Source organism: Glycine soja, chromosome 14 (assembly GCF_004193775.1).
Source record: "Glycine soja cultivar W05 chromosome 14, ASM419377v2, whole genome shotgun sequence".
NCBI lineage: Eukaryota > Viridiplantae > Streptophyta > Magnoliopsida > Fabales > Fabaceae > Glycine > Glycine soja.
The window spans coordinates 15,902,428-15,974,516 of NC_041015.1; the positions used below are offsets into that span (position 1 = coordinate 15,902,428).

Consider the following 72,089-nt stretch of genomic DNA (forward strand, 5'->3'; position numbering starts at 1 on the left):
CGCCCTTTCCGGAGATGTCAGCATTTTCCGATGGAGACTTTTTAAGTCTCACAAGTTATCCAGAACTACGTAGGTCTGAGTTCCTCATTGGAGGATACGTAGGAGCAAGAGCTTTGCTTTTGTCGGCCGCCCCATAATCTTTGTCATACTGACCCTGAGGTCATGTGACGCGCACCTTTTTGTCATCCAGAGGCGGCGGGCCCGATGACAAGCAGAGACCAAGTTTGGTCATTCTGCACCCATGATACGCGGAGATACCTTATGGTTATTCGCACCCTTTTGTCATCCAGAGGCGGCGGGCCCGATGACAAGCAGAGACCAAGTTTGGTCATTCTGCACCCTTGTATCATCCAGAGGCGGCGGGCCCGATGATACGCGGAGATACCTTATGGTTATTCGCACCCTTTTGTCATCCAGAGGCGGCGGGCCCGATGACAAGCAGAGACCAAGTTTGGTCATTCTGTACCCTTGTATCATCCAGAGGCGGCGGGCCCGATGATACGCGGAGATACCTTACGGTTATTCGCACCTTTTTGTCATCCAGAGGCGGCGGGCCCGATGACAAGCAGAGACCAAGTTTGGTCATTCTGCACCCATGATACGCGGAGATACCTTACGGTTATCCGCACCTTTTTGTCATCCAGAGGCGGCGGGCCCGATGACAAGCAGAGACCAAGTTTGGTCATTCTGCATCCATGATACGCGGAGATACCTTATGGTTATTCGCACCCTTTTGTCATCCAGAGGCGGCGGGCCCGATGACAAGCAGAGACCAAGTTTGGTCATTCTGCACCCATGATACGCGGAGATACCTTATGGTTATTCGCACCCTTTTGTCATCCAGAGGCGGCGGGCCCGATGACAAGCAGAGACCAAGTTTGGTCATTCTGCACCCATGATACGCGGAGATACCTTACGGTTATTCGCACCCTTTTGTCATCCAGAGGCGGCGGGCCCGATGACAAGCAGAGACCAAGTTTGGTCATTCTGCACCCATGATACGCGGAGATACCGTATGGTTATTCGCACCCTTTTGTCATCCAGAGGCGGCGGGCCCGATGACAAGCAGAGACCAAGTTTGGTCATTCTGCACCCATGATACGCGGAGATACCTTATGGTTATTCGCACCCTTTTGTCATCCAGAGGCGGCGGGCCCGATGACAAGCAGAGACCAAGTTTGGTCATTCTGCACCCATGATACGCGGAGATACCTTATGGTTATTCGCACCCTTTTGTCATCCAGAGGCGGCGGGCCCGATGACAAGCAGAGACCAAGTTTGGTCATTCTGCACCCATGATACGCGGAGATACCTTATGGTTATTCGCACCCTTTTGTCATCCAGAGGCGGCGGGCCCGATGACAAGCAGAGACCAAGTTTGGTCATTCTGCACCCTTGTATCATCCAGAGGCGGCGGGCCCGATGATACGCGGAGATACCTTATGGTTATTCGCACCCTTTTGTCATCCAGAGGCGGCGGGCCCGATGACAAGCAGAGACCAAGTTTGGTCATTCTGTACCCTTGTATCATCCAGAGGCGGCGGGCCCGATGATACGCGGAGATACCTTACGGTTATTCGCACCTTTTTGTCATCCAGAGGCGGCGGGCCCGATGACAAGCAGAGACCAAGTTTGGTCATTCTGCACCCATGATACGCGGAGATACCTTACGGTTATCCGCACCTTTTTGTCATCCAGAGGCGGCGGGCCCGATGACAAGCAGATACCAAGTTTGGTCATTCTGCATCCATGATACGCGGAGATACCTTATGGTTATTCGCACCCTTTTGTCATCCAGAGGCGGCGGGCCCGATGACAAGCAGAGACCAAGTTTGGTCATTCTGCACCCATGATACGCGGAGATACCTTATGGTTATTCGCACCCTTTTGTCATCCAGAGGCGGCGGGCCCGATGACAAGCAGAGACCAAGTTTGGTCATTCTGCACCCATGATACGCGGAGATACCTTACGGTTATTCGCACCCTTTTGTCATCCAGAGGCGGCGGGCCCGATGACAAGCAGAGACCAAGTTTGGTCATTCTGCACCCATGATACGCGGAGATACCGTATGGTTATTCGCACCCTTTTGTCATCCAGAGGCGGCGGGCCCGATGACAAGCAGAGACCAAGTTTGGTCATTCTGCACCCATGATACGCGGAGATACCTTATGGTTATTCGCACCCTTTTGTCATCCAGAGGCGGCGGGCCCGATGACAAGCAGAGACCAAGTTTGGTCATTCTGCACCCATGATACGCGGAGATACCTTATGGTTATTCGCACCCTTTTGTCATCCAGAGGCGGCGGGCCCGATGACAAGCAGAGACCAAGTTTGGTCATTCTGCACCCTTGTATCATCCAGAGGCGGCGGGCCCGATGATACGCGGAGATACCCGAGTGGTTATCCGTATAAACATTCTTTTGCTATCTGTAAGACAGAACGCTTGATAGCATGCAGAGGCTGACACAGTCTTCTGCACCTTTTGTTCCTCCGGGGACAACAAAGTCATTTACATGTGGAAATTTCATGGTCACCCGCGACTCTCGTCAGCCGAGAGGGGCGAAATTAGTGTCATACACTGATTTTCGTCCGGGGACCTTTGCTTGATGACATGCGACCATTCTTTGGTCCTTGTGAGGTGCTTGGCATCCATCATTAGGCAATTTGTGAAATTCTAGGAGCGACAAGTCATGGTCACCCGCGACTCTCGTCAACCGAGAGGAGCGAAATTAGTGTCATACACTGATTTTCGTCCGGGGACCTTTGCTTGATGACATGCGACCATTCTTTGGTCCTTGTGAGGTGCTTGGCATCCATCATTAGGCAATTTGTGAAATTCTGGGGACAACAAGTCATTTGCATGTGGAGATTTTATGGTCACCCGCGACTCTCGTCAAGTCGAGAGGAACGAAATTAGTGTCTTATCTTTACTTTCCTTTTATCTCCAATAAAAGACAAGTAAAGAGGGGCAACTGTCATACCCTAATTTCGTCCGGGGACCTTTGCTCGATGACATGCGACCATTCTTTGGTCCTTGTGAGGTGCTTGGCACCCATCATTAGGCAATTTGTGAAATTCCAGGACATGCCGAAAAAACCAAAAAAATATTGATGCACAATCCGTAAGTTTCCGTGACACACCGGAAATCAAATGGAAGCATCGTTGCATAATTAAGTGAGGTTCCGTAACATTCCGTAAGTCAAAAAGGGGATGATTATGTAATCCGCAAGGTTCCGTAACATTACGGAAAGAAAACGAGTATCGTTACGAAATTCGTAAGTTTCCGTAACTTTACGAAAAAAGAATCACCAAAAAACAGCAGAGGGGGTGTACTTAGTAAAAATGGGGGTGCAAAAAGCACCCAGGCCCACTTGGGCCCTCCAGAAGATTCCTCCAGAAGGCGGTTGCTTCTGGAGGAAGCAACCTTGCTCGCCTGGGCGAGCTGAGCTCGCCTGGGCGAGCTGGGCGGCAACCACCTCCCCTATTTTGCTATAAATAGGGGAGGAAGTGAAGAAGAAAGGGGTCCAGCCCCTTAGGCACTTCTCTCTCTTTCGAATTTGCTTGGAAAAATTATTTCCGTGAAGAAAATCTAAGCCGAGGCGCTTCCGAAACGTTTCCGTAACGTTTTCCGTGAGGAATCTCGCAAAGGTTTCAACCGTTCTTCGACGTTCTTCATTCGTTCTTCATCGTTCTTCGATCTTCAACGGGTAAGTACCTCGAACCAAGCTTTTCGATTCATTCTATGTACCCGTAGTGGTCCACATTGTGTTTCGTGCATTTTTATTCTCGTTTTGTTTACTTTTTATACCCCCTGTTGACGTGCTTAAGCCATTTTACTTAAGTCATTTCTCGCTTAACTTAAAAATAAAATCAATTTCCACCGAACGTTTGAATTGTATTATCCGTTAACTTCGGTTAAAATAAATTCCGACCGTTCGGTCGTGCCGTAACCACGTTGGAAATCAAAAAAGAGGTAAAAATAATATAATAATCAAAAAGACATCTTTTAGTAAAATAAAGCGGAAAATCAATCGGACGTTTTCTCTTTGGGATTTCTCATTCTTAATCGAATTGATTAATAACTAAAGTGAAATTAAGGCTAAAATCAACTCGCCTAGTCAAGCTCGTCCACAAAAATAGGCTTTTAAAAAAGAATCATTTGATAAGAAAGAACTACGTAGGTCTGAGTTCCTCATTGAGGATACGTAGGAGCAAAAGCCCCGCTTTTGTCGACCACCCCAAGAGATCGTTAATGGTCCAATGCCTTAACGTTTCTCTCCTTTCAAAAACAAGAGATCGTTAATGGTCCAACGCCTTAACGTTTCTCCCCTTTCAAAATCAAAAGACCGTTTAATGGTTCAACACCTTAAATGACCTTTTGTTCAATAAAAACATATTTTGCAAAAAAAAAAAGACAAAAAAACAACTTAACCAAACACTTTGTTCCGAAAGAACTACGTAGGTCTGATTTCCTCATCACAAATTGAGGAATACGTAGGAGCAAAGGGAAACACCCTTGTCGACCACAAAAAAGAAAAATATAAAAAGGGTATAAAGGATATAAGAACATAAAAGGGAACATAAAAATCAAAGTCATGTTTGCACATTCGATTAAAGGCTGCCGTCCCTTGGGACGGGCGTGTGGGGTGCTAATACCTTCCCCGTGCGTAAATACAACTCCCGAACCTTTCACTTAAAAGTTCGTAGATCGCGTCTTTTCCGGTTTTTCCGACGTTTTCCTCAAATAAACGTTGGTGGCGACTCCGCGCGTATTCCTTTCGTGGAACACGCATCCCGCGAGTCTCGCGTCGCCCTCCCGCCGAAGGGTAGGTTGCGACAACCACCACGGGTACATAGAATGAATTGAAAAGCTTGGTTTGAGGTACTTACCCGTTGAAGATTGAAGAAAACAAAGAATGAATGATAAATGGTGAAGAACGGTCGAGAATCTTCGCGTAATTACTCACGGAAATGTTACGGAAGCGCCTCGGCTTGGATTTTCTTCACGGAAATAATTTTCCTCAGCAATTTTGAGAGAGGGAGAAGTACCAAGAAGGCTGAACCCTTTTCTTCTTCACTCCTCCCCCTATTTATAGCAAAATAGGGGAGGAGCTTGCCACCCAGCTCGCCCAGGCGAGCAAGGTTGCTTCCTCCAGAAGCAACATCCTTCTGGAGGAAGGATCTGGAAGACCCACGTGGGCCAGATTGCTATTTGTACCCCCTTTTTTACTAAATGCACCCCCCTTCTATTTTTTTGGTAATTCTTTTTCCGTAACGTTACGAAACTTTACGAATTTCGTAACGATGCTTATTTTCCTTCCGCAAGGTTACGAATCCTTACAGAATATATATTTACTCTTTTTTAGCTTTCGAAGGAGTCACGGAAACTCACGGATTATGCAAAAACACCTCTTTTCGATTTCCGCCACATCACGGAATTTCACGGATTGCGCTAGCCTGCTTCCTTTTGATTTCTGACACGTCTCGGGACTTCATTTATTGTGCAACAAAGGACGCCAAGTATCTCAGAGCGGCTAACCAAAGGTTGCATGTCATCAAGTAATAATCCCCGGACGAAATTAGGGTATGACAAAAGGTTTTGGGTTTATTACTTTTGCTTAATTTCCACTTATTCCCCATCGCTCCTCTATTCATTTAGGGTTTTAGCTACTTATCCCATACTTCCCTCGACCTTGTCCTTGGCCCCATTACAACCTTTAAAGACCTTTTGATCCTCATGTGCATGTGTTTGTCAAGTTTGTTTGTCAATTTTAGAATTTTGCCAAGTCTATGTGGTGTTTGTTTTCATGGGTGCTTTGAGAGTAAACAGTAGCCTAGACACTTAAGAGATAGAGTGCATATCTTGTGAGGCTATATCGCTTATATTCGAGCTGATTGACTACCTGACCATGTTTGAGATGCTTGGATGATTTTCATAACTGTCTTGATTCTTTAACTCGTTACATATTGGATATTACCCATTCCTTTCATTCCTTGAGACTCAGTGAGAAATATGTAATTGCTGTGGGTTTGTTTATCTCTCTTTAATGTCTCTGGATTTGCTCTTTGCTCTATTTTTAATTTTGCCCAAGAGTGCAAAAAGCTAAGTGTGGGAGAATTTGATGTGTCATTATTTTCACCTATTTCTTAACCATTTTGTCACCAATTTAATTACTGATTAACTCTAATTGTCAAATTTATTATTCAGTTTTATCAATTGGGCCCACTTGACTGATTTGGTGTTTTTAATTCAATTTCAGGATAATTATAAGCAATTGGGCTGAGCTAGATTGGACTTGAAGAGAGCAGACAATTTTATTGGATTTCGTCTAATTTCATTTTATTGCGTTCAATTTTTATTTCATTTTGGGCCAAAATAATGTAATCTGGTCCAGTGACTTTAAGTGACCTTTAAAAACAGCACAGCCTTGGGATTCGGATTATTCTATTCTTCAGTAGAGAATACCCAAACTAAGTGTAGAGAGTTTTAGGGTTTTATGTTTTTAGCTTTGTATTATTGTTCACGTGAATTCTCTTTGAGGTTCTGTTTTTAATGTTGCTACTCTCCTATTGGTTTTCCCTTCACCTATTAACCCACATGCATTTTGTTAATCTATGCATGCTTCGTGTTCGATTAATTGCCTCTGTGCTTAAATCACATTCGTGCTTAATGAACAAGGGGTTAATTGGTGTATGTGTTGCTTAATCACATATTGACAACCCTAAGTTGATTTTCTCTTAGTAAATTAAATTAGGGTTGGATTAAGTGGTTAACTACTAGGGGTGAAATCCTCATAACCTAGGATAAGAGAATGGCTTTTGAATCAAGAGGAAACAACACGTTTTTAATACTGTTAATTTTCTATTCCATTCTGCTTGTTCTTTAATTCACAAAACAAACACCCCCCCCCCCCCCATTTGTTACTATTATAGCAAAGCATATTATGAACATTTGGTTAGTCATTGCTCGTTGGGAGATGACCTAGGATCACTTCCTAGTTATTGCAATCTAATGTTTATTTGATTCGGGTACAGCCTCGATCAGTTAGTCAAGACTGGCATCTTCTCCCTCTGAATGTCAATTTTGGGATAGTAAGGCTGATGCTTGAAAAATGTCACATCCATTCTATGCTAGAATTTTTTGGTTGTGGGAGAGTAGCACTTATACCCCTTTTGGTGAGGTGAGTATCCTAGGAATGCTTTTGATGGACTTGGGATCGAGTTCACTACGGTAGGGGTCTAGGTTGTGAACAAAAGCTTAACAACCAAAACACTTTCAAGGGAATTGAGGTAGGATTTTATTGGTTGGGTAGGTGGTCTGAAAGACTGTGTGAGGGGTGTTGAAATTAAGGACACCAAAAGGAATTCTATTTATGAGATAGGTTACGGACAATACAGCTTATCCCCAAAAAAAATTTAGTACATTTGTGGCCAACATCAATGATATTGTCACTTCCAATAGGTGTTTATTTTTCCTCTCCGCCACTCCATTCTGTTATGGAGTGTCTACACATGAACTCTGATGCACAATTCCATTTTTCTGTAGGTAGGAATTTAGCTTGGAATTATAGTATCATTATGTGTTCTCAGCACCTTAATGTTGGTCTGGAATTGTGTTTGCACCATTGTATGAAAAATTTCAAATATTCGTCTTACTTCTTACTTTTCCTTCATAAGAAACACCCATGTGACTCTTGTGTGGTCATCGATGAATGTCACAAACCATCTAAAGCCAGTAATATTTTTGGTTCTTGATGGTCCCATACATCACTATGAATTAGCGAGAATGGTTGGGAAGGTTTGTAAGGTTGTAGGGGGTAAGTGCTCCTGGTTTGCTTGGATAATTGGCAAGTTTCACAATGAAAATTTCTTAGTTTTTTTATTGAATAATGATAAGAACATTTTTTTCAAATACATAAAATTTGGGTGGCCTAATCTATAGTGCCACAACATTATAGACTATTCACTTTTTGAAGGGATCACTACACATGAATTAGCTTTGGGTTTCTTATTGGAATCTTTAACCTAAAGGAGATAGAGCCCATCACATTCTTCAGCACTGCCAATCTTCTTTGCCAACCCCAAAATCTGAAAAACACGCACATTCGGGAAAATTTAGTGACATAGTTCAAATCGTTTGTCAATTTGCTGATGGACAGCAAGTTGCAGTCAAGTTTGGGTACATAAAGTACTAAATTTAGAGTCATATCTTCTGAAATCACAATTGAACCTTTACCAACAACTTTTGAGAGTGTAACATCTACTATCCGAACTGTAAAGTGATCTTGACATGGAGAATAGTTGTCAAAAACAGTTATGTCTCCATTCATGTGATCTGAAGGTCTAAAGTCTACAATCCAGGATTTTCTTTTCCCTTTGGAGCTGTTTAAAGCATGTGAAAAATTACCTCTCTGGGCTACTTTTGCTGTACTAGTAGGTTTCTCCGTGCTCAACAAGGTTTATTGGAGAAGTTTCTGCAAGGCTTCCATTTGTTCCCTGCTGAAAGGACTTAGATCAGAATATACCTCTCCTTCTTGAGAAGTATTATAAGTTGTGTTGCCTCTGGTTTCCTTATTCCGGAATTACTTTGCATCTGGTGATTTACCATGGATGTCCCAATAGGTTTCCTTGGTTTCGCCTAGTTTCCTGCAATGATCACACTAGGGGCAGTTCTTCTTCTATGGTGGACGGGTCTGATTCCCTCTTGTTGCCAATGCTGAGTTTTCAATGTATGGGGCTGGTGCAATGTTCCATAGCATAAATTTTCTTCTACTCTCTTCTATTCTTACTTCTGAGAATACTTCCCGTAATTTTGGAAGTGGTTTGGTTCCAAGTACTCTTCCACGTACTTCATCAAGGTCCCTATTAAGCCCCAACAAAAATTTGTAGATTTTGTCCTTTTTCTACTAGCTCTCTATATTTCTTCTTGTCATCTAGACACTTCTATTCTATTTCTTGGTAGATATCCAATTGCTACCAGTATCTACTCAAGGTGTTGAAAAATTCAATGACTAATTTTCCTCCCTGTCGTGGACATGCTCTTGATCTCAAATATGGTAGAAGTGTTGTCAATACTTAAGTATGTCTCCTTCATCGCATCCCATATCTCCTTTGCAGTGTCATAATACACGAAGATCTCCCCAATTTCATTTGTCATGGTATTGAGAAACCACGACATCACCAAACTGTTTTCTAGTTGCCAATTTTGAAGGTTGGGATCCCCCTTTTCTGGTTGTTTAGGGTCACCCGAGATATACCTTTCCTTTCCTTTTCCTTGGAGGAAGATGCGAACTAACCTCTCCCATTGGATGAAGTTTTGGCCATTCAGTTTGTGGCCTGTGATAGGGAGAGCAATCCCTTCAAGTGAGCTGGTTAGCATCATGCAGTCTCCCCTTTGGTTGTGTTTTCTCTTTTCTCCCTTTCCATGGTAGGGTCAGCGCTGCATTCAGGGAAGTACCAGATCGAGCTCTGATACCGTATAGAAAAATGACCTGTATTTTTCTATACTTGAAAAAGGTACAATGGTGTGTATAAATAAGGTTACAAGACTGATTTTGTACACTAATTTAGAGCTAAAAATTAGGAACCAAAATCCCTATAATTGTTGTAACTAAGAAAGGTAAGAAATAATAGCAAATTCTATTTATAGATGTATAATCAGAATCGCATGATTCTGTCTAATTTCCGCAATCATCTACAAAAAGGAACCATAGTTATGGTGAATGTGATAACAATCATTGTGCCAAGTGAAGTTTGATACAACAACCGTGGTAATAGTGATGATGACAGTGGCAAAGAAGTGCTAAGAAAAAGGGACAGAGCACCACAGTTGTGGAAAACATGTGATCGCGACCGTGGTGACTATAGTTTTTATAGTACCTCCCATTTTTTTAAATTTTTTTTATAAAATAATTTGATCATGGTTGTGGTTAAAATATCACGACCGTTATCGTCATTGATAATAACTGCTTGGGTTGTGGTCATTTGACCATGACCATAATTGGATTTGATAGTGAATGAGTGGGCAGTGGTCAGTTGGCCACGACCATAGTACTCACTAGCAGATTGACTTAGAGCTAAGTTAAAAATGCAATAAAAACGTAAATTCAATGGATATATGATGTAAGCTCCATTAGAGCTTGTAGGCCTAGGATCTTCTTCATCAATGGATTCCTTTGCTTCTTGGAAGATGAATGACAGCGAAATGGAGAAGGAAGAGAGAGAGGAGATGCCACTTCAAGGAGAAGATGAGTCTAGAAGAAGCTCACCACCATAGGAGGCCATGGATAAGAGCTTGGAGGAAGAAGGAGATGAATGAAGGGAGAGGGAGAGAAGAGCACAAAATTTTGTGCAATTTTGTGCTCTAAAAGAACTCTGAAATCTGAAGTTTAATATTCAAATGATCAAAGTTTTAAAAAATGCACACACATGGCCTCTATTTATAGCCTAAGTGTCACACAAAATTGGAGGGAAATTTGAATTTCTATTCAAATTTCACTTGAATTTGTGGAGCCAAATTTTGGAGCCAAAACTTCACTAATTATGATTAGTAAATTTTAGCTATGGTTCAGCCCACTAATCCAAGATCAAGTCCAAGATTCTACACTAAATGTGCTTAGGTGTCATGAGGCATGTAAAACATGAAGGACATGCACAAAGTGTAATTATATGATGTGGCAATGGGGTGTAGCAAGCAAATGCTCACCTCCCCCTCTAAAATTTAATTAGATTGGACTTCTCCCAATTCAATTAAATTTATTTCCAACCACACACATCAAATATTCACCTAATGCATGTAAAATCACAAAACTACCCCTAATACAAAAAAAAAAAACTAGTCTAGGTGCCCTAAAATACAAGGGCTGAAAAGTCCTACATTTCTAGGGTACCTTACCTATATTATGGAACCCTAAATACAAGGCCCAAAAATAATGAAACTTTAATCTAATATGTACAAAGATAAGCGGGCTCATACTTAGCCCATGGGCCCAAAATCTACCCTAAGGCTCATGAGAACCCTAGGGCCTTCTCTTGCATCTCTGGCCCAATCTTCTTGGAGTCTTCTATCCAATGCCCTTGCGGGGTAGGATTGCATCAATATAGGTCACAAATTGCCTCCAAAAAGTGATTGTTTAATGTCACAACCTAACTTATGAAAAAGGGAAGAAAATCAACCACCCTTAAACAAGGTGATTTTTCCTTTTTGCATTAATCCTCTAGTATAATCATCTATTTCATAGCCAAGTGCTTGAATGGTGATGTTATTCCCGTTTTCTTACTCCATCTAGGATCTTTGGGAATGAATTTCTTCCTTAGAATATTTTCCTTCCCCACACTTGGGTGAGGTTTGCCAACTTTCCTTTATTCAAAAGAATTTATTTTAAATATTTGGCGTACTATGGCGTTTGAGCAATTGCCTCAATGAAAGGGATATTAAGATGGACCCTTTTAAGCATCTCAACAAATCTACCAAATTGTCCATCCTTACTTTTGTCTTTCAATCTTTGAGGGAATGGAACACCTACCTCAGGAGGTGTTAGTACCTCTTTCTCACCCTCCTTGTTTGCCACTAGATTCCCATAAGTAGGAACCTCATCTTTTCTAGATGTTTGGTCCTTCTCAGTAAGGACATATTCTGCAACTTTTTGGAAAAAAAATTTCCTTCTTCTTGGAATCCTCTTGCTTCTAGTCATCATAGAATTGACATCATCCCTTTTAGATTTGGTTCAAGTTGTAAAAGAAGGTTGATCGTCTGTCTTTGTGACAAAAGGAATTGTATGTTGGTGAGTTGAGACTCCACCAGCTTCATTCTCTGATCATTTTGGGCCATATATTGAAGCATGGTCTCTTGAAGAGTAGGTTTTCTTTTCTCTTGTCTAGGCCTTTGATTTTGCATGGTTTGAGGCCTATACATCCCTTGACTTTCCTGAAGCCTTGTCCTTGATTGAAATTGTTGGGATATTGATTGTAAGAATTATTTTCTGCCCCAACAAAGTTGATATCATCCATGGTTGTACCTAACTTGTCATCAATAGTGCATTCTCTTTACCCATGCACAACCTCACATTTATCACAGGTTGGGAATGGATGGGTAGTGATGGAGACTTTGGCTTGATCTCTCATGAGTGTCTCAATCTTCAATGTAGAAGCTTGCATTTTTTTTCTCAATTCAGTTTAGGAATCATCATTATCCATCTGGTTAACACCTCTCTTCATGATCCTCATATCCCCTGAGTTGTTATAAAGGTTGGAGCACATATCTTCAATGATCTTGATGTTAGATAAGTGGCCTCAGATATCTTAAGAATGGGGGTTGAATTAAGATATTACAAACTTTTTAAGATTAAAAATTCTATTTTGATTTTAACCCAAATCCCAAGATTCCTTTCAAAATGAACTCCTAAAGAATTCTGCAAATTAATATTATTAAATAGAAGCAATAAGCAATAATAAATAAAGGAGTTTAAGGGAAGAGAAAATACAAACTCAAATTTTTACTGGTTCGGCCACACCCTTGTGCCTGCGTTCAGTCCCCAAGCAACCCGCTTGAGAGTTCCACTATGTTGCACAATCCCTTTACAAGTTCTGAACCACATAAGGACAACCCTTCCTTTGTGTTCAGATTCCTTTACAACAAGAGACCCTCGGTCTCTTAATCCCTTTTGAGAAATAGAATGAAAAGAAGAAGAAATCTCTCTTGAAAGAGATAGATTGAACAATTGAGCACTCAAATAATTCCTTATTGAATTTCAAGTGTATTGCCCAAGGAATTTTTAAGAGGATAAGATGATTTTGCTTTTTGAGAGGATAAGACCTTTTTGTTCTAAAAAACTCTTAACAAATTCGTGTTCCAAGTCACATATAAATAGACCTTTGATGGCCATGTAAAAACTAGTTGAACAGATGTGACCCTTGGAAATAATTTTCTGAAAATCTCCTCTGGTAATCGATTACAAGACTTGTGTAATCGATTACAGGCTTTAAAATTTGAATTAAAACGTTCAGTATCTTCTGGTAATCGATTAACATTTATGTGTAATCGATTACACAATATAAAATTTAAATTCCAACTTGTAATGGCTGTTGTAAATTATTTTGGCCATTGGTAATCGATTACATCCTCTGGTAATCGATTACCAGAGAGTAAATCTCTTGAAAAAGACATTTTAGCTTAAATTTCTTGGCCAAACCTTTTGCTATTTCAATTTGTAATTCCCTTCCTAAATCACTAGAGATCTTCTTGATGTTGTATCTTGTATTCTTGGATTTTTGTCTTGAATTAAACTTGAGAAGCGCATTTTCATAAGGTATCAAAACATCACAATCATATGGCATCATCAAAACATCAAAGTCAAAGTCTTTGCTTCTACAATCTCCTCCTTTTTATCATGACAATTTAATTCCTGAAATCAAGATACAAGCAGAGTATATGCAAGATATAATGTTACGTTCACTCATTTCATACTCCCCCTATGATTTGGAATTAATGATCACTTACAAGATATAATGTTACGTTCACTCATTTCATACTCCCCCTATGTTTTGGAATTAATGATCACTTGATCACTTGATTTCTAAGCACTTGATTTCTAAGCTTCTAAACGCTTCTAAGCGCTTCTAAACCACCTCGTTTCTCTCCCCCTTTGGCAACATAAAAAAGCCAAAGTGCGTGATAAACAACATAAGAGCATTCATATAATCCAATATAACTAAAGTTCATAGAATCATTCATAAGTCAAAACCAAATATAATCCAACCAAATATAATCCAATCATAAAGTACTAAGTGCCAAATACCAAAATATAACGAAAGTTCAGAAAATGATAACTTAAAAAGCATAGCCAAATACACGGCTTAACATAAAAGATAATAATAATCTAAACACTAGGAAGGTGATGAAAGGTCAAAGCACCGACGAAGATAAGTCACATCCTCTTCAAGATGGATGATGCGGGTATCCATGCCTTCAAAGTGACCATCCAAGGAATCAAAGCGTTCGCCAACATAAGTGCGGAGGCCCCGTAACTCTGAGAGAACTTCATTCATAAGGGCTGAGGAATCATCTCGTTGAGGAGGAGGAGAAGGAGTATGCTCATCTTGTGGAGGTAGTGCGTCCTTCTTCAGCCATTGTCCATCACGATCCTTATGGTAACCAAATGAAGTTACTACACCAGCACCTATAGCAAAAGATCGCTTGACTTGAACAAAAGGATCATCATCAAGAGGAATTTGAAAATGACAGAGAAAAAGAGTGACCAATTGAGGATACGGAAGAGGTGCATTGGCCCGTAATGCCTTATGCATTCGGTACCTAACCAAGTGAGCCCAGTCAATCTGACGATCGGTAAGGAAAGCCTACATCAAAATCAAGTCCTCCTTAGAGGCTTGAGCCAAATTAGAAGAACGGGGAAGCAAAATTCTAATGATAATATAGTGCATGATGCGAAAATCAAAGGTTAATGATCCTGCCAGCAATCTACCGGTCATTTCAGCCTGGTCATTACAAACCATACGACGAGCATCATGACTAGAATAGTTGAATTTCCAGTCATCTACAATGGTGCCCTCAAAAGGTGCACCTTGACTGGGTAATTTAGTTAATGAAAAGAACAGAGATTAATCAATGATCATAGAAATACCATGCACCTCAGAGTGAATAATACCATCCTGAATTTTTAAATTACTGTAAAAGAATTTAACAAGTTCAGGATAGTAAGGCAATTTTAAGGACATAAAATCAACTAATCCAGAGTTTTGAAACACTTGATAACAGTCAAATGTCTCATCATTAAAGAAATTTGTGTTTGGGTACTTAGGGTCTAGAATGATCCTAGAAGAAAATTGAGAATTGTACCGTAGACGTTGATCATCTGAAGAAAATAGAGTAGATGATCATGGAGATGATAAGGAAGGATGAATTGGTGTTGTGGGTGCTCCAGATGGTCCGTGGCGGCGATGGCCAGCAGCAGCAGTGGTGGAGGACGTTCCCTTTCGCTTCTTCGATGATTTTTCCATTTGATGAGGTTTTAACGAATTTCAATTGGTGGAATCTAAATATGAGTGAAAATGATGAAGATTGGGCTTTGCGGGACGTGATTTGGTTAAGAATTGAGGGAGATATGAAGGTTTAAAGATTAGGGAAGAAGAGGCACGTCAAGGGGAGTGTGGCTACGCAGCGCTTCTGGTTTATGTGAGTATTTATAGAAGATGGCATTATGTAATCAATTACAAGGTTTGGTAATTGATTATAGGAGTATTTAGCCTTCTGGTAATCGATTACAGGCTGCTGTAATCGATTACAGGCTATCTGTTCTTGTGTAATCGATTACACGTAATGGTAATCGATTACCAGAACAATATCTAGGCTGTTTCATCAAAGAATATCTATTTCTATGCTAAAAACATCTATCTATATTAATTATCAATACTAATACTCATTTATTTCAATCAAACAAGTATTAATCACACAATTAACCCACCAATCAAACATAATCAATATCTTAGAATAAAAAATCAATCAATCATGAAATATTAATATTTCAATCAACCAATCCACCCTTAGTTATCCAAATCACTAATATCTAAGAGACCTAATTCTCTTCTAATGGAAAAGAATGTTTCTTTGGGGAGAGGTTTTGTGAAAATATCAGCAAGTTGATTCTTTGTATCAACAAACTCTAACACACAATCTCCCTTCAGAACATGATCTCTTAGAAAATGGTGTCTAATTTCTATATGTTTGGTTCTAGAATGTTGAACTGGATTTTTGGAAAGATTGATTGCGCTTGTATTATCACACTTAATAGGTATATGGTCAAGAAGAATTCCATAATCAGAGAGTTGTTGCTTCATCCATAAAATTTGTGCACAACAACTGCCGGCAGAAATATATTCCGCTTCTGTAGTGGATAAAGCAACACTATTTTGTTTCTTACTATGCCAAGAGACTAGAGCAGATCCAATGAACTGACAAGTTCCACTGGTGCTCCTTCTATCTATTTTAGAACCGACAAAGTCTGAATCAGAGTATCCTATTAAGGTGCATGTGGAATTTCTAGGATACCATAAACCTATATTCATAGTGCCTACTAAATATCTTATGATTCTTTTAACAGCACTAAGATGTGATTGTTTGGGATTTGATTGAAATCTAGCACACATACACACACTAAACATTATATCAGGTCTGCTAGCAGATAAATAAAGAAGGGATCCGATCATACCTCGATATTGCTTAACATCTATTGACTGACCGGTTTCATCTTTATCTAAATAGCAAGAAGTGCTCATTGGTGTAGCCATGTGCTTAGCATTTTCCATGCCGAATTTGTGGATTAACTCTTTGCAGTACTTGGATTGATTGACAAAGATACCATCCTTGGTTTGTTTAATTTGTAATCCAAGAAAGAAATTAAGTTCTTCCATCATTGACATTTCAAACTCTCTTTGCATGTCATGAGAGAATTCCTTGCACAATAATTCATTAGTAGATCCAAAAATAATATCACCAACATAAATTTGAACCAATAAAATATCATGTGATTTTCTCTTTATGAAAAGAGTAGTATCTACTTTTCCTCTAGAGAAGTCCTTTTCTAAAAGGAACTTACTCAGACGCTCATACCAAGCCCTAGGGGCTTGTTTCAAACCATATAAAGCCTTTTTCAATTTATAAACATGATTTAGCTTATCTGACATTTCAAAGTTGTTCAACATATACTTCTTCTTGAATTAAGCCATTTAGAAAAGCACTTTTAACATCCATTTGATAAAGCTTAAAATTCATTATGGATGCATAAGCTAAAAGCATTCTAATGGCTTCTAATCTTGCAACTGGAGCATATGTTTCTTCATAATCTATACCTTCTTCTTGATTGTATCCTTTTGCAACTAATCTAGCCTTATTCCTAATGATTATGCCATGTTCATCTAACTTATTCCCAAATACCCATATTGTTCCTATGATGGGGTAGTTTTCAGGTTTCTCTACTAGTTCCCACACATTGTTTCTTTCAAACTGATTTCGTTCTTCTTGCATAGCAACTATCCAATGATCATCTATTATGGCTTCATTTATATTTTTAGGTTCAACCATAGACACAAAAGCCATATTATTGCATAATTCTTTAAGAGAATGTCAAGTTGTTACCCCTTTTGAGATATCACCAATAATGTTGTCAAGGGGATGATCTTTTAAAGCTTTCCATTCTTTTGGAAGTTCATCATTTGATATGGCTTCTTCTGGAGGATCTTCATTGCTTCCTTTCCCTTTTCCTTTAGAATCTTGTCCATGAATATGCATTTGTTCTAAAGATTCTGCAACATAATCTAAAATATCCTTTCTTGGAGAAATAGCATTAGACTCATCAAAGGAAACATGAATAGATTCTTCAATAGTCATAGTTCTTTTATTATATATTCTATAAGCTTTACTATGCAAGGAATAACCAAGGAAAATTCCTTCATCTGACTTAGCATCAAACTTTCCTAAGTTTTCTTTTCCATTGTTTAATACAAAGCATTTGCAACCAAAAACATGAAGGTGTGAAATGTTGGGTTTTCTACCATTAAACAGTTCGTATGGAGTTTTCTTCAAAATAGGTCTTATTAAAGCCCTATTCATGATATAGCATGCAGTATTAACGCTTTCAGCCCAAAAATATTTTGGAAGAGGAGTATCATTCAATAAGGTTCTAGCAATTTCATCCAAAGACCTATTTTTCCTTTCAACAACTTCATTTTGTTGAAGGGTTCTAAGTGCAGAAAAATTATGTTTAATGCCATGCTTTTCACAAAATAAATCAAATTCTTTATTTTCAAACTCACCCCCATGATCACTCCTAATAGATATAATTTTGAGATTTTTCTTATTTTGAATAACTTTTGCAAGTTTCCTAAATGCTTGAAATGCATCATTCTTATGAGTGATAAATAGTGTCCAAATGTATCTAGAATAGTCATCAACTATAACAAGGGCATAGTAACTTCCTCCAAGACTCATGATTCTAGAAAGGCCAAACAAATCCATGTGTAGTAATTGTAAAGGTTGAGTAGTTGAAACAATGTTTTTGGATTTGAATGAAACTCTAGTTTGTTTTCCTTTTTAACATGCATCACATAGTCTATTTTTTTCAAATTTTAGTTTTGGCAAACCAACAACTAAATCTTTTGAAATCAATTTATTTAAGTGTTCCATGTTTATGTGAGCAATACGTTTATGCCATAGCCATGGATCATCATCTTTGCTAAGAAAACATTTATTATTATCTAGTTTTTGACTTAAGTCTATCATATAAACATTGTTAACTCTATACCCTATATGCTTTATATTTGTATCATTTTTATGTTCAATAAGACATTTTTTAGAATCAAATGATACTAGATAGCCCTTATCACATAATTGACTAACACTGAGCAAGTTGTGCTTAAGGCCTTCAACAAGTAGAACATTTTCAATGGAGTTTGAAAAATTCGTACCTATTTTTCCAACTCCAAGAATTCTACCTTTGTTGTTATCACCATAAGTAACATGCCCACTTGGGAGAGATATGTGTGAAATTTGATGAATCTCCCGTCATATGCTTTGAACAACCGCTATCTATGTACCATTTCTTCTTCAAAGATACCTACATAATCAAGTTTGTGACTTAGGTACCCAAACTTTATTGGGTCCTTGTGTGTTAGTGTTGACTAAAGATCCTTTTGGGACCCATATCATTTTGATATTGTTACAATTTTTCTTAAAATAACATGTAGATGTGCCATGCCCTTTTCTTCCACAATAAAACCATGTAATGAAAGGAGAATTGTATTTTTGTGAGAAAGAAAAGAAATTTTTGTAAAACTTTTGTTGTTTTTCTGGTTTGTATCCAATTCTTGCTTTATCAAAAATACATCTTTGATTTCCTAATATAACATCTAGGTTATTCTTGCCAATAGAAAATTTTGCAAGTGAGTTTTTCAAATTTTTAATTTCTTCTACATATTTGCTACAACATTTACATGAATTTACTTTTTCATTAGTCATAGTAGAAACATGAACTTTATCACTAGATTTAGAGATTGAAACTTCAGTTTTAAGAATATCTATTTCTTTGTTTAATTTTGAAATTTCTTTCTCTAAATCTGAAATTGTTTTCTTAGATGAAGAGACAAGTTTTGCTAGTTGAATTGATTCACTATGTAATTCATCAAATGCATCTTGTAACTCATCAAAAGAAATAGATTTGTTAGAAGATGTTACCTCTTCGTCGCTTTCATAATTTTTGCCCATTAGACATAGATTAACCATTTCTTTTTCAGAATCATCAGACGATTCTAAGTCGTTATCATCCCATGTGATATAGACCTTCTTTGCCTTCTTATCTCCAATAATCTTCTTTTCAGACTTCTCTATCTTTCTCTTAAAGATTGGACAATCAGCCCTCAGATGTCCGGGTTGATTGCACTCAAAGCATTTTGGGATTTGAGATGACTCTTTAGTCCTTCTTTTAGGTTTGAAGTTTTGTCATCTTTGATTTCCTCTCATTCTAATAAATTTGTTGAATCTTTTGACAAAGAGGCTAAGATCTTCATCTTCATCTAAGTCAATTGAATCTTCTATGTCACTTTCCTCTTGGATTGAAGATGAGGCTTTAAGAGAAACTCCCTTCTTCTTCTTATCATTTTCTTCATGTTGATTTATTCTTTGCAACTCCATCTCATGTTCCTGTAATTTTCCAAATAGAGTAGCAAGAGACATAATAGACAAATCTCTAGATTCTGTGATGGCTATTACCTTTGGTTGCCACTCTCTACTTAAACATCTTAACACTTTATTTATGAGATCCTCATTTTGAAAAGTTCTTCCTAATGATGCAAGATGATTAACTATATGTGTGAATCTTTTCTGCATATCTTGTATACTTTCATTTGTCTTCATCCTAAATAATTCATACTCATGAGTTAAAGTATTTATCCTAGATCTTTTGACATTAGTTGTTCCCTCATGTGTAACTTGTAGAGTGTCCCACATATCCTTAGCACTCTTACAATTTGAAACCCTAAAATATTCATCCATTCCTAAGGCAGAAGTAATGATTTTTTTAGCCTTTAAATTGTACTGCACTAATCTTCTTTCTTCTTCAGACCACTCTTCTCTAGGTTTCTCTATTGTTGTATTTCCAGCCACCATGGTGGGTACATAAGCTTCTATGGCTTCCCAAATATTTAAGTTTATTGCCTCAATGAAAATTTGCATTCGGGTTTTCCAGTAGTGGTAACCCTCTCCATTAAAAATAGGAGGCCTATTTATTGTATTTCCTTCTGGGAATAAGAAGTTTGTTGAGGCCATTATTCTTGAAGCTTCTAAACTTTATACAAGAATGAAGCTCTGATACCACTTGTTAGACAAGTGGCCTCAGATATCTTAAGAAAGGGGGTTGAATTAAGATATCACAAACATTTTAAGATTAAAAATTCTATTTTTATTTTAACCCAAATCCCAAGATTCCTTTCAAAATGAACTCCTAAAGAATTATGCAAATTAATATTACTGAATAGAAGCAATAAGCAATAATAAATAAAGGAGTTTAAGGGAAAAAATACAAACTTAGATTTATACTGGTTCAGCCACACCCTTGTGCCTACGTCCAGTCCCCAAGCAACCTGCTTGAGAGTTCCACAATCTTGCAAAATCCCTTTACAAGTTTTGAACCACACAAGGACAACCCTTCCTTTGTGCTCAGATTTCTTTACAACAAGAGACCCTCGGTCTCTTAATCCCTTTTGAGAAATAGAATGAAAAGAAGAAGAAATCTCTCTTGAAAGAGATAGATTGAACAATTGAGCACTCAAATAATTCCTTATTGAATTTCAAGTGTATTGCCCAAGGAATTTTTAAGAGGATAAGATGATTTTGCTTTTTGAGAGGATAAGACCTTTTTGTTCTAAAAAACTCTTAGCAAATTCGTGTTCCAAGTCACATATAAATAGACCTTTGATGGCCATGTAAAAACTAGTTGAACAGATGTGACCCTTGGAAATAATTTTCTGAAAATCTCCTCTGGTAATCGATTACAAGACTTGTGTAATCGATTATAGGCTTTAAAATTTGAATTAAAACGTTCAGTATCTTCTGGTAATCGATTAACATTTATGTTATGTGTAATCGATTACACAATATAAAATTTAAATTCCAACTTGTAATGGCTGTTGTAAATTATTTTGGCCATTGGTAATCGATTACATCCTCTGGTAATCGATTACCAGAGAGTAAATCTCTTGAAAAAGACATTTTAGCTTAAATTTCTTGGCCAAACCTTTTGCTATTTCAATTTGTAATTCCCTTCCTAAATCACTAGAGATCTTCTTGATGTTGTATCTTGTATTCTTGGATTTTTGTCTTGAATTAAACTTGAGAAGCGCATTTTCATAAGGTATCAAAACATCACAATCATATGGCATCATCAAAACATCAAAGTCAAAGTCTTTGCTTCTACACTTGAGGTCATTAGTAAGGGGTTTTAAAATGAGATTACCCTCACAAGTAGCATCCAAACTTGTCCAATTGTGTGAGGACACTCCACCATAGAAAATGTGAACTAGCCTTTGAGGTGAAAAGCCATGATGTGAGAAACTTCTAATTATCTCTTGCAGCCTTTCCAAGGCTTCAAGTAAAGTCTCTTGTTCCTTCTGCACGAAGTTTCCAATGTCCTTGATGTACTGATCCATCTTCATGAGAGAAAAATATATCCTTAAGAAGGCACTTATGCACTGGTTCCATGTAGTAATGTTGTTCTCAGGTAGTGAGTACAACCAGTCCCACTCAGGTGCTGTATAGGATCTTCATGAGCAGCACCACTAAATGGGTTGTTCTTCAGCATTTGTAGGAACACAAGCTTGAAGTAAAAAATGACTCCTTCCGGTAGCTGAGGCAGTAAGATGGGTTTGGTTTTCCTCAAGGTAAGAGTAAGGTAATCTATAAAGGTCTAAGACTAATTAGTTTTCATTGCTATTTCTTTGTCTTCACAGATATATGCACAAAGTTTTTAGATTAGCTTGTCAATATCAGGTTCGTACTGTAGTGATGGATTTTAGGACCTGGATTGCATGCACTACAAAATATAGGAGAAGATCAAATGTAATGGGAAATAAAAGAATAAATAGAACAAAATAAATAAAGAATAAAAAATTTATAAACAAAACTATTTGGTTTAACAAAATTAAACTAGTCGAGAATTCCGCAACTAGTCCCCGACAACGGTGTCAGAAATTTGATGCTTAAAATATGTTAGGCTCGCATAAGGGCAAGTGTACCTTATGCAATAGTAATACTAGACGTGAAAGTCCGGATATCAGACCCAAAGGACCAGTTGTATTTCCAATTAGTTAAGTTTATTAAACTAACCGTAGAGATAATTAAAAAGAGGCTTTAAATATATTTTTTGTTTTGTTTTGGTTTTTATAAGAAATCTATTTAATGAATATAAAGAGAGGTTTAAGTAATGGTAAGAATGACTAAGGGTTATGACTCTCGTATCAATTTTCTCACAATCCTAGTCCTAATAAAATTCCTTTCCTTGTTAATTATCGATTTCCAAAATCATCTAAAGCCTATGATCAAGGTCAGAAGATGCTCTTTACCTGAAATCAATAACTTAATGATCATGGATCTATCAATTCAAGTCAAAGGATAAAATCAATTTTGAGGATTATTAATTAAAGATAACTAATATATCGAAGATTACCTAAACATTTTGATCATACAATTTGATATGAAACATTTTATACTTAGATATATCAATTACATGCAGATAATCACTGGTGTGTAATCAATTGAGTATTAGAATGGTCAGTTCCAAATAAACATTAAAATAAGGAAGAAAATTAATTAACATAAAAACAATGAGGAATTCTATTAAGAACAAGGAGACGAGTACATATAGACATTTACGTCAAAACCCTCGAACCAGGGGAACTAGACACTCATGATAAGAGAAAAACTAGTAATCCTATAAAGAGTAAACATATTCATACCAATAGTCAGGAATGATGATCATGATCCGTCCTAATGGTGTTGTCACGCTCTTCAGCTCTCAAAAGTCCTCAAGGTTCTCTCAAAATTCGTAAAAGACAAGAATAAAACTTAAATGTCTATTTTTTACAAAGTCTAGAAACCTGTATATAGTTTCTTAAAGATATCTCACGAAAAGATGCACTACGGCTATGGTGAATCCACCATGACCATTATTGAGATGGCATTGAAGCTTTGGGCTGTTATGAATCATGACCCTCTTGGTTGACCACAACCCTCTTGAGTTGACCACTGTCGTGATCGGATCCTTGATGTTGTTCTGGGAGGGTTGTTATCATCTGATCATGGTCGTGTTGATTATCATGGTTGTGGTGAATGGACTGTGGCCGTTATGAAGTGTATAGTCTTCAAATCTTCATAAATTTGTGCAATTTCAAACTCTTTCATTCAATCGAGCGATTGTACTTTTGCAATACAAAAATAGTATCCAAACGTGAGTTCTATCAAGAAAATGCATGGAAAATGACACAAAATACCACCCAGAAAGTGGTTTATCAACATTATTAATGAATATAAATATATATACATATATATAATAATTTTTTTAATATATATTGAATTAAACCGAACCAATTAGTGGCCCACTAGGTCGACCACAGACCCATCAATCCAATCCACCAGGCTGATTTTCACAACACTAAATAAACCCCCACCCTTGAGGCTACAATTCAAGCTACTCCAAAAAGATCATAACCAAGGTGGGTTAAGGGTGACCCCAACTAAGATGCTTCCTAGTGCTAGATTTTAGGATCTTATTGGCAAGTTAGGAATGATAAATGAGGGGGAGTGTTAAGATATGTGTGGTATATCCTTAGGATATTATGGCCTACTTATATTTAGGATATCATGAGATATTTGTTTCCCAATTTTCTACTATTCCTTTTTCTTTGTTTGAAAAGGAAATGAATGATTTTACATTATTCACAATTGAGTATATAGTTCCTTTTTTACCAATGTTTTTCTCACTGAATATGTCTCTTGTACACGAAATGTATCTAATGAGAAAACTTTTATTATGTAAGAATGAGAGGAATAAATACTATTAATTGGATCTTATTATGAATAGTTGTGATTAAAACACATAAATCATGGATTTCTCTTAAAGTTATGTGACTCATTTAAGTATTCATGTGATCTTATATCTTGATCATCATCTGTATATGATTCAGATTTTTTTATGTTCAAAAAAATAAAAATGGTTTTCTCATTAGATGTGTCCTATATATAGGAAATATATTTAGTGAGAAAACTTTCTTTCAAGTGAGAATAAGAAAATTAGTACTCCCTTTGATCTTTAATATAAGATACTTGTAACAAAATTACACTCCAATAAAAGTAGGTAACTTACTTAATTTCATTGATTTTTTTAAAATATATTACTAATGTACCGATTTTACCCTTATTAATAATTATTACTATTAGCTTGTTATGGGTGATCTTTTACATTAAAGTTTGAGAGCATCATGCACCACTATCAATAAAAAAACACACTTTTTTTTGTCAACAAAGCATAGATACTTAAAGTATTTAATAAGCACAAATAATAATTAAAAATGCTTCATAGGAATCATAAAGTACCTTTTAAAAAAAAACCATCAATTTCTTTTAGACTTGAATGCAATTTTAGTTCTCCTTTTCTATTCAATATGCAATTTTGGTTATTTTATTTAAAAATAGAAACATTTGGTTCATCTATTTTTAAAAAAATCCGTAATTTTAGTCCTCATATTTCAAATAGAGACATTTGACCATTCTATTTTAGAAAATTCACAATTTTGATTCTTATATTTAAAAAAATTCAATTTTTGTCCAATCTTCCATATTATATACATTTTATTTCTTTTACTTCTTACATTATGATTAATTAAAATATTTTTTAATGATACCTTAAATGAATATGTTAAGTTTAAGATTCAACTAGATCAAAATAAGAGAAATAAAACATAGGAAAAATTGAGAATTTGACTAAAATTATAAATTTTATAAAATAAAAAAACTAAATGTCTTTATTTTGAAATAGGAAACTAAAGTTGCATATTTTTTAAAACAGATGAACCTAATGTCTATTTTAAGTTGAAGGAACTAAAATTAAAGATTGAGTAAAATAAAGGGAACAAAATTGTGTTTTTGAATCTTTCTTTTAAATGATGACTTATATTAAGAATCTCGAGATATTGTTAATGAACTTATGATATTTTAAGATTTTTGAAAAGGTTAAAACAATAAATAATTATCTATTAGTAAAAATAAGACCTTGCAGTATATTTTATGGTAAAAATTGACACGTCTAGTTGCCCGTGAAATGAACAAATATACAAGAAAAAGTCATACTGCAAAGTCCTCTTGCATAAACAAACAAAGTCTTCTGTAAATTATATTGTATAAAAAGAATGTCTCAATATTTGTAGGCCACTATTTAGACTAACACATCCCTTACACATTTTGGTTACATTATTAACACATTTGTCCACAAACTTTACAAGGGAGTAGAGATCTACTCCCTATAATAAATCTAGTATGCAAGCATTACACATGGATCTTCTTTCCCTTTCTTTTTTTAGTTTGCATTTCTTGTTTAATTTCATTACTAAATTTTTAAATTGTTCTGAAATAATAAAATCATAATATATAAAGAAAATTGATTAATTAGATTTTATAGTATATTTTAAAAATATATTAAATTTAATAATAGCATTTGTTAGTTCAAATACAAAAAAAGAAAAACAAAAATTTCAAATAAACAATCCTTAAATTACTTTCAAACATAACAAAAATCAATTTAACTTGAGTAGTAAAAATTAAAATTATATAAAAATACAGAATTTTTCTTCAATTTTTAAAATAGTTTAAATAAATTATTCTATAATTTGACTTTTAATATTTTATATTTAAATCTTTTTATAATTTTCTTTAAAAAAAATTCCGAAATAATGAACCTACAGAAATATAGAGAATTTATTCATTTTGATATATTTTTTAACATATTTAAAGTTGTGTATTAAAAATATGTTCAATTATTTTATTTTCAAATGTTATAAAAATATTTTTTTTTAAGAAAATATTGTTCTACTAGATAAAAGTTAAAGTGGATGATAAAATAAAATAAATATAATAATATTTCATTCTTTTACCACTATTCAAAATTTTATATTAAAAAGTTGTCTAAATATATTATCTCAAATTATGACTTTTGGAGTTGATTTTATTTTATTTTATTTTTGTAGAATGTAAGATTATAAAACACAAAAATATTAATAATAAAAATATAGATTTAAATATCTTTAGATCCTTAAAAATAAAGATGCTTATATTTTATATATTTAATAATTAGAGATAATCTTTATTAAAAATTTCCACTAATATAATATCTACTCTTATAAAGTCTTCGTATAAAATGAGAATGTCTATAAAAACTACTTTGAATGGGAATATTTTTAAGAATTTTTCTTACATCAGAGTTTTTTTAAATTTTAATTTCAAATTTAATTCAAGTTAATAACTCCCAAAGATTTTCTCTCAAGCATCTCAAGTCACACTTTTTTTAATCTTCATATATATATATATATATATATATATATATATATATATATATATATATATATATATATATATATATATATATATATATATATATATATATATATATATATATATATAATTTTGATTAAACAATTTATCTCTTTTAATATACTTTTTTATCTTTATTTCTAGATTAAATTTTAATAACTTTTTCTGAAATTATTAACAATTAAAAGCAATCTTGTATCACTAAATTATGTCATAAATTCACTATAATTTTTAATTGATCCAAAATGTAATATTTATTTTTTACAAATTTGAATTATATTATAACTCAAATATACTAAAAAATGTTAAAAAAAAGTAATTATGTAAATCAAACATTTATCATATTCATTGCACATTATAATAATAGTAAAACATTTTTTAGACAATCTATATTGTAGCAGGTTTGACAATTCTAATTTTCACTGTCGCGGCCGGGACTATTAGGCGAAAGAAGGCATTCGAAAGCATACAAAAAATAGTTCTTCATAATCAGCGTCACATTATGCTAGTTTTGATAGTCAGTGACAATAAAACACTAACATAGAATCATGCGTATTAGGCGAAAGAAGGCATTCGAAAGCATACAAAAAATAGTTCTTCACAATCAGCGTCACATTATGCTAGTTTTGATAGTCAGTGACAATAAAACACTAACATAGAATCATGCGTAAGGTTGGGGAGGAAGTTAGAGCTCTCCCAGTTGTCTGTGTGACTATAATATAATTCAACAGCCATAAATGGTTTAATATCCAAATAAATATCCACAATTCATTTCATTATTAGCCTAATAGGGATGACCAAAAACAGTTATTAAATCTCTGATAACCGCTCATGTGACCCAGTTTACATGTGGCTGTATAATTAAGGATGTTTAAGTGCAAAACAGCATTAGGGGCAAGTTTTGTCTAGAGTAATTTACTTATTTAAAAGGAAGGCTCTAGGTAGAATTTTGATATGATATCTTGATCACATGAAACTAGTCTAAACATAATATGCGCCATTAAACAAATATATAGATAACAAAGATATAGAATTTTGATATGATATCTTGATCATATGAAACTAGTCTAAACATAATATGTGCCATTAAACAAAGATATATAGATAACAAAGTAACCTAATGTCCAATATATAGAAATACTAACCAAGAATTACACACCTAAATTAAGCTCTAACCGCAGGCCAAAACTTCATAAGTCAACCCCAATGCATTTACTAAGAAATAACTAGGGGGTGGGGGTAACTAAAACTGCACTCTAGTGTGACACGCATATGTTTTACTATTATTATATTTCAACAAGCCATTTCAATTTAATAGAAGAAAATAACAACCTTGGTTTATAAAGTATATGATATTCGCAAATTCTAGCAAGCAAAATTGAGTGACGATTTTCACTAGATATGCCATAGTATTTCACCTTTAGCTCGAGTCAGGAGAACCATCTTTATAAGATACAGGGCCTTTCTTTCCATCTAGGCTTCCAGATGAGGACCTTCTGCTCGCTTTTGGTGGAGACTGTGATTCTGCCCGGGATCGTGATGAACTCCTGCTTTGGGACGATGACCTGCTCCTCTCCACATGAGGTCTATATGTATCAACAGGTGAACGACTGCAGACCAGGCTACGACTTCGGCTATATTGTCGAGCTCAGTAACGTGGGCTGCGTGATATAAAGGGTGTCCTGCTCCTCCTACTTCGGAACCTACATATAGTTTTTCTCATAATCATATGCACCCTACCTCATATGTTAATATGCACTATGCTATCATTATTAATCAATGTCATAGGGAAAGATAAACACTTGGCATCAAAAAAGAAAATGTCCTAACAAATAAACCAAATTGCGATAAGAAATAAATCATGCCTCAAATACAAGATTTACTAAGAAATGCAAATGTTATACTGTTATAGGATGTTGAAATAAATAAATAAATAAAAGAAAAACCTCGGTGGAGTTCTTCTGCATGGCAGTGGGCTCCTGTTACGCCTAGGGGAGTACCTTCTGTAACTTGAATATCTGAAAGCAGAAAGTGTAAAATGTATTTTATTTTAACTCATTCTCAATACCACCTTAGGATGTTGACTAATTAGAAATTTTATGCAACTTTGTCAGTTTACCTGTCACGGTCACTTCGTCCACTATAGCCACTATAGCGGTATGATCTCATAGGGGGAGACTGAGAGGGAGTCCTATACCTTCTAGCATAAGAGTATCGTTCATTGAAACCTCTTCCCCTTCTGATACGTTTCGGAGAAACATCAGGTGACACACTTCTAGACAAGCTCCTACCACGAGGAGTCCTTGCCCTACAAACAGGGCTACGACTCCTAGAATAACTGCGGCGATTGACTCTGCTTGGTGCTCTAACTGAACTTCGGCTAATGCTTCTCAAAGGGACTCTACCAGAGCTTCTGCTCAAGCTTCTGGCAGATGATCTAACTGGATTCCTGCTTATACTCTTTCTTGACACTCTTACAGGGCTTCTGCTAATTGATCTTCCTGATGGTGCTCTTGGTGAACTCCTACGATGACTCAGATAAAGGGATCTTACAGGGCTTGCACTGCCATTTCTATTACCATGAGATCCCATAGGACTTCTACTGACACTTTTATCACTGCAAGTTCTCACAGGGCTTCTGCTTATTGATCTACATGATGGTTCTCTGGGTGAACTCCTCTGGCAGCTACGAGAAAGGGATCTTACAGGACTTGCACTGACAATTCTATGATCACAAGATCTCACAGGACTTCTACTGACACTTCTATGATTCTGAGTTCTCACAGGGCTTCTGCTGATTGATCTTTGTGATGGTGCTCTGGGTGAACTTCGGTGGCTACGAGAAAGGGATCCTACAGGGCTAGCACTGACACTTCTATGACCACGTGATCTCACAGGGCTTCTACTGAGAATTCTATGACCATGTGATTTCACGGGACTTCTGCTGATTGATCTTCGCGAAGGTGCTCTGGGTAAACTCCTTCGACGGCCCTGAGAAAGGGATTTTACAGAGCTTGCACTGCCACTTCTATGATCACGAGATCTCACAGGGCTTCTACTGATACTTCCATGATTGTGAGTGCTCACGGGGCTTCTACTAACACTTCTTCCCTTCCTACCTCTCACTGGGCTTCTTTTAATGCTTCTTCTGTTTGGACTCCTGCTCAAACTCCTCCATAATGGAGCATGAGGGCTTCTACTACCACCTGGACTTCTGCTCAACCTCCTTTTTGGATCAATGCTTGGGCTTTTTCTGTCACTCCTTGGACTAATACTCATACTCATGGTTCGCTTGGGGCTCCTGCTTTGATTCCTGCTCATCAACTTTTCATAAAATGCCTGATCTTGAAGAAATGGTAAGCATAAGAAATAAATGAGGTGTGACAAGAATGGAAAGTAGACCTAGATTTGCCTAGTTGATCATCCATCACATCAGGCTGCCTCCCTTCCCTTCTGTCAGATCTATGGTTAGCCCCAGTGCTGTTGCTATGCCACTCTCCATTTTCCTTTGGGAATTCTTCCTCCTCTAGCATATTCGGTTTCTCCCTCTTTTCAAGGTGCATGTGATGTAACTCTTTCTCCGCAACTACGGAAGGTTGACCTTCAGCTGCAACAAAATAAGAAAAAGGAAAGACATGACATTAGTCACTATCAAAACAATTAAATAAAAAAAAATTTACGAAATAGCATAGTCCTTTTACACAAGCATCAAGTTTGTAGATGCTTCATTTAAGTGACTTGACAAGGAAAAAAAAAGTACCAGCAAAAACAATTTTACTACAAAAGCAATTATTTTTCATTGCCAATCCAAAGGAAAACTTCATATTTCTTTCCAAGCTTACAATTACTGATCAATTGATGGAAGGGAAAAAATAAGTATTCATAAATACGGTATCAACAAGGTAACAGTACAAGGTTAGGCAAATCAAATCAGCCCCCCTCCCCTCTAAGTAGATACCTGAACGCAGATTGTCTTTATCTTCAGGCAACAAATTATTATACAATGCAGCCATAAACTAGGCCAGGCCAGTAGGCCCACAACAGTTCAGTATTTTGCAAAATTCTAGCTTATATTTCAGGATTTTGCTTCATCAGAGACAAGGTAAAAGAAAATAATTTACTAGATAAACTACATTACATAAACACAATAAACTAAAAAATGAATGACTTAAAAAATTACCATGTCTCTGAGAATGACCTTTATGCTTCTTATCTTTCGCTTGAGCAGCACCACTTTTGCCATCAGAGTTGTTGTCACTCCTACTTCCACTATCTGAATTGGTATGACTGGCCAATTCCCTAAAAACCAAACACAATCTCAGTGGCAACCAACTGTTGAAATCATATAGGAGTATGACTTGTTACATTAAAAAAAATTATAACCCCTTCAATGCATATTATGTTTATGTCAAGAGCAATGAATGCAGCTTCATATAGTAAGACAACATCTATGACACTCATAAATCAAAACGACACCACACAATATGCTAATAGAATAGAATAAACAACTACTCATGAAACCACAAGATCTACACAGCTATTATAAGTTCTTCAGAGGCAAGCAACTATAACTGGAATGTGGAATCCATTAATCATAACCAAATATTTAATCAGAATCAATACCTTCTTGATCTAAGCTTTGATCTTTTGTCTTGTTTCCTTTGTCTCTTGTCTCTGTGTTTGTCTCTTCTTTTTCCACGTCTAAGTTTATTTTTCCTAGACCTTTTTCTCTTTCTCCGCCTGTCATCGCTGGAGGAACTTGTGTAAGATGATGAAGATACATCTGAGTCAGAATCACTATTACTTTCTGAAGATTCCATGTCTAAATCTGAGGAACTATCAGATTCTGATGAGTAGTATTTTCTCCTTCTGTCTGCTCTAGATTTTTTGTGCTTTCCCTTATGCGGCACTTCATGACTATTGGTTTTGGAAGATCCATCTCTTACCTTTTTTGATTTATTTATCTTCTTTCCATCTACAAATGTAAAGATTCAAATCAACAACTCAAATATTTTTGAAAATGACAAAAACCAGCTGGGAAGTAGAACATTGACATCAAATAAGCAATACATTGTGTTAAGCTTTGGCATTAAAAAGTTGGACATGAAATTTTCAACAGATGATCATGGATTTAATTATTCATGGGGGTGTCGGTTTGGGATGGGTTTGGTCAAACGCATGACCCAACCCAATCAAATTTGAACGGATTGGATTGGGTTTGTTTTCTAAGAAAAAAAATGAAACCCAAGCCAAACCAACCTGTTTGTAAATGGTTTGGATTAGATTGGGTCAACGGGTCATTTTTTTTAAACTATTTTTTATAAGCTAAAACTTTTATTAAATGAATCAGACACAAGATTTTTTTTAAAAAGAAAATTTTGTGATGGTGTCATATCCCACTCCACTTCACCAACTCCTATCTATCTATCTATCTATCTATCCATGAGGGATGAAAATTAAGCATACCATATTCGAGATAAGGAGTTTCAATAAGCATAGTGAAGATGGGTTTCAAACACTTTTTTTCTACCAAAACCAATGGGACATCATGAGGCTTACTCTTTGTAAATAGATTTGAAATATTTTTAGAAGTCCATATGAAATGGCTTCAATCAATAAAACCCTTGTCGCTTTGATCCTGAAGGTTAAGGATGTGTTAATGCTTACGCAATTCAGGTCAATAAGTCTATGTAATCAATAGTCAATAGTATTTGATTTCTTAAAATTTAAAAATATATATTATATATTACATATATTAATAATAATAATAATAATTTAATACAAATTAATGGGTCAATGGGCCAAGTCAGCGAGTCAGCATTTTCAAGTATTAAAACCCGTGACCCAACCCAAAACTCAACAGGTTTGATTGGTCCAGTTTGGGTTTGACCCAAACAAAAAAATTACCCAACCCAAACTATTTGGGTTGGTTTGGATCAATTCAGGTTCGCAGGTGACCCGCACCTGCTTACACTCCTAATTATTCATATAATCATATTTCATATTAAGGGTAGAACTTAGTATTCTCCATAAAGGGCTGAGGAATTCTCACCCTCATTATGTTCACCACAATTAATTATTTTAACAGTTACACTTGGAAGTCCTTCTTCATCACCCACTTCTTCAATTTTCTTCAATACATCATGCCCTTGCACAAGCTTGCCAAAGACTACATGTTTCCTGCAAAATTAGCTCACGGAACAAGATAAGCAGGTTGAGCATTTAGTTCCAGTCAGAAAAAAAATGACTAAAAACAAGGAAACTCCCACTGAATAATAAGAGAGGAAGACCCCATTCAGATAAACAGTATAAACATGTACTTTATTTGAGGAAATATTGAAACATAAGCTCCGTTGACTCAAATGCATTCTAAATTAAGCCAAATGGCATTTGAATATATGTGTGGAGAAACAAAGCAAAAATAGAATTTTGACAATGCAATGACAGCAATCAAATTAATGAATTATTATAAGAATAGCTACCGCTTAAACTGATTTTAACTTTTACAGAGGTCTGTGTTCATTAGGTTTAATTTTTAGCTTATAAAATACGGCCTAAAATAAGGCCAAAACAGATTATATGGGTTTCAAGGGCTGTTTTAACATTTCATCCAAACAGTACTAAAATACTTCACAATTACTTATTGTAGTAGATAAGATCAAATAAGCTGCAAATAAAATCATCCAAATGGGACATAAGTGCTAAATGCCATTGGAAAAGAGTCAGAAAAGCAAACCTATCAAGATGGGGGTCAGCTTTAAAAGTGAGGGTAAAATGAGAACCAAGCATGTCACGATCAGCAACTGCCATTGATAGAAGGCCTGGACCATCATGCTTTAGCCTAGGTGACTCATCTGAAATAAATCACAAGTACAATTTATAAGAACTAAATAAATTACTCAACATAATTCCAAATCCATGCTGCAGATCATGAGCTCAAGACCACAACTTAGCATTTTTACCTGGGAACTTGGAACCATATATGCTTTCTCCTCCAGTCCCTGCAAAACACACAGGAAAATGTGATGTTGGAGTGTAGAATAATGTAGTATACAATATGTGCTGTGTTTTGGATGCCATACAAAGAATAAAAGATTACTGTCAATGAGGTTTGAAGACAAGCCAGCCTACTATTCAGCCACATAACTAAAGCACAATAAAAGGCTACATGTGATCATTTGATAAAAGAAAGAAAAAAGTAACAACTAACAACCATTGCATAGCATAATTTTAACAAATACACACTTAAGAAAAGGAAGAGAACAAATGAAGAAGTTGGCAACAGATAGAACCATATGATGACTATAATTTCAAAATTACCACAAGCCACATCATGGCAATATCCAAAAATTAACCAAAATAAGAAAATCAAATTGCTTCCATACTCCCCACTCAATGGCAAGCCAATCTATATACAAGCAAAAGAGCTTTGTTAGTTTCCTAATTGACTTAGAAAAGAAATTACCATTGTCATAGGAATCATGAAAATGGAACAAGGCTTGCAACTTGGACAACTGAATGATCAAATGATAAAACATAAAGAAAGTGACTACGCATACTGTATTAAGTGCAATTTCAAAAACTAGAGAAATAATTCATAATAGAAGGCAAGTATCAACATAATCGTACCATTTCGATTAACAAAATCCCCACCTTGCAAAAAGAAAACCAACCATTAACACACAATCACATGATAACAATTCATGCAAATTGTGTTTGGTCATCCCAAGGCTTATTACAATTAGGAGGATGAATAACATATAATTTAGTAAGTACAACCTTAAAACTATATCACAAGAAAGGCAGTCGTGACCATCAGCCCTGTATCCTACAGAATAAACAATGGTAACTGACTAAAAGAGAGGCCACTACTAAGCCATTTTTAACCACAAGAATGTGAGGACATAGAGAACTACTGAAATATGATCTACATGCAAGAAAAAATAAAAACAGCATACCTGGGCAAAGGAGCCTTTTATTCGATGAAAGAAAGAACCCTTGTAGTGTAGTGATTTTCTGGTATTTGGACCAACACCCTTTTCTCCTGAACACATAACAACATATTTCAGAAAAAAAAATGGAGGGGAATCAGTTATTGATTGATTAGAAAGACAAGTTACAAAGTTTCAATTTCCCATGCACAATCCATGGAAGCAAAATGCATAAACATATCCAAGAACTTGTTCAGCTAGTGACAGATAAGCAGTAGTGATGATATATTTAAGTGTTACAGGGAAAAAGGAAGGGCCCAATAAACAAATGTCAACATTGAAAGAATTTTTCCTGCAACTTTAATTTATTACCTGTACATAGTGCACGGAAATTTTCTGCAGTCTTTGGAGCAATATCATAGAAAAGCTGAGAGGGAAAAACGACCAAGAATTAGATGAGATCAAATACTGCAAACATTACTTCATACATCATTAAAACCGACAATTCATAAAGATAAAAAAAAGTACCTCAAAAACCATCCTTTCAACAGGATCACCATCTATGGACACATCCATAAACACCAGCGGATTCTTCTTCTTTGCCATCGCTCCACACCTGCTTAATTATCAAAACTTAAACCCTCTGAACAACAGATCTGAAGCAACAAAATACCATTACACAAACACCAATTATCCACTGATAGCAAACAATAATTCCTCAATAACAAAAGAAAAACACAAACCCTAGCAACAAAACAGAGCTACCCTGCTGCACTCCCAAGCTTTTACAACATAGTTTCCCAAATTCTACGTAATTCATGTTAACTTCGTAAGGTTTATGCATACAGTGGACCCTAATGAAACAATGTACCATGAAAATTTAGTGTTAAATTGTATTGCTAGAAAAATCAATATCCTACTATACATCCAATCTCAGTAGGTTTTAAATTACTGTCGTGTTTACGGTTTCATCACAACATATGAGGATCAAAATGACGGTCGTGAACCATTATTTAAAACATTTTAGAACACTTACATAGTTCAATTCAACCCTAAACTAAAATTAAAAGAGAGAAAGTTACAGCACATCGATCACACAAGACTCTTAGCAAATAATTTCCACTTCCTAGCACCAAAACAAGAACCGGTTCATGCAAAACACGTCTAGAAACCACAACGAGTTCGAGGAGAGGACAAACAAAGCATTAACAGTGAAATCAACGGCGCGAAAACGCAGTAGTTGCGTCAAATTTGAGAAGGAACCCTAAAACCCTAGCTACAGTCCCCAACGTTAGGAATACGCTGAACGTGAAACGCGGGGCACCGAGGCATAAACGACAGAGAGAATAGTGTTGCAAGTTGAAGTGGATTTGATTTAATTTAACAGAGTTGGTGAAGAAATGAATTTAGACGAGAGCTGAGAAAATTGATTTTAATGGAATTGACTTTTGTAAAATAAATTGTGGTTAAAATGAATTTTAAAGTAATAAAATTTATATTTAAATATTTTTATTATAAAATTTAGTTCAGACTAAAAATTATTCAAAGTTATTTAAACTTAACCAAATATAAAATTTCTTCCTGACTTGAAATTAATTCTGAGTATAGCCCAGCTGGCTAGATACAAAAAAAAAAATCACTGTATACGACTAGTACACAAACATCCAAACAGTAACTATCTCATTAGGAGGATTTGAACGAGGGATAGATTTGTAATTTTAATCAATAAAAATGAATGTATTTTAAAGAATGTGTTAGAGAGTATATTTTAGCATTTTTCATTCCATTAAACTCTTGTTGTTCCAAGTTGTTAAAATCGAAATTTTATTTCGAATCGTAAGGAAATATAAAATTCATAACTTGGAGATAGTAAATTATGTTGTAAGATTATATGTTTCTAATATAAATAAAAAATAAACTCTGAACTATAATTATAATAATATAAAACAAACTTAAATTGGACATTCATAATCATAACATAAAAAATAGTTAAATACTTGACAGAAGATAATTTTAGAAAAACTAAAGATAAAATAACTATTTTTATTTTAAAAAATTTGTCAGTAAAATATTTTTAGAATTACTATTTTTTATTCTAATTGATTTAGAATATTAAATTACATCTTAATATTTTTCTAAAAATTGTAGTCAAATATATTTAATATGTTACAAATAATGAGATCATTTCTTATTTTCAAAAGGCCCCCTAAAAAATAGCAATTTTTTCTCAAAATAAACCAAACCAAAATGGCACTTAATCAAATTAATTGGCTAAATAGTTCAAGTTAAAAAATTAATTAATTAATCATCCTAAAATATACTTAATTATTTAATGAATTACTTAATGAAATATGACAAATCATTAAGTACATTTTGAAAGTGCTAATAGCTAATAAAAACAGTATGAAGAGAAAAAATATATCAACAAAAGCTATCATAATTATTATTTGAGCAAATTACAATAATACTCCATATGGTTTCATATAATTTCACAAGTATCTTATGTTTTTTAATCACTACTTTTGTCTTCTTTGTAGGAAGTATTAGTGTAAGATTTGAAGGGGTGTCAGTGTAATATTTTTAAATATATAAAGAGATGTTAGGTAGTATGATTTTTTCAAACTTAAAGGTTGATTAGTGTATAAAAATAAAGAGGCTAAACTTATGTGTAATTTGATAAAAGTTTAAAGATATTATTGTAATTTGCTCTTCTTTTTTACTACAAAGGGTTAAGAAGTCAAACTAAAAACTACAAAAAAGAAAAAAACTATCATATGTTATGTCAATTAACATGTTTAAGTGAAGGAATGGAGAAGCCTTCTCGAAGATTATTAATTCATTGTCTAATGATAATTATGTTGGACCAAATAGTTAACTACCTAGTTTACTTCATGCAAGATGTTATATCAAATCATCTCTCTATTCCTCTTCTTATTAGATTGTATGACATGCACGAATGAGACACGTGATACAATAATAAAAATCTTACTATTTTATTAGACAAACATTATCTTTTCTTACTAATTCTCTTTGTTAAGAGTAACATTATCATTTATTTATAAAAGATTAATGTATTTCTTATTTTTAAAATATAAAAGCATTTATTTATTTTAATTCAACAAGGGTAAAAATGGTTGGATAATGAGGATAGAGGCAAAGGGTTGGCCAGCCTAAGTATGAACCCCAACAATAAAAGTATAAGAGAAAAGGATTCTATTTGAAGGCTCATTATCCACGTAATAGAGGAGTGCCAATCTAACTTCTTTGTTGTCCATTTCTAAGTTGTTCATTTGTTGTCCATTCAAAACGAGTTGTGTTAATATTTAATCATGACCCACTCCATGAAAATCATAAAAATGGTATCATTTCGTATGGACAGCACAGAGACAGCTTGGAAAAGGACAGCAAAGAAGTCAAGTTCAGAGGAGTGCATATTGAAGAGAGTGAGGTGTGGATTGGTTCATTACTCATCAAATATTTAAGAGTTTAGGTCCATACTCTTCATTAGAACTCTCCCTTAAACGTCACTCTCAACTTTCTTATTCACCAATTCTACGAACGGGGTAAGATTGCTTTCTCAACAAGTCCAAGGTCACAAATAATGTTATCTCTTGTGTCAAAAATTTCCAAAAAGTCAATACTTTCAAGGTTCTTATACTCCCTCATTTTCTAGTTCTATTTTAAAATCCTAAATATGGTTTGGATTTTCAATGAATATATGTGTTTATTGTGTTTGTGGTTATGCCTAATTTCACTATCTTGTCCTATTTTCAATTGGTAAGAGCCCTAGAATTTATTTTCTCTCGTTATCATTTCATAGATTACAATAATGCTACAAGATTTGATTGAGGATGTTAGGTTTATGTTTTCAGCATGTAATAATTTCATTTCAATTTGTTACCCAATGCATGAAACTTTTGACCATTTTATGGGGCATATAATTTTTGTTTTGTTGGTTTTGAAAATTGCTATTTATAATGTTATTTGATACTATTATGAGTTAATGTTCACTTTCAAAATGACTTTGGATTGGTTATTTTAGATTTAGTAGAGACCATTATGGCTCTCGAGGAAGAGTTTGGTTTGCTATTCCGTATAAGGATTGCATCTCATTCTGAAGCAAATGTTGTACATTACTGATAAGTATCTTATTTTAACCTTAACTCTTATTGTTGTGTTGTTGGAAAATAGCCTATTAATGTGGTCATTTTGTTATTGTTCTTTTTTTTATGAATTGTTGTAAAGCACCTTTTAGTAAAATTTCTCCTCTTATTAAGGTACTAACTTATTTGGATTGAGTTGATGCTTATTAAAATTTTCTATTGTGGCAGTTTAAGCATAATTAATCAAAGGGTGATGAGCATCTAAAACGAACATATAGTAGGAGCAAAAGGGGTGAGAGAAAGGTGAAGCTAACAACGTTAAATTTAATTGATTTTGGTCTTATTCAATTTATAATGAAAAAATAAATTATTTGATTGATATTTTATTGGTGTGAAGAGGAAAATCTGCTTAATAATAGCAACTGCCTATTTGGACTCACTCATCTTTGATGTATCTAATGTAATTTTAGTTCAATGCCTTTATTCTTAAGCAATTGCATATCTAAAAGTGTTGCAACCTACCCTTTTGCGGACGAGCGAGGCGAAGCTCATGGGTGCGTCTTCCATAGGAGGAAAATGCGCGGAGTCGCCACCAACGTTTATTGAAAGGAAAACGTTAGAAAAACCAAAGGAAACCGGTCAAGAAGAATATTCCAGATTCGGGAGTTATCTTTACGTTTGAGGAAGGTATTAGCACCTCTCACGTTTGTCCCAAAGGACAACAACATTAGATTAGAATTTTGTGAAATTATGTATCTAAACCTTTATTTCTTTTCTATTTTTGAGGTTGACAAAAGCGGGGCTCTTGCTCCTACGTACCCTCCATCGAAGAGGAAATCAAACCTACGTAGTTCTTTCAAAAGGGGTGAATCAAGTGATTCTTTTTTACTTGGAAGGTGGTCATTTAAGGCGTTGGACCTTAAAATAATCCATTTTACTTGGTGAGAAAGCTAAGGCATTGGACCTCTAACCATCTCACGAGGTCGACAAAAGCGGGGCTTTTGCTCCTACGTATCCTCCATCGAAGAGGAAACCAGACCTACGTAGTTCTCGCGAAGGCAGTAAAGTGATGTGTTGCTTTTATGCTTTTGAACGGTCTGTGTTAACCGATAAAAGCAAAGAGGACCATTTAAGGCTTTGGACCTTAAAACAGTTTTCAGTGATTTTTGCGGACAAAGCTTGATTTGTGAGTTGATTTTAGCCTTAATTTTACTTTGGTTATTAGTCAATTCATTCAAGGAAACTTCCAAAGAAAAAAGTCCGATTGATTTTTTTGATTATTTTATTTAAAGATATTTTGATTATTTTATTATTATTTTGCTTTTTTTGGTTTAACCGAGGTTACAGCGTGAACGATCGGTTAGATTTTACTTTAGCAGTGATTAAACGAGATTACAACACAAATATCGGTTGAAATTTATTACATCATTTACTAGGCGAGAAAATGGCTTAAACGATCGGTTAAAGCTCGTTAAAAACGGAAGAAAAGAAACCGAAATTGAACGAAATAAAGATGAAAGCCAAAAATCAAGAAACGAATTAAAAGTCTCGGATTTAGAAACTTACCCGTTGAAGAACGAAGAACAGTGAAGAATGGAGGGAAACCTTCACGGATTTGCTTACGGAAACGTCTCGGACGCGTTACAGAAGCGCCTCAGCTTGGATTTTCTTCACGGAAACGATTTTTCTCACTAATTTCAAGTGATCCTTAGATACCAGGAGGGTTGAACATTTTTGTTCTTCCCTCCTCCCCCTATTTATAGGGAAAAAAGGGAGAAGCTTGCCACCCAGCTCGCCCAGGCGAGCTAGGTTGCTTCCTCTGGAGGAACTTCCTGGAAGGCCCAAGTGGGGCTGGTTGCTATTTGCACCTCCTGTTTACTAAATACACCCCCTTGCCTTTTTTTTGCTGATTCTTTTTGTGTAACGTTACGGAACTTTACAAATTCCGTAACGATACTTGCTTTCCTTCCGTAATGTTACGGAACCTTACGGATTACGTAATCATCCCTTTTTTGGCTTTCAGAATGTTACAGAACCTCACGGATTGTGTAACAATGCTTCCTTTTGATTTCCGGCATGTTACGAAACTTCACGGATCGTGCAACAATGCTCTCTTTTGACTTCTAGCACGTCATGGAATTTCACGTATTGTGCAAAAATGGGTGCCAAGTACCTCGAAGCGGTCAAGCAAAGGTTGCATGCCATCAAACAATGGTCCCCGGACGAAATTAGGGTATGACAGTTGCTCCTCTTTACTTACCTTTTATCGAAGATAGGAGGAAAGCAAAGATAAAACACTAATTTCGCCCGTCTTATTCCTTTTCCGTAATTAATCTATGATGACCCCTGAAGACCATCCTTTGCCCATCATGGGAATTTAATTGATCTCAATCACAATAGTCTCAACCCAAAACAATTTGAAATAAGTGACTCCCGTCTCTCCTTCTTCTTTCTCTGCACAACACAAAACAAAACAAACAAACAAACAAAAATAACATAATATATAAGTATACATATGTTTGGTGAAGGAACCGATTGGGAAAATAACAAAAGAACCGTATTTTCCCCTCACCGAAGGCTCCGTACTTGATAACGGAGGACGCATGAATGACAATCAATACATGGGGCTTCGAATAAGATGGTGGAGGATGCACGAACAGCGCTAGGCAATCAATTCGTGGGGCTCCGACTTGATGGTGGAGGATGCATGAATGACAATCAATTCGAGGGGGCTCCGGACTCGATGGTGGAGGATGCATGAATGACAATCAATTCATGGGGCTCCGAATAAGATTTGATGGTGGAGGATGCACAAACAGCGCTAGGCAATCAATCCGTGGGGCTCCGGACTCGATGGTGGAGGATGCATGAATGACAATCAATTCATGGGGCTCCGAATAAGATTTGATGGTGGAGGATGCACGAACAGCGCTAGGCAATCAATTCGTGGGGCTCCGGACTCGATGGTGGAGGATACATGAATGACAATCAATTCATGGGTGTCATACCCTAATTTCGTCCGGGGACCTTTGCTTAATGACATGCGACCTTTCTTTGGTCCTTGTGAGGTGCTTGGCACCCATCATTAGGAAATTTGTGAAATTCCAGGACATGCCGGAAAACCAAAAAATATTGATGCACAATCCGTAAGTTTCCGTGACACACCGGAAATCAAATGGAAGCATCGTTGCATAATTAAGTGAGATTCCGTAACATTCCGTAAGTCAAAAAGGGGATGATTATGTAATCCGCAAGGTTCCGTAATATTACGGAAAGAAAACAAGTATCGTTACGAGATTCGTAAGTTTCCGTAACTTTACGAAAAAAGAATCACCAAAAAAGGTAAGGGGGGTGAACTTATCAAGATAGGAGTGTAAATAGCAATTCAAATCTAGGCCCTTCCAGAACATTTTGGAAGTTGGGTTGCTTAAGGAGGAAGCAACTGGGCGGCAAGCTCCTCCACGTTTTTAAAAAATGGTTTTCGGGGCTTCCGCGGCTTCCGTAATACTTCCGTAAAATTTCCGAAAACCTTGGGTAAGCATATTCCACTTAACATTGGTAAAAGGGAAAAGAAAAAAGATGAAAATCAAATTCGAAAACAGTTCCGTAAGGCTTCCGTAACTTTTCCGTAAAATACGAAAAGGGGGGTGAACTTAGTAATTCGGGTGCGCTTAGAAATCTTCTTCATTAAGTCTTTGGGCGGCAAGCACCTCCTTTTTTTTCTATAAATAGGGGATGGGGGAGCTGTTTCAAAATGTTCAAGACCCCTTTGGCTATGCATTTCGGCTATTTTGGGCAAAAACACGTTTTCGTGAAGAAAAATCAAGTCGAAGTACTTCCGTAACGCTTCCGTAAGCGATTCTGTGGAAATTCTTCATCGTTCTTCACCGTTCTTCATCCGTTCTTCGTTCGTTCTTCGTTCTTCAACGGGTAAGTTTTCGAATTCGAGACTTTCAATTCATTTCTTGTTTTGTGTACTTTCACTTTAATTTCGTTTACTTTCAGTTTTCTTTTCTTCCGTTTTTAACGTGCTTTAATCATTTATTTAAGCCGTTTTCTCGTCTAATAAATGATAAAATGAATTTCAACCGATCATTTGTGTTGTAATCTCGTTTAATCACTGTTAAAACGAAATCTAACCGATCGTTTACGCTATAACCTCGGTTAAACCAAAAAAAGTAAAATAATAATAAAATAATAAAAATATCTTGAAAAATAATAATAAAATAATCAAAATATCTTTGAATAAAATAATAAAAAAAATCAATCGGACGTTTTTCTTTGGAAGTTTCCTTGAATGAATTGATTAATAACCAAAGTGAAACTAAGACTAAAATCAACTCACAAATCAAGTTTTTTTCCGAAAAATCACTAAAAACCGTTTTAAGGTCCAACGCCTTAAACGGTCCTCTTTGCTTTTATCGGTTAACATGGACCGTTCAAAAGCATAAAATCAACATGTGACTTTACCGCTTTTGCAAGAACTACGTAGGTCTGATTTCCTCATCGCAATTGAGGATACGTAGGAGCAAAAGCCCCGCTTTTGTCGACCACCCCAAGAGATCGTTAATGGTCCAAATGCCTTAACGTTTCTCTCCTTTCAAAAACAAGAGATCGTTAATGGTCCAATGCCTTAACGTTTCTCTCCTTTCAAAATCAAAAGACCGTTTAATGGTCCAACACCTTAAATGACCTTTTGTTCAAATAAAAAACATATTTTGCAAAAAAGACAAAAAACAAACTTAAACCAAACACTTTGTTCCGAAAGAACTACGTAGGTCTGATTTTCTCATCTCAAATTGAGGAATACGTAGGAGCAAAGGGAAACACCCTTGTCGACCGCAAAAAAGGAAAAATATATAAAGGATATAGAGACATAAAAAGGGAACATAAAAAATCAAAGTCATGTTTGCACATTCGATTAAAGGCTGTCGTCCCTTGGGGCGGACGTGTGGGGTGCTAATACCTTCCCCGTGCGTAAATACAACTCCCGAACCTTTCACTTAAAAGTTCGTAGATCGCGTCTTTTCCGGTTTTTCCGACGTTTTCCTCAAATAAACGTTGGTGGCGACTCCGCGCGTATTCCTTTCGTGGAACACGCATCCCGCGAGTCACGCGTCGCCCTCCCGCCGAAGGGTAGGTTGCGAAAATGGGGCTCCGAATAAGATTTGATGGTGGAGGATGCATGAACAACGCTAGGCAATCGATTCATGGGGCTCCGGACTCGATGCTGGAGGATGCATGAATGGCAATCAATTCATGGGGCTTCGAATAAGATTTAATGGTGGAGGATGCACGAACAGCGCTAGGCAATCAATTCATGGGGCTCCGGACTCAATGGTGGAGGATGCATGAATGGCAATCAATTCATGGGGCTTCGAATAAGATTTGATGGTGGAGGATGCACGAACAGCGTTGGGCAATCAATTCGTGGGGCTCCGGACTCGATGGTGGAGGATGCATGAATGAAAATCAATTCATGGGGCTTTGAATAAGATTTGATGGTGGAGGATGCACGAACAGCGCTAGGCAATCAATTCGTGGGGCTCCGGACTCGATGGTGGAGGATGCATGAATGACAATCAATTCATGGGGCTCCGAATAAGATTTGATGGTGAAGGATGCACGAACAGCGCTAGGCAATCAATTCGTGGGGCTCCGGACTCGATGGTGGAGGATGCATGAATGGCAATCAATTCATGGGGCCCCGAATAAGATTTGATGGTGGGACCGAATGATCCACCAGATTCTTTCACCTAAAAGGCAAACATGCCTTAGCAAGGAAAAATAAATCATTCACGAGAACACCATATTTTAGAGAAACAATATGCATATGCCAAAATAGTTTTCCTTGTAACCAAAAATGAAGGGTAGGATGTCAACGTTTCGCTTTTAAATGAACATTCAGGGGAAACGTCGGGTCAAACCGAAACTAAGAATAAAATCACTCATGGTGTATAAAAAAACTCACACAGGTAAGTGTTTTACCCTAATTCCAAACCATAGCTGCACCATGACTTTATTTTGCACATGATTTCCTATCGAACCAAAAGATTATACGCGCGATCACGGATCAATAGGATTTTCTCGAGGGTAGTATTTTTGGAGAGGAAGTTGGGTGTTTCGGTCTTTTCCTCTTTGTTTATGTGGGGCGAGACATCGCCAGTCGGGAGCGACCTTGAATGGCAATCCTAAAGGAAGAACCACTTCAAAAATGGGTTTTCCCTTTGTCGGCGGTCATTTACCTTGCCGAAAAATTTATTTGGTCCGAAGATCTTCTGTTCTCTTTCCTGGTTTCCTTTATTGATCGGGAATTATTCTGTTTTCCTTCGATCTTTTCCTTTTTACTTTCTTCCGATCTTCGATCGAGAATCCTTCATTTCCTTTTCTTTTCTTTCTTTTCATTTCTTCCTTTCCATTTCTTTCTTTTCATTTCTTCCTTTTCATTTCTTTCTCTCCTCTTTTTTTGATCTTTGATTGGGAATTCGAGTTTTAGCATTCGTTATTCGCTCTCCCTTGAGGAGATTCTGCTGTCCTCTTCTTCGGGGGGAAGGATGAGGATTCTCTTCATGGGCCAAGGTTCAAGGTAGCTTAAGGTTGTGTCTCAACATGGTCTTTTCACCGCACGTGCCCGATTTTGATATTTGGGGCAAAACAAATTCATGTGCCAGAGTGTCGGTTTCGGGTTGAACCCCCATATTATTTCCATGAGGTGCGCATAACAATGATGATTTGGAAATAACGCACAAAATTAGTCATGCATACAACTAGGTGGGTACTCAAGCATCCAGTTTACGACATTGTGATACTAAGGCTTGGGATTTACGCAAGTAGACCCAACGTTTCCAAATTATGTTCTTTCATTGGTTCAACGAATCCATCCATTCTTATCTCGATTATTTTGGAAAATAAACTCTTAGCGTCAATTTCTTGTTTCCAAAAGATATGTTTGCTCTCTACGAATGATTTGTGCTTCCTTATGACCATAACATTCCGACCTTCAAGGTCTTTTTTTCTCTTTTCTTTTTGTTCCATTTTTTTCTTATGCATGTTTGCAAAAAACTATACATCCATCGTTATCTATGTGAAAAGCTTTTTTCTCTGTACACCTACGTTCCTATACATAAAAAAAAAACTTTTTTCTCTATATACACACGCATTGAAAAACTCTTTCTTTCTATACCGACATGGTCTATATAAAATCTCTATTCCTTTTTCAAAGATCTATCTTCCCCTTTTCAATATACACTCATTGTTTCATATAAAAATTTCTTTTCACACATTGTTTATATACAAAAACGTTTTCACACATTGTTTATATACAAAAAAAATCTTTTCTTTTCTTTATATACAAATATGACATTTTGTTCACAACGCCTCTTTCTTTTTCTATTCTTGGCGTTATCACGACGTTTGTTCGTTTTATTTTAGGAGGACGTTCCTAAATGAAAACTCTACACGGTTCCGGAATTTCAACAAATATTATTGACAATAACGAAATAAGCACTAACGCAAGAATCCAAACAAATTGTATGCACAAAACAAATGACAATCGAAACAACAAAAACAAACGTTAGTCCCTCAAGTCATAGAAACAAGATAACATACAAATGATAAATGATGAAACATAAAAATGAAAAGAATACGAATCTGGGGATCCCACGGTCATGTGGCTCCGCTCCCTCCTAAGAAATCGAACAGGTCAGTCATATCCTCGTCCATGTGGGGTTCTTCCATCCCACCGGGGGATCCTACAGGCTCCTCCTCGACCTGGGCATCGGGCCAGTCTCCAGGCCTCCCTGTGCGCTAGCAATTTTCTCACCTCCCTAGCTTCACGGGTTAGTGCTTGACAGAGGTAGTCTGCGCGGAGGATGACGTAAATCTCCGCGTGTCAACGGGCTTGTTGGCCGCGATTGACAAAGGGTGCAGAAGACGACGTTAGTCTCTGCATGCTACCAGGCGTTGAGTCTTACAGATAGCAAAAGAACGTTTGCGGGTTACCGTCGGGTGTCCCCGCATGCCACCAGACTCTTCGGTCACAGTGACAAAAGGTGGAATGGTTGACAAAAGCAGGGCTTTTGCTCCTACGTATCCTCAATTTGTGATGAGGAACTTAGACCTACGTAGTTCTTGATAACTGTGAGACTAAAATAGTCTCGGTGTTTTCTTCACTAAAATGCGAACATGCTTTAATAAAGAAATAAAACTTCTAACTGATCAGAGCAACATATGATTTTTGATGAAAAACAATGTGTCTATCGTGGAAGGAGAGTATGCTGATGAAATTTTCTCATAACCATGAATGAGACCTTGGATGTTAGCATTTCGTTTCTAAACGACCATTTAGAGGAAACACTGGGTCCAACAAAAATAGAAGAAAATCACTCAAAGTGTATCAATCTCACACAGGTAAGTGTTTTATCCTAATTCCGAACCATAGATATGTCATGACTTGACTTTGCAAATCATTTCCTATCAAATCAAAGATTACATGCGTGATCATGGATCAATAGGACTTCTTCTTGGGAATGGCTTTTTTTTTGTGGGAATTTTGGCTTTGAGTGTTCTTGGCCTTTCCTTTTCTGTTTTTGTTTAGTGTGAGGTGAACAAATCACCGACGCACAGGATTTTGGTTGGCAATCAAAGGGAGAGGACCACTTTAGGTCGTGATTTCCTTTCTTTTTCTTGTTTACTTGGTGACAATTCTGTATTGTTCAGATATTGTCTGGTCCAAAGACCTTTCTGCATATTTCTTTTGTTTTCTTCCGATGTTTGATTGGGAATTTTTTGTCTTTTTTTGCTTTCTCTCAATCTTTGATCGGGGAATTTTCTTTCTTTTTTGCTTTCTCCCCCTCTTTAATTGGGAATTTTCTCTTTTTGCTTTCTTCCGATTCTTTTGATCCAGAATTTTCTCCTTTTCTCTTTTTTTTTTTGTTTTCTTCCGAGGGCAAGGATTGACATTCTCACCCTGGGTCAAGGTTTATGATAAGTTGGGATTTTGGCTCAAGGCTTGTAGAACGACTGGTCATGATATATGTTAGGGTTTGGCCAGCGGTTCGGGGATAAAGGGGATGTCCCACATTATTTCCATGATACACATGCAACAATGATGATTAGGAAATTTTATGCAAAACTGGTCATGCATGCACCCATGTGGACACTAAAGCATCAAGTTTTTATGGCCATGTGACACTAGGGCTCAGGATTCATTTTCCCTATTTAAGTCAACCTAGTGTTTCCAAAGTATGTTCTTTTATCAATTCATGCATTCATCCGAGTCCATTTTGGGCGTTCGGGAAAATTTTCACAGCATTCACCCTTCAGGTGTATACACATTTTTTCAAAATACTGGTTATGATCAGTGAATTTTTTATCAAAGCAAAGCTGGAAGTTATTTCTCTTCAAAAGCATGTTGGCTTTTCTGCCGAAAGATATATTTTTTGTTCTCTTTTTGTTTTTGTTTTTTTTTCCATGAGGTATTTTGCTACCTAAACATGTGTATATTTTTGTGAGATATTTTTGCTATATACATGCATATCCAAGGTATCTTGCTACCTAAACATACATACATATATTTTGTGAGGTATTTTTGCTATATACATGCATATCTGAGGTATTTTCACTACCAAAACACACATACATATATTTTGTGAGGTATGACTACCTTCTGAGCTTGTGCTTGTTTTATTTAAGTTCCTAGGATCATGGGCAACTAGGTGTGTCCTACTATGACTTGAGAAACAAAGGTGATCAAATAACAAGCATAGATTTAAAAGTTACTAGGTTGCCTCGTAGTAGCGCTTCTTTAACGTCTTGAGCTGGACGCCTTATGACTTGTCGGTCACGGACCTAGTACTTTGCTTACCTTTGGCTTTGGACTTGGTCACCTATTGGTCGGCCATGTGTCGTAGGCAACGCTCTAACCTTTTTGTGGACGAGCTGAGGTGAACTATAGAGGTGGTGGCAGTGTGCCTGTTGCCCACTGTCAGCCATCCCTAGGCTACTGTGGTTTCTCGCCCTGCGCCTGCCTAGGGGCGCAGTACTTCTTGATGAAAGCCCGATTAATAGGGGGTCTGATGAACTTGCTGGGGGCGATGGGCACTCTGTAGAACTGATAGAAGCCCGTAATTAGAGCTGGAAACCCTAGGACCCTGTTGGACTTCTTCAGGTCCATTAGGCGTCTTGCGGGCGTGATCCCTGCAAACAATAGATGACATCAGAAATCAGTTGAGCGATGTGCATACTTACCTATGTCATGATGGCATGACCTTGTTGGGGGGACGGGCACCCTGTAGGAATGACAAAGGCTCGTAACCAGAGCTGGAAACCCTAGGACCCTGTTGGACTTCTTCTGGTCCATTGGGCGTCTTGCGGGCGCGGTCCCTGCAAACAATAGATGACATCAAAATCAGTTGAGCGATGTGCATACTTACCTATGTCATGATGGCATGACCTTGTTGGGGGGATGGGCACCCTGTAGGAATGACAGAGGCCCGTAACCAGAGCTGGAAACCCCAGGGCCCTGTTGGACTTCTCCGGGTCCACTTGGTGTCTTATGGGCGCGACCCCTGTAAATAGTGGATGACATCAGAAATCGGTTAAGCCACGTGCATACTTACCTATGGCACAATGGCATGACCTTGCTGGGGGGATAGGCACCCTATAGGACGGACAGAGGCCCTTAACTAGAGCTGGAAACCCCAGGGTCCTGTTGGACTTCTCCGGGTCCACTGGGTGTCTCGTGGGCGTGATCCCTACAAACAATAGATGACATCAGAAATCATTTTAGCCACATGCATACTTACATATGTCGAAATGGCACAGACCAACTGATACTTCCGCAGGGGGAGATTGGCATTGTGGTCGCTGGGCAGAATGTTGCTAAGTAGCAACGTCATCTATATCTGTGTAAGAGTGGTCATGTTGGTGCGCATGATCCGCACTCGTTTCTTTGCAGTGGCATGGGTGAAATCTTGCCCCGGTATGCATAGTAGTTGCGTGATAGCCTCCCTCTCTGGTTGTGCTTGCACAGTTGGCACCCTCCAATATTAGGGGGTGGCCCAGGAACTAATAAAAGGAAACTACTGGCCCCTTAACCAGGAGCACAAGTCTTGGTTAAGCATTTAAGGGCAGAGGACCTTAGATTCTCTTAAGGTATTGATATGGAGCACACTGAAAATGAGGAAGTGTATCCCTCTAAAGGCGGGGGCGTGCAGCCCTCTGAAGGCGAGGACGTGCAACCCTCTGAAGGTGAGGACATGTAGCCTTCTGAAGGTGAGGGCGTGCAGCCCTCTGATGGCGACGACGTGTATTCCTCTAAAGGTGAGGGCATGCAGCCCTCTGAAGGCGAGGGCATGTAGCCCTCTGAAGGTGAGGACGCGTAGTCCTCTGAGGGTGCGCATGTAGCCCTCTGAAGGTGAGGATGCGTAGCCCTCTAAAGGCGAGGGCATGCAACCCTCTGATGGCGAGGACGTGTAGTCCTCTGAAGGCGAAGACGTGTAGTCCTCTGAAGGCGAGGACGTGTAGTCCTCGGAAGGTGAGGGTACTAGTACCCAAGGGTCCACCCTTTTGAGAAAGCAAGAGATTGACTCATTGAGAGGACCGGTCATCCCAAATTCCAAAAGATGGGACATTAGGTGTAGGAAATCTATGCAGTTAACATGATTTTTTAGGGATGCATATGTATGCAACCTTTGAAATTTGGTAAATGTGGACTTCAAATGAAACAATGCAATGCAACGGAAAGTTGTACAATGTTCATGACATTCTTTCCCTATTTTGTGATTTTGATTTAGATTTAACTTTTTTGGAAAACACAGATTGACTATCCTTTTGAAAGAGGTGATAATTCATGCAACCTTATCCTATCTTTTGCAAATCTCTCCGGGAACTCCCTCAGAGTGTATGTTCTGTTTGATTTAGTCACTTGACCATTTTGGAGTGACGACAATGGAGCCTTTTGATGTTTAATCAATCCATTGAAATGTCAGGGTTTGTCCCCCCCTTCTTTTTTTTTGTTTAAAAACATCGACGGTGAGAACTTTTGATCTACCCTTAGGTTCGCTTGAGGCTCATGCACGGTGCCCTTCATTGCCCCAGTGTAGGGCTTTGAGGTACCAATTATTATCTTTCATCATGACCTTGTAGCTGGGAACCTATTGGGTGAGAACTTCTAATCTGCCCCTAGGTTCACTTAAGGTTCATGCACGATGCCCCTCATTGCCCCAGTGTAAGGCTTTGAGGTACCAATCGTTGTCCTTCGTCATGACTTTGTAGCAGGGAACCTATTGAGTGAGAACTTCTAATCTACCCCTAGGTTCACTTGGGGTTCATGCACGATGCCCCTCATTGCCCCAGTTTAAGACTTTGAGATACCAATCGTTGTTTTGTTTTCACAACCTTATAGCAAGGAAGAATGAAAGAAGTGGTTGATTCTCACAAAAAGAATTTTCCAAGGACGAGAAATAGTTGAAGGATTTTTTTTTCAGTTGATGGATTAAATCAAAAGACTCCTATTCTTGATAACTCACTTCTCTCTAAAAAAACAAACTTTCCAGAATGATAAAATGAGGTCACATGAACGTCTATATTTTTACTTGAAAACACAGCCAATCAAATGCTTTTTTTATTTTTATTTTGAAACTTATTTTTGCTTTACTTGTCGTTTTACGGCACCCTAACCAAATGTGTAGCACGAGTAATTTCTGATTGAATGGTCTTGGAAGTCCAAACTCAGGAGCGTAGGTCGCTTGAGCAAATAGACCAATGGCTTGCACCCACATTCCGGTGAAACTTGAATAAGCAAAGATGTGTTTGTGAGAGGATGAGGGACAAAGATATCAAATTTATCCATTTTATTTAGCATTGTAACTGTGGTTTACAATAATGGTATAAACTTGAAAATCCTGATGAGTCATTAGAGACATCTAACAACAGCTTTCAAAATTGCCCCATGTGTGGCATCTCTTGTCAATGTCAGGATTTACACGCGATTCTTTTCAAATTTCAGCCAGCCCGCATCAATTAGACCTTGCACTTTACGCTTCAGAGCCCTACAATGCTCAATGGAATGCCCCGGGGCTTCTCCACGTTGCGTTCGAGTCGTATTCTCGGAGAAATGGAGGTTGATGAACCTTGGTTGGGGTTATGGCTACCATTGAATTATCAAGTAGATATGGGAGCAAGTCAGCATAGGACACCAAAATTGGGGTGAATTCTACAGGCTTTTTCGCTGCAAAATTCATTTCTTGGTTGGTGTTTTGGTTTGTGCTAAAGGTGGTGTTCATCATTGGAAGTGCGGTAGACAGGCTTTGTGGTTGATTTAGGGATGGCCCTTGTGGATAACTGGGTGGTGGGTAAGTAGAAGGGTTGTTATTGGCTGAGTAATGACATTGTTGGGTTGGTGGGAAACTAGGCCATATAGGAATGGTAGTCACAGCATGGGTTTCTCCCTCATTCACACCCTCTTCATTTGCCCCAGTTTTCTCATTCATCAAAGCAGGATGATTAAATTTGCCTCTTTTCAAACCCGCTTCGATCCTTTTGCCGGCGAAGACCAAATCCGCAAAGCTTGAAGGTGTGTAACCCACCATTTTTTATAGTAAAACACTGGTAATGTGTCTACTATTATTGTTATCATTTTTTCTCCGTCATTGAGGGAAACACTTGGGCTGCCAGATCCCTCCACCTTTGGGTGTATTCTTTGAAGGATTCATGCTCCTTTTTGCACATATTCTATAGTTGCATCCTATCTAGAGCCATATCAGAATTGTACTGACACTGCCTAACGAAAGCAACCATTAGGTCCTTCCATGAATGGACTCGGGAAGGTTCCAAGTTAGTGTACCAGGTAACAGCTACCCCAGTAAGACTTTCTTGGAAGGAATGTATCAGCAATTCCTCATCTTTTGTGTATGCCCCCATCTTCCGACAATACATCTTTAGATGGTTCTTGGGGCAAGTAGTCCCCTTGTACTTGTCAAAGTCCAGCACCTTGAACTTGGGAGGGGTGATGATACTGGGTACTAGGAACAACTCTTCTAGGTTAGCAAAGGCATAATCTTCACCTCCTTCAATGGCCCTGAGCCTCTCCTCTAGATGATCCAACTTTCCCATTTCTGCCATAGCATGAGGGTTTTTACCCCCTGTGGAATGCAAGAGGTGTGGTTGTGGGTGATACTGAGGGCCCTCCAATGTGTTTTGCAGGGGTATATCACCAACTGCTTGCCCTTCAGTGGCATATCCGAGGCAAGGCTCGAAGTCGGCTAGATTGTGGTGAGGAATTTCATGTGTCTCCCCCAAGGTTTAAGAGACATGTGCATGATCAGTTTGGGGTTGTTGGCTCTCAATGGGTATAGGAGTGGAGTTATTGACATTCTCATTGGGAGTGTACACCACATTGGGTGGCGTATAGTTGGGAGGCAAGCCATATGGCGGGAAGGCGTGCTCGTTCGTACTTCCTAAATCTTTGCCCACCATATCTGAGGTTGGATGATTCATTTGGTTGATGGTAGATGGGGGCATCGGGTTCACCTTAGCAACAGTGCTGGTAGCGGCAATTGTAACCGCATTGGCTTCCATTATCTTCTTCATGCTCATCATGGCCTCCATCATTGTGCCCATTTTCTCTTACATGGCCTCCATGTCGGCCTTCATCTGCTCTTGCACCTCCTCTACTTCACCCATTACTCTAGCTCTAGCACGGGTTTGGTAAGGGCGTCGTAAAGCGTGTTCTTTTCTTTTTGATAACAATGATTAAGTTCTTTTTTTTTTCAAGGAAAGAATGCAATGAGCAATGCAACCAATAAAAAGCATGGATGTATGCGAATGATGCACAGTTGAAGTATTACGAATTTTTACATAGGACATGGGGTTGAATCAATTTAGATTTTTAACATGGTCCATGACATCTTTGTCAAGGTGAAACTGGAAGTAACAAGGACATCAACAGTCCTAAATGTGTTTGGCAGTAGATGAAGTAGCGATGTAACTCGATCCATCTTTTGCCCCAATTTTTGCAAGATGGTTACTTCCATGCTTCAACTTGACTTGATGAACCTTTTCGTAAAAGCATGAGCTTGGTTCAACCCCATAATCCAAAGAATGACAATTTGATCGCCAATACTTCGACTACATTTCATAAAGATGAAAGACTCGGGAATACGTATGCTATGCATGGAAAGTGTAATTATGAGATTTGAGATGCCCGAAGAAACATCATTTCCTAGTTAACCACGCATTAGGTACCATGCTCAATCATTTTGTTTTGTTGTTTGTGTTTTTTTTTTTATTTTAGAAATGGGTTTATGATCCCAACATGGTTGGCTCATGGTACCTCACACTTGCAACTAAGAATGTAGTATGAATTTTCATGCCTCCCCTTTTTGTTTTCATTTTGCAGACGAAAATGCAAGGATCATGCATGAGCAAACATGAAAACAAAAGGTATGCGGTTTGTAGAACAAAAAGTATGGTAAACGCATATGCATGATGATGCAATGACTCGTGCAAAATGTGGTGCTGAAATATGATAATGGACAAATGCAGGAATGATATGTTCATTACGATGTCATGAAGAGATGCTTATGCGATGAATGATATGAATGCATTTACGGACACGAGAGTCCGGAAAATTATCTCTTCTTACTTGCGCATTCGGGGACGCAGTGCCCCATGTGTGTAGTTAAGAAGGTGATATAAACCTTCTGGCTTCCCATGATAAAAGACGAGACCAACATACAACGCATGCGTGACAATATGATGCAGACGCGCAAAAGCATAACACGGGGATGTACACAGCATGGCAATATCCACAAATAATCATACAACAAAGGCATATATGACATTTAAGTTATATGCATGGCAGTGTTTAAAAGGCACGCATCGTATTTGCACCCCCTTGTTTACTAAATACACCCCTGCCTTTTTTTGCTGATTCTTTTTCTGTAACGTTTCGGAACTTTATGAATTCCGCAACGATACTTGTTTTCCTTCCGTAATGTTACGGAATCTTACGGATTACGTAATCATCCCTTTTTTGGCTTTCGGAATGTTACGGAACCTCACGGATTGTGTAACAATGCTTCCTTTTGATTTCCGACATGTTACGGAACTTCATGGATCGTGCAACAATGCTTTCTTTTGACTTCTGGCACGTTATGGAATTTCACGTATTATGCAACAATGGGTGTCAAATACCTCGAAGCGGTCAAGCAAAGGTTGCATGCCATCAAACAATGGTCCTCGGATGAAATTAGGGTATGACAAAAAGTTTCCACCTTTTACTTTTTAATTCAATGTATCGGGTGTCTTTATTGAGAATAATGTGAATGCCCACTAACTAACTTATGTTAAATAATGAAAAAAAATCATTACTTATCACTTGATAATAAGAATTTAATATTCAAATTGATCATTGCTTTGTCGATTTTTTTCATTTTAACTTAATCATGCAATAACAATCTCTCCATATATAATTTTTATGTTTTTGTTTTGAATAATCTAATTATTTTATGTTTTTGTTTTTGTCAAATTTTTTAATACGTGATTTCAATTAAAAAATGTATTTTTCTATAAATAAATTAAATAACTAATCATTATTATCTAATCCATTTCTATTGCATTAACTATATAAGAGACCAAAAAAAACTACCTAGATATTTGTGATGTTGAAATTAGGGAAGTCAAGGTAGAATATGTCTTTCTCATTTCCATTTACCTTAAACAAAAGTTTATATATTACTTAACCGATTGTGTGAAACCCATTTGGTATTTTATGTTTTTTAGTGGATTGTAGCAAAACCAAAAGACAACTGGAAGCCTATAAGGAAACAAACTTGAGCCCTATTAGCAGTTACAACAGATAAAATAAAGTTTGGGACAAAATAAAAAAAAGAGCAGATACTCGAACCACTTTATAGTGCCAACTCCCATCAAACACCTGTCTATGTGGCATATAATATATTATTTTTGTATTTTATATTTAATAAGAGAAAAACAAAAAGAAAGAAAATTTTCAAATGAAAAGGGAGAAAAGCACTGATACCCAAACTAGAGAAATGTGCAATTTAGGGTAAAATACTTTTCTCACTCTCTATCGTGCATTGATGTTACCATTCCTAGTTCTCTACTTAGGTGTTCATTTTTTGACATTGTGAAGGATTAAAGAGCTTCATTTGCAGGTTTGGTTTTTATAGTTTATTGTTCATCGTTTTATTTCTCTAGTTGTTGTTTAGGTTCTAGTATTGGATAAGTCACAATTACATAATTGATTGTTGGTGGATTATATGGTTTCATTGGAATAATAAGTTGTGTAGATAGATATTTGGGTGTGTTGATGTATAGTGTGCTTGTGATGGAAGGGATGTGGCTGTGCACTTCTCAATTGTGACGATTTCAAAATAGGTTAAGTTAAATTGAAGTTGTTGTGATATTTTTGTGGATTTTTGGGTACAATGGTTGCTTATGTGTTAGCATAGTTATTTCGGGATTGTGTTTTGGATGTGGGTTAGTTTTTAGAGTATTATACACATAACACATAGACTTGACTAACGGTAGTAATTTTAAACATGAAAAGATGGAACCAAACCTTACCCACAACAAAGCAAAAATACACATTACAGTTACTTAGCATCATATCCTTATAGGTTTACTACTCATCAGGATTTGATAAATAAGTGTCTGTCTGTAAGGTATTTTCTTCCTTAATTAAAGATATATGTTGTGCATTAGCAAGAAGGAATGTTGTGCAAACCTTAACCATCCCAAATCTTACCCTCCTTATCTCCATAATGTTGTTCTCAACTCTATTGAAAATTAATGCTTGTTCCATTAGCTCGAATATAGGCTTGATCTGTTGCCACATTTGCATTGTTTTTAGCTTTGGGATAAATGCCTCTAGCTCATGTAGATCTTGTTAAAGATCAATTGATTCTTGAAAATGAAGTCGCCATTCCTTTTTAACTACTTTCTTTGCTACCAACCTATTCTTGGTTCTCATAAAACCAATCCAAATCCACCAATAGGTATCAATATTCAAACATTAAGAAATGAATGACCATGCAAATGACTTAAGTGAAACACGCATCATCAAATGAATGGACTTGGATTTTATAGTGTGGGAATTTGTATTCCTTATATTCTTATGATTGTTAAGTAAATAATAATTATTGGATGAACATGGTTAGGTATGAAGTATTTGATAGTTAACCTAGTTTTATTTCTGGTTACCTATACCATCATCTAATATTATTACTCAAAAGTATCATGAAAACAACAATGTCCTTGGTTCATGACTAAAAGGCTGAACATGTATGCCCAAATGGTGTGTCATGTCATGAGTCAGAATAATTTCACATCTACCAAGGGAATCATGCTAACTACTTTTACTGGTTACATATGACTAAAGTTATGGTTGCTTTAGAAATTTAGGTGGTTACATTGAATTAGATTTTGTTATGCATCCAAACTTTCACTATAAACTACAAAAAATAACCACACTAAATGATTTCATAAGTGTTTAATACACATGATAATTGTTATTAATTTTATAATTTAGTCAATCCATATGATTATTGTTTGTAATGATAATTATTAGATGAACATGTTTAGGTCACTAGTATTTGATTGTTAACCTAATTTTATTTCTTGTTACCTATACCATCATCTAATATTATTACTCAGAAGTCACGTGAAAATAATCATTTCCTTGGCTCATTCCTGAAAGGATGAACATGTATGACCAAATGGTGTCATGTCATGAGTTGGAATAATTTCTCATCTACCAAGGGAATCATGCAAGCTACTTTTACGAGTTACATATGGCCAAAGTTATAGTTGCTTTAGAAACTTAAGTGGTTACATTGAATTGGATTTTTGTATGCATTCAAACTTTGACTATAAACTACAAAAAAAATGACCATCTAAAATGATTTTATAAGTGTATAATATGCATGGTAATTGTTATTGTTTTTTAAATTTATACATTGAATATGATGGATGTATGTTTTGATGTTTCTAATTAAAGCGATTAACTTTCTAACAATTGAGGAATAACTTGTTATCATTTGTGGTTAGTTCTAACACCATCTAATATTATAACTCAAAAGTCACATGCGAACATGAATTTCTGTCTTATGCATCAAAGCCTGAATTTGTATGAGAAAAGTAAGTCTCATGTCATCTAAGGGAATAATTTTACCTTTAATTAAAAAATCACTGACGCATTAAGTTACAATTTAGTTATGTGTTAATTTAAGGCTACTTTAGTAACATGACTGGTTACATTGAATTGAAATTTATAATAGATCCAAAGTTTCATCGTAAACTACAAAAAATGACCATCTTAAATGATAATTAGCTTGCTATCATTTGTAGTTAACTATAACCCATCCAATATTATTACTCATAAGTCACATGTGAACAAGAATTCTGTTGCATGATCAATTCGTTTGTCATTTGGTTTGAGTGAATAATTCAACCCACACCAAGGGAATTGTACAATATAAGTCATACATAATTTATAGACGACTAAATTATTAGGTCACATCAAAATCAACCTGTTAACCAAAAACACAATTGATTTAACCACACTAACAGTGTTAACCAATATCAGTATTCTACAGGAAAACAAGTTCATATTGTTTTGCTACTAACCATATAACTATATAATAACATGCAATTTTTTTAATATACTTACTAAGTTACAAGTCAATGCCCTAGACAATATGATTTCATTCTGCATAATATATGCATGAAACCTACTCTCATTCCAATACACTAGATTTCCTTCACGAAATGAGTCTAACTCAACAATCACTTTATCTTGTTGCATGGAAATAAAATTAGTAAAACAAACATCATCTTGAAAGCAATAGTTATTGTACATGGAGACAAGTTTAGTTCGTACACACCATGAGAGTATAATTAAAAATGTATCGAGAAATACATCCAGCCTAGCCAATTTCATTAGCCATAAGCAAGTTTGGAAATACAAAGAAAACCTTTTAAAAAAATAAAATAAGTACATGTTCAAAATTGTATGTACTAAAAAAATAGACGGATTAGATGATAAAGAGACAACTAACCAAGTTATTGACTCGTTGTTGATATCTCATAGTTTGAATGTCAGTCCGAGTAAGGAAATTATCCAACATTTGGACCGAAATCCTGCATAATTACAAAGTGAGGCATCATAATCAATCATATTTACATATTCACGTGTATGATTAAAAAGGAATTACTAAATCTTTAATAAAATGTTGGAAATAAGAAGCATACTCTTATTTGTCCTTATTAGATCTCTTGTATATGGTGTAGTAGTCCCACAATTTTTTCATTTGGTCGTCTTTGCTGGTAGAATAGTTGCTTATTATCATCAGCAATCGTGACACATTATTGTCACTAGCATGGACATTCAAGTTTGTTGTAAACTCCATGTCATCTTTTTCATTTGCAACATCCCTTTTCTCAACATCTTCATGCTTCACATTAGTAGGGGACATGCCATACTTCTAATTTGAAACATGCCTTGGCTCAACATCTTCATGCTCCACATTAGTAAGGCCCATGTCATCTGCTTCATATACAACATGCCCATGGTGTTGTGCATTTTCTCTCTCAGATTTTAGTTGGACAACTTCTTTCTCTAGGGATGGAATTCTTTTAAGAGATAGTTTAAATTCCATGGTCAAATGGTGATAAGCACTCTTAAGATCTTTCATATCAAGTAAATGATGTTTCGAATAGGAAATTTCATTTTCCTTCTCCTTCATGACCTCCCCAAGGATGTCATATTCTTCTTTTGTACTTGCCAATTCATCAACTATCTATTTATAATAAGACAAATTAGTACAAAATAAAGGCGATGACAATGCATTATCAATAATATAAATAAAATTTATACAAAATAATTTCTATTAAAGTAAATTCATACCAAATTATGATTAAAAGCCATTTGAATGGTTTTCCGATTATTGCCCACATTTTTCTACAGTTTTCTTTTGCAAGATTAGAAGAAACTTTCATGGATAAATACTCTTGCACCCAAACCTACATTGGTGGCATAGATTGTATAAACACTACACATCAATACAAAACTAAAAAAGTAAATGATGTAAACCGAAAATTCAAAATAAGGCTCTTCAAATGCATAAAAACTGTACCTATAGCACTGCTACACAACTTGATAGCCATACTTGGGACTCATTTTTCAGTTGCATCAGGCACTCTGATACTCTATCAAGGCTAAAGACAAAAGAACAATATACACCCCCCAATTGTATTGATCCATAGAATCCAAGTCATCCAAATACTTTAACAACCCAATATACAACCCATTATTCACACAATGTCTTTGGAAAATAAAATTTTTCAAAAGCTAGACAGATATAAAGTCTACAAAAGTTGTCTACATCTTCATCACTAGAATAAAATTTGAGTAGATAAACAATTGTACACATTTTTATAGGATGTTCTCCAAATATTGATTGTGTCTGAATTTCAACTACATCCTCGTCATTAATCGACACCTCTTGGCCTCTTATACGTAGTCCTAATACAAAAATAGACATATAAAGGACTAAATGTAACATGTTTAGTTATGACCCTAAAAGCCTCATAACTTTGAAATCACCTATAACCTAACTCGGTCAACAACTGGGGACAAATTTGAAAATTCTCACATATTTTTAGAGTCCATCTAAATGGAGTAACTCATTATTCGTTTCCTTTAAGTAGGGGTCAAATTGTTATTTGTGTGAACCAAATTCTTTGGTATACACACATGTCTTATGTGTATCTAAAAAAAAATTGTTACACTCATCAAACAACAATAAATTATAACAAATTCCTTAAGTAAAACACATTAACAACATTAATTACATACCTTTTCAGAGTTAGCATAATTTTCACCTTGCATATATTTTGTTGGTTTCATGGCCACTTGCTTTTAATTGATTGAATGAAAAACTAATTACCTTTGAAATAAGAGACATAATATCAGTTAAGCAATAACTATATTAGTTGAATTCAAATTTTTACAAGGATTGAAATAAAAGGTGATAAATTAAAGGCATATATTGTGAGTGAAAAGAATTTGAAAAATTTATCTAAAAGCACTCTTGTTGTTTCTTCACACTATAAGTATCATAACAAGTAACTTATAAGTCAAAACCAATTTATCAACAACAATCTCAAGCAAGTTGCTCTCAGCCAATTATTGCATGACATATATTGTGATACACGTGGTCATTCATGCCTACTAATTGAACCAAAACCTATTAAAGAACATATCTAAGAATCCATACTAAAAAACTAACATGACCTCAAAATTGTCATAATTCTAAAACAATTGAATAGAAAATCAATTTTCAGTTTATGGAAATTACTTCGATACATATTTTTTTTTCCTCACAAGTGTTACCAGCCAAAATGAGTTTCATTTGGCAATCCTTTATTGCTTAATGACCATGTAATACAACTCACATGAGTTACATTATAGTTATGGGTAATATAACAACTCTAACATATAGAATATTCATATTTTGACAACTAATTACCCGAAATGAAGCATATATGGAGTTTTGTCTATGCTATGTAATTCGTTTTGAATCAATCTTTTTGGTTACCCCTAAACATAACACAAGAGAAATAAAGACCCAAAAATCTTGTGTATGAAAATTTATCACACACACACATAGAGTGAAAACCCTAATCCCCAAATTCCTACCCACACATCCCTTTCTTGCACATAACCACAACCATCTAACTCTAGCATGTACCCACACACTTCACTTTCCCCTTCCCTCTAAACACCAAAATAAAATTAATTAGGGTAATTTGGACTAAGAGACATAATTATTGGTAACAAATATAATAGTAAAAAACATGCATGTACCTACAAAGTGTCTTTAATGCTTCTATTTCTATGTAACCAATTTAAGGTGCTAGTCAATTTAGATTCATTTGGTCCTTGAAAAAGTGTATTGATTTTATTTTCTGTTTGAAATAAATTTACAAAGATGTTGTTTCCATGGTAACAAATTTTAAAAATAAAAATCAAAATAAAATAACATCTTTATAATTAGTATAATAATAAACAAAAGAAGTGCTGCATCTCTTTTTCCATAAATCTATTTACTAATTATACTCTTCCTTTTGTTCCTATTTACATTACCTATTTTATTTCCCTTCCGTTTATTTCTTGCTTCCAAATTTATAGACATCAAATTATAAGAATAAATAAAAATTCCATTATAAGAAAACACTTAATCATAATATGTATGGGCAGGTTATACTGGAGAACAAGGGTGATGTTTTTGATGGGTTGCGGGACTTAATCTATATATCCAGAGAAAAGAGGCTACAAATCATCACAATTACAAAGCTAGAGCTATGAATGTCATGGTGAGTTTGTTAGCTGATATAATTCATACAATTGTGATTTCTCATTCTTTGAATTAATATCTACCAAATTCATTCTCATCTTTTTCAATAACTAATATATGCAAACAAGAGTCTTTGGGTTGATGACCAATGCTCCCCTTACATTGAACATAGACTGTGACATGTTGTTAGACAAGTGACCTCAGATATCTTAAGAAGGGGGGGGGGTTGAATTAAGATAACAAAGACTATATCCTCAATTAAAATTTTAACTCTCCTTTTTAAAATTTTCAATGTACCCTTATTATGAATTACTAACAAGACAATTCAAAATAAACTTCTTTAATGCAAAAGAAAAATAACAATAACTAAAAGAAGTTTAAGGGAAAAGAAAGTGCAAACTCAGTTTATACTGGTTCAACCATGCCATGTGCCTACGTCTAGTCCTCAAGCAACCCGCTTGAGATTTTCCACTATCTTATAAAATTCATTTTACAATGTCTGAACCACACAAGGACAACCCTTTCTTTGTATTCGGATAACCTTACAACAAGAGATCCTTAGTCCCTTAACCAGTTCTCTTTGAATAAGAAGAGGAAGAAGAAAAATTCTCCCTTTTAAGAGAAAGATAATACAATGAAGATCACTCAATGATTCCTTATTGAATTTCCAAGTGTTTTAGCCAAGAAATTTTTTTAGGATAAGACAATTTGATTTTTGAGAGGATAAGACTTTTATTGTTCAGTAAAAACTCCGAGGAAATTCATGTCCCAAGTCACCTATATATAGGCCTTTTGTGACACCCTCTACCCCTCACATATATACTAATATAGGAATAAAAAAAATTCAAATATTAATTAAAAGTATTTTTAAAACATTTTTAAATACAAGCCTTTCAAAGGGGTAAAAGGCTCACATTCACTTTCTTCTACATCATATTCAAACTTGTCCAAATAAATAATAAAGTCATCTCGGCTCAAACAAGGCCGTCTAAGCTTCATACAATTAATATAGAACATATATCCTAATGTCACATCCTATCAGAGCGTTGTGTTTTCGTGTCCTCTAGTATGAGGTTCTTCATAGTCATCCACCTATTCATCTGCTCCCCCGAACACAAAGTTCAAGATCATCACAGGATCCAAACACAAACAACACACAGGGAGTGAGTTATCACATTCCTAACTAATGGAGAGAAACAAGATAACATGTAGGTATAAATATCATATAAACAAAATACAACTTACTTAAGCATCACTCACATTATTTCACCACTTTTTCGCACAACATTACATCACAACACCACACATTTCGTTTATTTTCACAACATTCTCGTACTCAAGGATCGAAACACAATATCATCAAGTCAATCAATATCGATCAATACACAAGCGTTATGCAACATATACACTAAGACTCAATCCTATATGAAATGTGATACCATGTCAGTGAAAAATCACGTCGGGCACCTAGGAGTACATGATAAGACAAACCACACACTAGTAAGTCAGGTCACTCTCACTAGGTAAGATCATAGGGAGACCAGTCAGGGTTACAGTGTTTTACGAGAATGCTCCAACCATATGGGATCAACATTGGCTTAAAGGAGCACTCAAACCGGGTGACCCCCAAGGCCTACACTCCGAAGAGTCCGTCAGGGCCTCTCCCTCCTGATTCAGGTCCAACCCATAAAATATTTTCGCACATAGACTCTATCTATGAACTGTACAAAACACACGACTCTTCAATTATTCTCAAAATAGTTTTAACTCGTCGCCCTAAAAGGGACTTAACATTAACTCGTCGCTCTTAAAGGGACTTAGCATTAACTCGTCGCCCTTAAAGGAACTTATAGTCGTGTGATTGTACAATTCATAGTTCATACTCAATGCACACAACATCTCAATCACATACATACACAATTTATCACATACACTCGATCTCAATCACAATGGTATAATCTCAAAATAGCATGTTATCACACCTCATGAATCATATTCACTTTACCTATGAACTATGCAATTATACATAACTACTCAATTATTTTCAAAATCATTTTAACTCGTCGGGTTCCCACAATGGATCCCATCATAATTCTCGTCGCCTTTAAAGGGTCTTACAATTGTGTGATTGCACAGTTCATAGTTCACAACTCAATACACACATCTTATCTCAATACACATGTATTTCATCATCCGTCACATGTTCAATTTATCACATAATCACAGTTTGAATCATCATTTCATAAACTCAACATAACAATTTATACAAAAGATTTTATCACAACATGGGGTGTAAAACCCCTGAAATAGTTTCTCACAATTATATTAAAATCAATTAATCAAATTCATGAGTTAAACACAAAGACATCAAGAGCACTCAAGTTTATCAATCAATTCTCATCAGGACATCAATTGATACATAGAACACAATAATATTGTATTTATAATCATAAAGAAAAAATTATAATTCAATAAACATCCCAAAATAAACCCAAGTTTAGTTCTCTAAGGATCTCTACACATGTTCATTCTAATTCCCAATTATGATAAACTCATCCCTTACCTCTAAGCGGACTCACGTGTCTTCTGACAGTGATAGAGACATCTCTAACAAGTTCCTGAGATTCCTCTGGTTGCTCTGATAGGGTTCCCAAACGTTAGAGAGAATGAGAAGGGATTGAAGCCTTCATTTGTACTATCTTCATGCGATTCCTTTTTCTCCCTCCAAGAATATTATCTCAAAAATCCCAACAGTAAATGTGTGCAAAATTGAATTTCAAACAACATATCCAAATTTCATGAAAATCCAACCGTTAACAGAACTGGGATTGTAGTTTTACTGAGACTGTTTTGGGTTTCTGCGAGAAAAGAGAAAGCTACGGTGCAAAGGGTATTTCTCTTATCTCTGACATGTTTTTGCAATTCCCAATGGTTAGAATTCTCAGAATTGGGTTGCGAATGTGGTGCTCAAATTTCACGATGATCCAACGGTGAATGATTTGAGATTGTCGTTTTTCTGAGATAGGTTTGGTAGGCTGCGGGAAAAAGAGAGGATTTTGAGAGGAGAAGGAAAAAACGAAAATGAGGGAAAGAAGAGGCACCGTCAGTGTGAAAACTTACCTAACGCTATTTATAACTAGGTTTAATCTATTTATTTATTTATTATTTTATAAAAACAAACTTTATTTTATTCTCTATCAAATAAATAAATAAAATACTCTTTTTATTTTCTCTCAAATCATTATTTTAATTAATAATTATATCTCCTTATTTATTTATTTATAAAATCTCATCATTTTTTTAAAACTCTATGTATTTATAAATAACAATCCTTTCTAATATAGTTTACGAAAATTGGGATGCTACACCTTTGATGACCATTCAAAATCATTTGAAAAGATGTGACCGTTGGGAGTTATTTTCAAAAATTCCTCACTGGTAATCGATTACTAAAATGGTGTAATCAATTACACAGTTGTTTTCTGAAGAGTTATGACTCTTCACATTTGAAATTTGAATTTTAACTCTGGTAATTGATTACATACACTCTGAAATCGATCACAGACTTTGAAGTTTAAATTCAAATTTCTAAAGGTTGTTTTTAAACGTTCAAAATTTTTGATAATTGATTACAAGCCTTGTGTAATCGATTACAAGATTTCAAAAATATTTAAAAACATTTTAAAAACATTTCAGAAAGCATTTTGGCCACTGGTAATCGATTATCAGAGAGTAAATACCACTTTCATGAATTCTTAAAAACTTAAAAAAAATCCTTTGGTCATAACTTGTGCATCATCAATTTAGAAACTCTTTCTAAGACTCTAGAGACTAGATTCATCATTTATCTTGGATTTCTTGGAGTCTTGTCTTGGATCAAACATGAGAAGTGCGTTTCTTTGACATCATCAAAACTTCATGACATGTTTGCTTCTACACATGTTTGTGAACAATCCAAAGAGTGTTCTACACGCTTTGTGCATTTTGATGGATTCACAAAGAGGAAAAAAAGTTGCTTTCGTTCAGTGTTTCCAACAATTCTACAATGGAATAAAAGATGACCCTTTTGGAAATCAGTGAATGATTACATTTGAGGTGTTTTTCAACTTTTAAATGAATCTTCTAACTTCTAAATTACTCTTCACTACTAAAATTTATGAACTATGGAGCTCTATAAACTAACATTTTCTTTGTTTTGTTAAGTGCAGAACATTATAATGGGCATGGTAGGACTTCAAGGACCTTTCTATAGGGGAACAAACGTCTTCCATAGAAGAAATGATACTTATGACCTTTATCCTGAAGAAATTCAAAGCGAGAGAAAAGGTCATTAAGTCATTCTCTGACTCGAATGCACAAAATTCCCTAATTCTTTATTATATATCCTAAAACAGAATCTACATTGGATAAAAAATTCTTATTATATAGATGATATTTATAAATCTTATATTAACCCAAGATGATTTAATTCTTAATCAATATACATAAAAATTGAGATAATATATATCTTTAAATGATAGGAAAATAATAATCGCAAAGATATAAAATCTTCAATTTTGATGGATTTTATCATAAACAATTAAAATAGTAATGAAAAGAAGGATAATATTAATTGTTGATTCCTATATAGTTTACCTAAGACACATTTATTATTTTGTATCATCCACAGGAAAATTAGAAGAAAAGATTTAGAACAACAATTTGGAAGTTCCAAGGAGTTTATCATATCAACAACTCAAGCTTTGGGAGGGAGTGCATATTCTGCTAATGATATCACTCCTTCCAACTTTATTGAGTCAACAACCCAAGTTGCTAATTGTGAATATGAAGATGACACTTTCTGGGGTAAATAGGTATGGAACAAAAATAAGTGTATTTTAATTATTTTCTCAAGAATTGAATTTTGTTAATTATTTTTGAGGATATTTTGGAACTCTAGATGGGGCAAGCACATACCTCATTGCAAATGAGCTCCACGCTGGTGCTAATGAGATGTTAGAGAGATGGGAGAAGCGAAGCAAGTGTGGGCCTCGTCATAAATGACCTCTACACCAGTGCAAAGGATATAAGAGAGAAGCGGGAGAGGACAATTTAGGGATTTTTGGAGAGACGGGAGAAGCAATGGAGAAGCAGGAGAAAAGGTAAGCGAGAGAAGACAATTTAGGGATTTTTGGACTTTGCCTTTTCCCCTCTTTTCATTTAATTTAATTTTTGGAACTCCCCCTTTTTTGGAGCTGTCACTGGATTTTCTTTTCTATTATTTACATTTTAAGAAAATATATCAAATAATAATATAATATTGTTCTATTCCACCTCAGGTGTTTGATGGAGGTTGACCACTATTTGTTGGTTTGCCTAACATTTTCCAATAAAAAATGATAATGTTCCTCCTTCATGAGAGAATTCTTTGTTAGGTCATCAGCCACTTGATTTGCCTATCTAAGAATATGATTCCATATTATGTGACACGTATAAGAGTGGATTCTATGGATGGCTTGGACTATAGTATAACCAGGGTGCAACACATTGCAACTGATTTAAAAATTGCACTGCCACTTGAGAATTTGAATCAATCCAAATTCTTCTAAAGCTTATGGACCATGCCAACTTCAAGCCCAACAAAATGGTTTTCAACTCAGCAACAACAACTGAACAACCACCAAGTTATGAAGAATACCCGTAGATAAAATTTCCTGCATGATCCCAAATCACTCCACCACCAGTAGCCTTGGTACCCTTTCATGTGACATCTCCATCACAACTTAGAGCCACTTCTCTTGGATGAGGATGCAACCAACTAATGCTACTCACGTAAGATAGAATTTTTGAGTGAGCTAAAGGTTCATAGAGAGGACTATTCATTGTATACTCCTCTACTAAACGACATGCATAATCGATTGTATCAATAGTAGTCCATGTCTCCCCTTGGAAAATTATATTATTTCTCCTCCAATAGATAAAGTTTAGAATTATTCCAAAAACTAAACTCCATGGAGCCACATGGAAAAACCTTGAGTTGGATAGATTTAGCTTAAGCCAAGACTTCCAATCATTAACAAAATAAAAATCAATGCCTCTTTCTTCACAAATTAAAAATTTCCATATCATTTTAGAGTCACCACAATCCTTGAATAAATGAAAAAAAAAAAAACTTCATGATCCTCACATACAATACATATAGAATTTGCTGCCAACCCCAACCTGTTCCTTCCAGCATTTGTGACTAGCTTTCCAAATGAAAGTTTTTATCCTCTTAGACCCTTTCCACTGGTTTACTAAGTTAAAAAAAGATTGGTCAATTGGCATATTAAAATTCTTGATAGATTAATATGTTGATTTCATAGTAAACTCACCATCACTAGTCCTACTTCATGCCAACACATTCATCTGATTTCCATATCCAAGTGGAATCATAGATATAATTAAATTTTTGACATGATCAGAAACATAATTCTTAAAATTATCAGCCAACCAATAACCAATTGGACTTATAGATGGTATTCACAATGGATTTTGTCCTGATAGAATGAAAGATCTCTTGAGCTACAACTATATTGTCACCATTTTGGCGATTAGGCACAAAGCTAGATTGACAGGGCCCAACCAGTTTGCTCATAAGGTGAGTCAAAGCCTTGTACATCACATTACACGGACTTGTAGGCCTAAAATATTTGACAAGACTAACACCTCTTCTTTCTTTGGTATAAGAGTGATAAAAGTCTTATTCACCTCCTTCACTCTCTGGGATCCATAAAAAAGTTCTAAATCAAATTATAAACATCCTTGCAATCTCCTCCCAATGTATTTGAAAGAATAAAGCTTGGAACTCGTCTGGACTTGGTGCTTTAAGGCTTCCTATGTACTTGATGGTCTATAACTTTTTAGCATTAGAGGGAATTCTACTCATCTCTTCCAACCATTCTTCTTCCATCTGGGGAAAGGCATTAGTCACAACAAAGGATTGGTAAACACCATCCTCTACATATAGTTGCCTATAGAAATTTATCACCATATTTCTTTCAATGAGAATTAACAAAATTTGGAAACTCAAAATGTAACTCCTATGCAGCTTCAAATTTGAATGGTAGTCTATTTTGGCTCATTTGGATAGGTTCTTCAAGTATCAAAAGGAGAGTTATATGATAAGACTTCAACCAATTAAGATGAAATAAATATGCTTTTTTGAATCAAAGTCTCCATTTTAAATTGATAATGTATTTATCAAGCCTAACAATAAGCTTCCTTTTCCTCCAAGTAAGCGCATCACCTTGATACACCAAATTAATAAGATTATCATCATCTAAAAAATTTATGAACACTACCATATCTCTATGACCTTACTCAGAGTTACCTCCCACTTTCTCAGATGGCAAAAGAGTACAATTGAAATCACCCATCACAACCCACTGTCCATCTAAATCAAAACTCACTTCCATCAAAGCTTCCCACAACGATTGTCTCCTAGCGAATTGGGGGCACTGAACCACTATCAGAAACCAAGGTTGAGCATTGCGCCATCGCACTCTCATGTGGACCATTTGATCATAGTTACTAATCACATCCACCTGTAAAATGTCTAGATACCAAAGATACCAAATACCTTGGAATGCCCATTTGGCTTCTTCCACTTAAACACCTTTTAAGCCAATCTTCTTAATAATACTTTGATCCTTTACCCTGCTAGTATAAGTTTCAAGTAAAATAATAAAGATGAACAATGTTATTTCATCATGTCATTCATTAAACACAAAACCCTTTACTTGTCGTACCACAATAATTCCATCTAATTATGTTCATCATTAACATGGAGAGATTTGTGGCATAACAATGCCTTGTTCATCCATAGCATTCTCTACAACCTCATTGCCATCACATGAAGATTCCACTAAGTCACCCTCACACTCCTTAACGGTCACCACCACTTCCTTTTGTTTCTAAAGAAAAGCTATGGCTTTCTAATCATATTGCACAACAACCACTAGTAAGGGATAATCTCCACTAGATGAATAAGAGGAATTCATCTTTAGGATATTTAAACTTTCATCTTTCTAATTCCCACCATTTATTGGTTCATTTACTTCCTTCATCTATTCTTCAATTTCCTCTTTTGCCTATTCTTTGTATTTAATTTTTTAAAAGCCGCATTTTTGGCCATTTGCTTACTTTTGATGCACATCTTTGCTGCCTTGACCTCCTAGGGATTTTTCCCCTTAAGTGTTACATACCTTTTGAGGAATTCTAGATTGAGCTTGCTATTAGAATTATCCATAAGGCTTAATATGCTTTGAGACGGTGCTATATATTTCCTTGGGCCATTTGACTTGCAACCATTCTTCACGAGATTGACTTAAGCCCCAACCTTCTTTTTCTATTGATTGTTGGGTGATGGATGATAGAAGTAGGGTGGACGACAACATTGGTCATCTGATCCAGTACTCTTGTCTTCTATATAGGTAATAAAATCTACTGTAATATGGTGGAGCATCTAGTCACGTAGAAGGGAAGGAAGCGTTCAATCGGGTGGTTCATTAACATAGGTTGTGTTGTAACTATAACTATTTTTTGTTGTAAGCATTTTTGGTTAGACAGTTATTTGTAGTCTCATTTAAAATTAGCTTTGTATTTTGCATTTAGAGAGCTCGAGAGTGCTTTGAATCCTTTCATTGTAAATTATGTTATTCACAATAAACTTAAAATCTTAATAATTTTGTGTGATATCTTTCTTATCCTTCTACAATCTGTGCTTCCCTATGAAAATAAAATTTCTCAAATCTTCCCAACAAATTGGTATTAGAGATTTGGTTGAAGATCAGTTTTGCATCTTTTTATGGTAGATCAAGTCATCTATGATCAACCATTTGGTTTGTTATCTATTTATGTTGCATCTTTAAGATTTTATCAAGAAGATGGTCAACATAATCAAGATTGAGAAATTCACAGGAAATAATAACTTCAACCTTTGGGCCATCAAGATGTGAGCCTTATTGAAAAAACAAGGCATCTGGGCTCCTATCTCTTGTCAATAGTCGAAGACTAATACGTTAGTGCTTGAGTTATTGGAGGAAAATGCACCTTCTCTAATTCTCTCATCCTTGTCCGATGAGGTTTTTTATGAAGTTTCTAAAGAACTGATTATTGTTGGGCTTTGGCTTAAATTGGAGAAACTCTTCATGACAAAATAAATTTGCAACAAGTTACTTTTAAAATGACATTTGAAACAAGTTACTCTTCATGAAGGAAGGTACACCACTGAAGGAGAATCTTGATGAGCTAAACTTTGTTCTGATGGAGTTATGTGACATTGATGACAAGACGAAAGATAAAGACTGACAATGATTTTGTTAGCCTCTCTTACTCTCTCCTATGAGAATTTTGTGAGTTCTCTTAGTATATGAAAGAACTCTATTACACTTGAAGAAGTCAAGTCCAATCCTTATTCTAGAGAGCTTCGACTAAAGTCATCTATGAATGGTGATGAAGCCTCTGCGTCTAGATTATCGGTGATTATTTTGCTAAAGGGAAGAAGAAGAAGAAATGCAGAGGTGGCATGAAGAGCAAAGTTGATCCTAAGGACATGTAATTACTGTAAAAAAAATTAGGTCACTGGAAGCGAGACTCTCCAAATAAAGCAAAGAAATATTTTATTGTTGCTATCCCTTAGAATGACTCCTCATCAAAAAACGATTTTGTTTTGATTGTTGGTGAACAACTACAACAACATTCTAAATAATGGGTATTGGACTCAGGTTGTTCTTATCATATGTGTCCATATAGACATTGGTTTGTGACATATGAGAAGTTTGGTGGTTGTGTGCTCATGGGTAATGTTGCATCTTTTAAGTCATTTGGTATAGGTTCTGTACAAATTATAATGCATGACAGTGTTGTTAGAACCTTGATTGAAGTTCATCATGTTCTAGAGCCTAAGAAAAATCTTGCATCTGTGGGTGCTATGGATTCAAAAGGTTTTTCTTGCTGGGTTAAAGGTGGAGTTTTTCAAATCAGAGGGAAAGGGCAAGAAAATTTGTA

General features: G+C 36.0%; 1 protein-coding gene across 1 annotated transcript; it reads right to left on the reverse strand.

Annotated features, from left to right (window-relative positions):
- Window positions 1–27,670: 27,670 nt before the first annotated feature.
- On the reverse strand, window positions 27,671–35,187 carry LOC114384646 (peptidyl-prolyl cis-trans isomerase CYP95-like). Its single transcript, XM_028344355.1, has 12 exons — window positions 35,102–35,187; window positions 34,946–35,000; window positions 34,601–34,686; window positions 33,605–33,643; window positions 33,379–33,496; window positions 32,695–32,822; window positions 31,266–31,617; window positions 30,823–30,941; window positions 30,045–30,249; window positions 28,762–29,955; window positions 28,589–28,660; window positions 27,671–28,345 (listed from the first exon to the last, which is right to left on the reverse strand). Exons 2-12 carry the CDS (start codon window positions 34,951–34,953, stop codon window positions 28,291–28,293), a joined length of 2,376 nt encoding a protein of 791 aa, XP_028200156.1. The 5' UTR covers window positions 34,954–35,000; window positions 35,102–35,187; the 3' UTR covers window positions 27,671–28,290.
- Between the last annotated feature and the right edge of the window lie 36,902 nt (window positions 35,188–72,089).

What these genes read in the sequence shown, in the direction of transcription:
- LOC114384646 (XM_028344355.1), bottom strand. An exon ending in ATATGGTTCCAAGTTCCCAG is followed by an intron (nt 33,497 to 33,604) that starts GTAAAAATGCTA and finishes GATTTATTTCAG; the next exon opens with ATGAGTCACCTAGGCTAAAG. An exon ending in GATCAACTAGGCAAATCTAG is followed by an intron (nt 29,956 to 30,044) that starts GTCTACTTTCCA and finishes GTTGATGAGCAG; the next exon opens with GAATCAAAGCAGGAGCCCCA.